Source organism: Gorilla gorilla, chromosome 14 (genome assembly GCF_029281585.2).
Source record: "Gorilla gorilla gorilla isolate KB3781 chromosome 14, NHGRI_mGorGor1-v2.1_pri, whole genome shotgun sequence".
NCBI lineage: Eukaryota > Metazoa > Chordata > Mammalia > Primates > Hominidae > Gorilla > Gorilla gorilla.
The window spans coordinates 80,244,724-80,316,812 of record NC_073238.2 but is presented as its reverse complement, the minus strand read 5'-3'; positions in this window follow the sequence as shown (position 1 = coordinate 80,316,812).

The following is a 72,089-nucleotide window of genomic DNA, read 5'->3' as shown; positions in this document are numbered from 1 at the left end:
TCTCAAATAACATTTGAAAAAATTATTTCTACCCAATATAAATTTGGTCTAATATATAAAACAACAATGGATGGAAAATAATTATAGTAACAGTTTGTGCTTAAGTAAGGTGAATTGGCCATCTCACACTTTCTTTTTTTTTTAACCAACAGATGGGAGGTCATTTGCTGGCAAGAAAGAATACAAAATCTGCAATTCCCAATTTCTACTCTCATAAGTTGACACCAATCCACCTTTGTTGAAAAAATTTCAGAACATTTTCAGTAAGTTAACCAGAGGGCCTTGATGGTTTCTTTTTAAGAACATCTCTACTCCAAGGCACACACGCATCCCACAGTCATTGACTTTATAATGGTTTTTTTTGACACCTACCGTATCTTTCACCTAGATAGTATAGATTAACATTAGATTTCAGTTGTAGAGTTTATATATAAGCATTTTAATTTTTCAAGTTTTTACCTGGTTTCTTTTAAGAGTATGTCAAATTTGATATATATACATTTTGTCCATGTTTAAAATACACTGGCAAGGCTTAGACATACGAAATTTCTTTATCACTTTACAAATTCTGTCGTGTGTTTGTTTTTCTATTTGTAGTTTATCTGGGGAGATACGGATACCATTTATGATCTTTACTTGCTCATATGAGAATTGCTGCTGTTAAAATACCCTGAAAACAGCATTTCAAATTAAGCCAAAAATGATTTGCCCCATGCTGTTGTCATCTTGTGTGAGACTTAAACAAGAAACAACTGTGAAATAAAAGCTACTAGGAATGCCCAGAAAACTGAAGTGAAACATAAAGAAACTCAACCATGACTGGATAGTACATTTTCTTTCCCCATGCTTCTATTAAATGAAAAAAAGGTGATAATATGTGAAATAAAATTCCTAAGGACCACAAAGCAGACAGATTTTAATTCTAAATATAGCAAGGATTTATAAAATGGCTCATTTCTCCAGTGTTTTGTTCATTATCTAAATGAGCAATGATGCACTAGTGGTGTATTAAATGGTGATCCATTTTATGTGATATTTAAACATTTCAAGGAACACTTTTTGAAATGTTTAATGTTTTAAAATATATTGAGTTTCAATATTAGAAGAATAGTTTCATACTTTGCTTGTTTCTATCAAAATTACTATACATGTATTGCTGGATCAAAGATGCTAATTTTTAGAACAATATTTTTCCAAATGTTTGACTACTGCAGTAGCCATTTTCTTTTCTTTTTTTTTTTCTTTTTTTCTTTTTTTCTTTTTTTTTTTTTTTTAAGAGACGGAGTCTCACTCTGTCACCCAGGCTGGAGTGGCATGATCTCAGCTCATTGCAACCTCTGCCTCATGGGTTCTAGCAAATTCTCCTGCCTCAGCCTCCTGAGTAGCTGGGACTACAGGTGCACGCTGCCACATCAGGCTAATTTTTTGTATTTTAGTAGAGACAGGATTTCTTCACGTTGCCCAGACTGGTCTCAAACTCCTGAGCTCAGACAATCCACCCGCCTCCCAAAGTGCTAGGATTACAGGTGTGAGCCACCACTCCCCACCAGGAGCTATTTTCTTGACAAGTTTTTCTCCATTTTTTAGGTTTTGCAGCTTCTGCCCTGGGATATTATTTATGTAGCACCTGATGGGGTAGAAAAACACTGAACATATTTCAAATCAACCACAATCAATTTCAAAGTATGAGTTACCTGAAGCAGTACAAAAACCATTATTTTGTGTAAAATGATTTGTTCCATTTCCAAAAATTTTATATTTAATAGACTCAAACAAAGTTTGCAATTAAAACAGTACCGTTAATGAAGGTGTCATTTGAAACACCGATTATTAGGCATTGAAAAGTGTAACAATCTCCTGTATTTACTCTCACATCTGATCACATGTGTGTGCATTTGGGGTAGTGTAATATTATTTGAAGCTGTGTTTCAACTCAGAATTCATGTAATAATAGCCATGTGGAATAAATGTAGTTCAAAGTATTTCCGTAAAAACTCAATTTACTGTTACGCTGATATTCAATAGTCACCATGCGATTTTTTTCTTGTGTAGGCCTTAGGAAATTTGACTCAAGATGCACTTGGCCTAATGGAGAATGAAATTTTGTCCTTATGAAAACTTTATTAATAAAGTAAGGAGGCACACCGAAAGACTTGCCTGAGATCTGACTGTCAGTACGTGACAAAGCCAAGATTAAAAAGTAAGTTTGTCTGGCTCCAAATGCTGTACTCTTTCTACTACCAGAGAGTATTTTTTAAAGTTGATACTATAATCTTTTACAACATGTAGCCAATTAAATATAAATCAGTAAAGCAATAAGTACAAAAATTAATATAAGGGGCATTTAGTCTATGTGAAGTAGAAGAGGAAGAAAGTTTTGGCAAAATTAACATATTTACAAACACAATATTAGTCTCTCATAATCTTTAAGTGATCTTAAAATTTCCTTCTTATTTGTGTGTGTGGTTTCATTTTTATTCCAATGCTACAACAGGTATGGATTACCAGAGCTCTTCTTCCAAAGAGTGTTTGCAAATAAACTGAAACAAATTAATGATTTTAATATGTTTACAGGCTAAAGTCTGTGTTAACCCATAGACTTTTTCCTACACAATAAAAATTTTATTGCATTTTCAAGGCTACAAGCCTTCAGAGAAGAAAAGTTTTCCATATGTAGCTTTTTACGATGATATCAGTTGATCTATATCTGATATCTATAACAAATATGCATTGTAGAAGGCAGATTCAATAAAGAAAATATTAGAACATGGGGAATAAATGGAAAACATTGATAATGAATCATGGTGCTCATTCTCACTAAGCCGGGACAAGACCTCAAAATCCTTCTCAAAAAGTGCTCCAGCCAGCCACTACCAATTGATCAGAGTTGGCATGTAAGTTGAAAACCTATTTACTATCCCTGCCCTCAATTCCATTCTCAACACTGCTGCCAGAATTGTCTTTCTGACATTTCATTCCCCTACCAAAATCCTTCAGTGACTTGACAGTGCCTTCAGGATGAAGTATAAACTCTTGAATATATCATAGAATGCCAGTGGAGTTTCTGCCTATCCCTTCTGCCTCAATGCCAAACCTACTTCCCCAAACTCACAATACAGAAACACACACACACACACACACACACACACACACACACACGCACATCCTAAAATGGACAAACACATACATGACAACACACATTTGAACTTACACTTGTAGATACAAACATAAACACACCTGTACCCAACTCAAATAATAGTAACAATAACAATAAAAAACTAGCAAAACTCTTCCATAACAGTTATATGTATTGTTTTGTTGTTTTCTTTTTCAGCCTCCCACTCCCCTTTCCACTTTTCAAATTGTGTAATTACTACTTAGGCATTCTAATATATCTCTTCCCTGACTACTCGGACTGACTTAGGTACTCAGAGTGTCCCTTTTTATTTCATTTTATTTGTTGTTAGAGACAGGGTCTTGCTTTGTCACCCAGGTTGGAGTGCAGTGGTGTGACCACAGATCACCACAGTCTTGAACTCCTGGGCTCCAGTGATTCTTCCACCTCAGCCTCCCAATTAGCTAGGAATACGGGTGCACACTACTAGCCTTGCTATTTTTTAGTATTATTATTTTTTGGTAGAGATTGAATCTTGCTATGTTGCCCAGGAAGGTCTTGAACACCTGGTGTCAAGCAATGCTCAAGCCTAGGCCTCCCAAAGCACAGGGATTACAGGAGCGAAGCACTATGTCCTGCCTTATTATTCTTTTGTGTTTAAAAATTGTTAGCACTCTATGCGCTCATATTGCCAACACTGGATTTTTAGTATTGGCTTAAGTATCTCTCTCCAGACAGACTGTATAGGCATAAAAATAAAGACAAGATAATTGATTTCTTATTTTTTGATGTTCAGGATTTGCTTACTATAAACTAGGCATTCAACAATTTATTGTTCTATTAAGTGGAACACATTTAGTTTTACTATTTTATAATTAATATACTAATATGCATTTATCACATAATATGTGCTAGTTATAGTTATATATGCCATTAAACTTTGACAATATCCTTTGAAATAGGAACAATATTCCAATTTTAGAAGATGGGAAAACTGGATGTCTTTAGTCAATTTCTCCAGAAGGAGATTCTGAGATGAGGTTTGTTGCAAAAAGATTTAGCTAGAAAGTGCCCAAAGGAGAAACAAGTAGAGAGTGGAGAAAACAGGTTGGGAAAGGTAAAGAAACCAAGAGAGGGTATAATTTCTAGCTAAGTGTGGCCTTATCCCAGAGAGAAGATGTGAAGTACAGATTATGCTTTATATTTTGTCCTGGAGAAAAATGAGCTAAACGTTCACCCTTCTGCCCCAATTACTCATTGATTAACAATACCCCAGACAGTTGTGAGTGTCCAGGCAAATCCTACTATCTACATGTGGCAAAAAAGCTTCACGCTTGCAAATAGGAATCTTTTGAATGGCATCCTTGGTGTGGCAGTTTGAAATAAATAACACAGCTGGGGATGAAATGAACAAAAACAGTGAAAAGCATCTAGATCCAAGGGAGTTTGGGAGGAATACTACCATTGTCAGGTATAGGAGGTTAAATAATTTAACATAAATTCTCCCAAGTAGGCAGTAGAGCTGGTATTGAATCCCTGGGCATCTTATTCTCAATTCTGTGCTCTTAACTACTGTACAGTGCTGTTATCCCTTTTAAAACATTAATTTAGAACTTCAGTCCGTCAGCCTGCTCTCTCTGCTCAATTGGCTAAACTCCCAGCTAAGATACATGCTTCACTCTAAAAATTGACTTTGAGGTTTGGCTCTGTGTCCCCACCCAAGTCTCATCTTGAATCGTAATCCCCACATGTCAAGGGAGGGACCTGGTGGGAAGTGATTGGATCATGGGGGCAGTGTCCTCCATGCTGTTCTTGTGACAGTGAGTCAGTTGTCATGAGGACTGATGGTTTTATAACTGGCCCTCTCTCTTTCTCTTTCTTGCCTTGTTGCTTCTCCTTCTCCTTCCACCATGATTGTAAGCTTCCTGGGGCCTCTCCAGCCATACAGAACTGTGAGTCAATTAAATCTCTTTTCTTTATAAATTACCCAGACTCAGGTATTTCTTTATAGCAGTGTGAAAATGAACTAATATAATGTCTGAATCTTGCTTTAAGGTTTATGTTTTACAAAAAAAAAAAAAGTTACATATTAGAAAGAGAAGAGTACGGGCTTTGGGATTAGATAGTTATGGGTTATAATCCTTGATCAACTTCGTATTAGTCCAGGTTCTCCAGAGAAACAGAACCAGTAGCACTTTTATATATGTAGAAAGAGAGAGATTTATTTTAACAAATTGGTTCATGAGATTATGGAGGCTGGCAAGACCAAAGTCTGTAATGCAGGTTGGGAGGCTAGAGATGCAGGAAGGAGCCACTGTTGTAGCTCAGGTTTGAAGGCCATCTGCTGGTAGAATTCCTTCTGTCTAAGGCAGGTTACTCTTTTGTTCTATTTAGGCCTTCAACTAATTGGATGAAGCCCAACCAAATTAAGGAGGACAATTTGCTTTGTTCATAATCCGCTGATTTAAATGTTAAAAACACCCTCACAGTAACATCCAGAATAATGCTTGATCAAATATCTGGGCACCATGGTCCAGTTGGGTTAGCACACAAAATTAGGCATCACACACTTTTCTAATTACCTTGAGAACCTTATTAATCTCTCAAACTGAGCTTTTTCTTCTTTATTGCTTGCTTTTTAAATCTTCTTCCTGTTTTCAATAAAAACATTAGTTTGAGCCAAGAATTACTTAAAATGGAATAAATAAAGCACATAGCAAAATAACTCTTTAAAGATAATTGGTGGTATTTGTGGAAACCAGGTCTAATAATTTTTTAGAGTTTGTTGAGTGTGGAGTTTCAAAGTTTCATAAAGCAAGTGTTAGTAGTAGCTTGTTGGAATAATTGTAAAGGAACAGAGTGTACAAGTTTCCTTTTAACGCAGACATTTATTTGCCATCTTTGGAGGATAAAAATATAAAAAGTTAAGGACCTCAAAAAATAGTATTATGAATAAAATACTTTAATTTTCAGACAAATAAGAATGTTCCTCTGCTAAAAATGACTCATTGATAAAAATCTAAGTTTCATGAATATATTAACTGTCTCAGAACCCTTAAAAAATTTTTATTGCAATTTTTTCAATGTGCCAAATTGTCTTTTGTTTGTTTGTTTTCTGGTGAAAAACTATGTTAGAAAAAAACTAAGTACCTTATATTACTCAGTACCTACTCCACCCAGAGGGGACAATACAGAAATATTTGCTAATAAGTAAATGAAAGCCAACTAATCTATATTTACATGTTTATTCATTTATAGACCCTACTGGCAATATGAAATTGCCATAATGTCAATCAGATTACTTGCAATTTGATTAAAAAAAGCATAGTAAATGACAATAAAATCTCACATAAAATTCATAACTGACTATAAAACACAGAATTTATCACTTTGGTGGCTTCATTTAGATGGAATTCATGTGGGTAAAATTCAAATATCAAGGCCATTAAAACTGAAATATAGTTATATGTTATTCCCTCCCTTTTATAAGAGCTTAGTAAAAATCATATACTTTCTATTTTTTTAGTTTGCTTTATAGAAAGTGTATATTTTTCATAGTCAGTTGTGACTACTAAAATTTGGTGTGTCTACAAATTATAACTACTACATAAATAGGGCTTATTGGGGTCTCTAATTTCATGTTCTGCTAATAAACCTGTTTGCAGCTCAAAGTTGCAAATCTCCTATGGCTTATGAATACTTGCTGATAGTCGGAATTACTGAAATTTTGAAGAAGGATGTTTTAAGTTTTCAATGCAAACTTGATTATTTTACGAATCAAGAGGGATTTCTGAGTACAGTTGTCTGCCATGACATTCTTGACCTCATAAACAGGGTTCAAGAGATAGTTCCACATTCTCAATGAGACAGCCCCCAAATCACAAACCCTAGAAGGATTAAAAAATGAAGCCCATGTTCTGGGACTAAGTCCACACCTACACAGTCTTTCCATCTTCTCATAGAAATGGGTCAAGAGGGAGCCTGCTTGCTCGTAGTAACGTGGCAACTTCTCAGGATGCTGCTGCCATCTATAAAACTTAGACATACCCAATCTCCAATATTCCATTATTAGTCATACTGTGTCCAGTCCAAATCCCCAGACTCATAGCGATCCCTAATATCTCACAAACTAATCATCAGACAGATTTCTTTTTTTTTTTTTTATTATACTTTAAGTTTTAGGGTACATGTGCACATTGTGCAGGTTAGTTACATACATCAGACAGATTTCTATGTCCCCTTTCTTTTTCTGGTTTTCTGTCTCTGTCTGAAATCAAGGTCCATCATAAAAATATTTTATGTTTCTGAAATTTTCTCTAAACATTTTTATTACCTTCTTTAGTAAAAAAATACCTGGCTCTCCCCTGAGATCTCTAGTTATTTGCCTTCAGTTTTCTGAGGAGGCACCTGTTTTCTCTACCACTGTCCACATAGGTAGTGTTGATAGCCTACTGATACCCATTCTTTGTCACTTTGAGGACACTTCCTCCTTTTATCTTAAAACCTCCAAGCTTTGACTCATGTTTATTACTGATAACTGCACAACATTCATAACTGAATGCCATGCTCAGCCCTCTGCCTACCACCTCCTTCTCATGCCCTATTGCTCACTTCTAACAACCCACGGTAGACGTTGACCCTACTGACTTGTACTGTTATTCATCCCCCTAATATAGTATCTTCCATTTCTACCCAGAATAAATGTTATGGTCAATCATTGTACTCTTGCACACATAATGTTTGTGAGGATGTAGTAAGATTGGAACCATTGTACACTATTGGCGGGAAGGTAAAATGGTGCAGCAGCTATGGAAAACAGTATGCAGGATTCTCAAAAAATTAAATATAGAACTAGCATACAATCCAGAAATCTCATTTCTGACCATATATTTAAAAAGTTGAAATCAGGATTTTAATGAAATATCTGTACCCCCATGTTAATTGCAGCAGTATCAAAGTAGCCAAGACAAAGAAATAACCTAAATGCCCTTCAACAGAGTAACAGATTTTAAAAATGTTGTATATACATGAAATGGAATATTATTTAACCTTTAAAAAGGACATCTTACAGTATTCCACAACATGGATGAACTTAGAGGACACTATGCTAAATGAAATAAGACAGTCACATAAAAACAAATCTTGCATAATTCCACTATAAGAGCTCTCTAAAATAGTCAAACTGAGAAAGAGATAATAGAAATGGTTTTTGCCAGGGCCTAGGTAAAAGGGGAAATGGGGAATTGTTCCACTGGGATAAGGTATCAGTTATGAAAGTTGAATTATGTGCACTATACTGTACACATAATTTTTATTAGAGAGTGGATCTCATGTTAAGTGTTTTTGCTATAATTTTTAAAAAATTGCTTTCCAAAGCAGATATATACCTTGACACGAATTCATACAGTTTCATTTTATGTGCAGACATTCCAATTAGAATATACTATTGGTGAATCTTTGCTAATTCTGTAATTTGCAATATATTGCTTTACTAGACATTTTGTAATATAAAATTCTGGGCATAAAATCATATTTATTTTATAAAATAAATTAAATAGTTCCTCCTTATCTGTGGCTTTGCTTTCTGTGGTTTCAGTTACCCATGGTCAAATGCAGTGCAAAAATCATTAAATGAAAAATTCCAGAACTAAACAATTTGTAAGTTTTAAATTTCATACCATTCTGAGTACCTTGATGAGATCTCATGCTGTCTTGCTAGGCCGTGTCTAGTACCTGAATTGTTCCTTATCCAGCATATCTGCGATAGGTATGCTACCTGCCCACTAGTCGCTTAGTAGCCACCTTGGTTATCAAATCATGAAACCATAGTATATAGGGAGTTCAGTACTATCCAATTTTCAGGCAGCCTCTGGGAGTCTTGGAACATATCCCCAGAGAATAAGGAGGAACTACTGTAATAGTAAAATGCTAAAAAATACTGAGCAAATTTTTATTTGTTTTATTTGTTTCTTTTCAATTTTTTTTAATCAATGAGTTATTTCAAGAAGTGTTATAGGTTAAATTGTGCCCTTCAGAAATAATATGTTGAAGTCCTAAACTCCAGTCCCTCATTTGAAGACAGGGTCTTCACAGATTTAATCAAATTAAAATGAGGTCATTATGGTGGACCCTAATCCAATTTGACTAGCTTTCTTATAAAAAGGAGAATTTTGAAACCAGTGACAGACCTTCATAGAGGAAATATGTTGTGTAGAGACACAAAGAGAAGAAAGCCATCTAAAAGTCAAGGAGAAAGTCCCAGAACAAATCCTTTCCTGACAGCTCTCAGAAGGAACCAAGTATGCCAACACTTTGCTTTCAGTCTTCAAGACTCCACCACTGTGAGAAAATACATTTCTGCTGTTTAAGCCACCTGGTTTGTGCTACTTTGTTAGGGAGACCTAGCAAACTAATACTAACAACAACATACTGTGGACAACAAGAATATGCTATGCTATGCTAGTTTAGTATGCCACCATCAAAAAGCTTGCGAATTTTTATATAAAGTGAGATATGAGGAACCAGTTTTATTTTCCTACATGTGGCTACCCAATTATCCCAGCACCATTTGTGGAATAGGGTGTCCTTTTTCCACTTTATGTTTTTGTTTGCTTTGTTGAAGATCAGTTGGCTGTAAGTATTTGGGTTTGTTTCTGGGCTCTCTATTCTGTTCCATTGGTCTACGTGCCTATTTTTATACCAGTGTCATGCTGTTTTGGTGACTATGGCCTTATAGGATATTTTGAAATCAGGTAATGTGATGCTTTCAGATTTGTTCTTTTTGCTTAGTCTTGCTTTGGCTATTAGAGCTCTTTTTTGGTTCCATATGAATTTTAGGATTGTTTTTTTCTAGTTCTGTGAAGAATGATGGTGTGTTTTCATGGGAATTGGATTGAAATTGTAGATTGCTTTTGGCAATATGGTTATTTTCAGAGTATTGATTCTACCCTCCATGAGCATGGGATGTGCTTCCATTTGTTTATGCCATCTGTAATTTCTTTCAGCAGAGTTTTGTGGTTTTCCTTGTAGAGGTCTTTCACCATCCTGGTTAGGTATATTCCTAAGTATTTAATTTAATTTTTTTTATTTTGCAGCTTTGTAAAAGGAATTGGGTTCTTTATTTGATTCTCAACTTGGTCACTGTTGGTGTATGGGAGAGCTACTGATTTATGTACATTAATTTTGTATCCTGAAGCTTTGCTGAATTCTTTTATAATTTCTAGGAGCTTTTTTGGAGGAGTATTTAGGGTTTTCTGGGTATACAATCATATCATCAGCAAACAGTGCCAGTTTGACTTCCTCTTCACTGATTTGGATGTCTTTTAGTTCTTTCTCTTGTTTGATTGCTCTGGCTAGGACTTCTAGTACAATGTTGAATAGAAGTAAAGAGTGGTCATCCTTGTCATTTTTCAGTTTCAGAGGGAATGCTTTCAACTTTTATCCACTCAGTATTATGTTGGCTGTGATTTTGTCACAGGTAGCTTTTGTTACATTCAGGTATGCCTCTTGTATACCGATTTTGCTGATAGTTTTCATCATGAAGGGATGCTGGATTTTGTCAAATGCTTTATCTGCATCTTCTGAGATAATCATGTGATTTTTGTTTTTAATTATGCTTATGTGGTGTATCACATTTATTGACTTGCATATATTAAACCACCTCTGAATCCCTGGTATGAAACCCACTTTACCATGGTGGGTTATCTTTTTATTATTTTGTTATATTCGGTTAGTTAATATTTTATTAAGAATTTTTGCATCTATGTTCACCAGGGGTATTGGTCTGTTTTCTTTTTTGGTTATGTCCTTTCCTGGTTTTAGTTCTAGGGTGATACTGACTTCATATAATTATTTAGGGAGGATTCTCTGTTTCTCTATCTTCTGGAATAGTGTTAATAGGATGGGTACCAATTCTTCTCTGAATGTTTGCTGGAATTCAGCTGTGAATCCCACTGGTCCTGGACTGTTTTTTGTTGGCAATTTTTTTATTACAATTTCCATCTCATTGCTTGTTATTGGTCTGTTCAGGGTATCTACTTCTTCCTGATTTAAGCTAAGAGGGTTATATCTTTCCAGGAATTTATCTGTCCACTCTAGGTTTTCTAGTTCATGTGCATAAAGGTGTTCATAGTGGCCTTGATTTTTTTTTAATATCTGTGATGTCTATTGTAATATCTCCCATTTTGTTTCTAATTGAGCTCTTTTGGATTGTCTCTCTTTTCTTGGTTAATCTTGCTAATGGTCTATCAATTTTATTTATCTTTTCAAAGAACCAGCTTTTTGTTTTACTTATATTTGTATGGATTTTTTTTGAAGAAACAAAATTTTCTTCTCTGCCAATTCTTGCATAAAAATTATCCCCATCTTCCTGGTTAAAGAATAGATGTATTTTGTCTTATATGAACATTTTATGATATGGTCCTTACTGAGATCCTTAATCTATTTTACATCCACATATACAAACTTTAAAAAGATCTGTTTCCAGAAGAGAAATTATTTGCCTCCTTTTGCCCTTTAAAATACTCTTTATTTTTACTGGAAATATCTAGCTGTCTTGCTTCCACTTAGTTTTCATCTACTATCAAGTTTTCTTTACAATTTACTAGTCCTATATAGACAAACAATGTAGACCCCATTTCTATTGTCATAGTGTTTATATTACCATAATTAAGTGAGACAGAATTAATAAATACACAAACAAAATCAAGCTTGTTTAACAAGCATTAGATGGAGAGATCCAACAGATAATGATATTGAGTTTGAGGAGTTACCAATAAAAGTAAGGGTAGCTACAAAATAGTGAAATTAAGCTGGTTTACTTGGTAAATAAAGTGAATAAAATGATGGACTTATTTGATTAGATATTAATTAATTCAAAGGATTATGACTTTGAGGATCCCAGAGCACATGAGCAGGAATAATAGATGATGGCTCTCCAAAAGTGGGATATTTGAAATGAAGACTTTGGAGGTGGTATCGTTAATAGTGATCATGAATTCTGTAGCTTGTCCTTTGGCATGGTAGTCAAGAGAGTGTAGGGGAAATGTTGGAACTGAAAAAAACAAACTCTTGTATGGATCCTCAACATTAATGTTGAAGACACTGAGAATGATATCATAGGTTTAGTGGAGAAGAGGACGAATAAATAAGAGATTCTCAAGTTTTCAATATAAAGATTACAATGAATCAGAAGGTATGCATATTACAGCAGTGAGGAGAGGGCATGGAAATGGAGTTTGAAAGCATGAGCTTCAAGTATCACAATTTTACAGAATCAAGATGAAGAATAACTGAAACTAAAAAGGATAACTTCTTCAATGTTGGCTGTGAGGTACATGGGATATAGGAGATTTTAAAATCTTCATCGCAAAAGTTTCAGGGGAAAACTAGGTTACAGTTAAGAAATACGGCCAATGAAAACATTTAAGGAAGTGTGGAAGACAAGAAGAATTTAATTGATAATGGATCAACAGCTCTACAAAGCACAGTCAAAGTTTTGGGGAGGACAGAGCTCACAAAAGAGAAAAAAGGTATTCAAGATTTCTGGCAGAGACAAAAATATAGAACTATGTAGGACATAATGAAACTAGTTTCAATATCCTTTTATAAAATCAAGGAAATTTAGTTCTAGAATCATATAATCAAACACATAGTATAGTGTTATAGCCACAGTTTCTCTCTTCACTATTATAAGTTGGTGGGGGGCGTTATAATGATTTGCTATCTGGTTCTTCCTAGAAGCATATTGAAAAAAATCAAACACTTTCCATTTTCTGATTCACACTACGATTTTAATTTTTCTTTTATTTATTAACATGGATCAAATTATATCTCACATATAAGAAGTCATCTTTCATAAATAAGAAGTCTTTCCTTATTTTGGTAGATCTTGCAGTCATGATGCTTCCATAGTAAATTCATGCTGAAAATGAGAATCTGAATGGCCACAATTCTTTTACTTTGTCATTGTCTCTAATCCATGTACCTTGCCATTTATTCACCATTCATCAAGACATCTTGTATTCACTTCTCTCTATGACTCACTTAAATTTTATAATCCATCATCAAAACTGTAAAATCCTTTTCAACAAACTTATTACATGGGTGCAAATGTAATTTAGTTGCGGATTTTACAACTAATTTTAATTTAAAAAAACCACAATTATCTTTGCACCAACCTAATAATTCTCTGGTATATTGAATAATTTCCTTGCCTATATAATTTCTTAGACTGCATCTTTCTTCAGCTCAAGGACATTACTTCTTGATGGTTTTTATTCAGTACTAAGATGGCATTATCTGAATCTGTAGTTATATTATTCCATTAATGTTATAACTGAGCCTGATGATTTATTGATATAGTCAAGCAGTAAAAAATGTCTATATCAATGAGAAGTGGTTTACTATAACAAGACAATGCTATAAGAACAGATTATCAGAGAAAAAAATAAAACATCAATCCCTATCTATCTATCTGTATCTTAATTTGAAAATATACCAAAAAGTAGGCAGAGACATTAACTATAAACTAGTAGAGAAATAGCAGGTGCATTGCTAATATTCCCAGTTAACACTTAGCTATAAAAACCTAAGTAGCGAGTAATTTAGCTTCATATTACTGATGGTGTGTTTTTATTGTATTCTTACCGCAATGCTAAAGAATAATTTTATTAGAACCAAAATTAACTTATGAAAAGGCGGCTGGACTCAGTGGCTCATGCCTGTAATCCAGCACTTTGGGAGGCCGAGGCAGGCGGATCACAAGGTAAGGAGTTCGAGACCGACCTGGCCAACATGGTGAAACATTGTCTCTACTAAAAATACAAAAAATTATCTCGGCCTGGTGGCAGAGGCCTGTAATCCCAGCTACTCAAGAAGCTGAAGCAGGAGAATTGCTTGAACCCAGGAGGCAGAGGTGGCAGTGAATCGAGACCGTGCCACTGCACTCCAGCTTAATTTTAACTTTTATATTAGGTTCATCAGATTTGAGATGGTATATTCTATTTTGCATTTTAGTTTGTAGCTCAGGCTACAATGACTTTAAAATATAATGGTTATCACTGATTCAATGTTTATGTTCAATTACACAATGAAATACATTGTTTCCAAAATTTTAAGACAGAAAGTGCAACTCAATCTCTCAGATGATGACAGAAATTAAGGCTAAAAGTTTGAATATGTTATTATTTTGGTCTTATAAAGAGAACACACACACACACACACACACACACACACATATATATATATAAAGGTAATTTATATTATTGTTAGAAATTTATTTATGCTTGAATCTTTTTCTTTTCTACAATCTCCTCTGGGAAAACTGAAGAACAACTTTGTTGACATGGAGCAGATTCTTAGATAGCAAGTTTGAAATTTGTTATAGCATTTACCAATATTACTATAATGTGTGTGTCATGAATAATGAATGTGGTGGCTTTCTATGTTATAGTGAAATAAATGCATTATGGTTAACAAAAACCATGGTTTCTGGGGGCTGTAAGATGCCATGTTTACAAAATTCAGAGTTCAGGTTTAGTAAGACATTATATAACCCAATGTATGCATTATATACTGTTGTGCAAAAAAGTACCCCAAAATTTGACAGCTGAAAACAAAGACCTTCTATTATCTAACAGTTTCTGTAAGTTGGGATATGAGAAAAATTTATCTGTGTGGACTTAACTAAGGGACTTTCATGTGGCTACAACCAAGATATCTCCTGGAAATACAGTCATTTCAAGGCTCATGTAGAAGGGGAACTGCTTGCAAGCACACTCAAGGCTCGTTGAGCCTCAGGTCTCAGTGGCTGTTAGCTAGAGACAACTGTTTCTTACCATGTGGTCATATTCATAGGGAACAAACAATGTCGCACCTTGTATTTCCCAGAGTCAGGTGTCAGAGAGAGAGCGAGAGAGAGAGAGAGAGAGGCATAGAGAGAGAGAGGTGAACAAAAGGGAGCTCCAAAGATGGAAAACACACATCACTTCTGCCATATCCTGCTCACTAGCAGCAAGTGAAAAAGTACAGCCCACATTCAAGAGTAGGGAATTACAACATAAGAACACAAATGCCAGGAGTCAAGGTTCACTGAAGGCCATCCTAGAGCCTGCCTATCGGGGACTTCACTTTGATTTCCAATATGTCATGTTTCTCTACTGTGCAGCATGCACTCTATCCCTTCCAAGGTGCCTCTAAATTATCATCTCATTATGGCATCTGTTCAAAGTCCATAATTTCATCATCTAAATCAGGTCCAGGTCTAAAAAAAAAACACAGATGTAGTTCCCTGAGTATAATACTGCAAGTGCAACTTCTTCAGACCTGTGAAAGTAGACAAATAATCAGCACCCCATCCCCACCCCAAGAAACACCAGCATATAATATTGGGGTAGACAAAGGATGACTAAAGCTAGGGGCAAGAATAGGGGTAGGTGAGCATGCACTATAGACACCTTTGTTCCAAAAGGGGAGAATTGAGAGAACAAAGAGAGAAAGTAGCCCACAGAAATTCTGACTTATAAATGTTGATAGTTCTTGGATTCAGTTTCAAGATCTGAAAATAATTCTCCATGGTTGTAAACTCTGCCATCTGGGCTCTTGTTTCTAGCCTCTGCATCACCTTTCCTTTTTTAATAAAAAATAGTATGCATCTGCTACTGAGTAGCTGTCTCAGCCTGCTGACTGCCAATAGAATTCCGGGGATCCAAAGATCTCTCATCATTTTGTGCTGTCTCTGATTCTCTCAATCCAAGCTGGAGATGTCTTTGTATCTCAAATCTCAAATAAAGATCTTAAACTTCTAACACATGAAAAAATGCTCACCATCACTGGCCATCAGAGATATGCAAATCAAAACCACAATGAGATACCATCTCGCACCAGTTAGAATGGCAATCATTAAAAAGTCAGGAAACAACAGGTGCTGGAGAGGATGTGGAGAAATGGGAACACTTTTACACTGTTGGTGAGACTGTAAACTAGTTCAACCATTGTGGAAGTCAGTGTGGCAATTCCTCAGGGATCTAGAACTAGAAATACCATTTGACCCAGCCATCCCATTACTGGGTATATACCCAAAGGACTATAAATCATGCTGTTATAAAGACACATGCACACATATGTTTAGTGTGGCACTATTCACAATAGCAAAGACTTGGAACCAATCCAAATGTCCAACAATGATAGACTGGATTAAGAAAATGTGGCACATATACACCATGGAATACTATGCAGCCATAAAAAATGATGAGTTCATGTCCTTTGTAGGGACATGGATGAAATTGGAAATCATCATTCTCGGTAAACTATCACAGGACAAAAAACCAAACACTGCATGTTCTCACTCATAGGTGGGAATTGAACAATGGGAACACATGGACACAGGAAGAGGAACATTACACTCTGGGGACTGTTGTGGGGTGGAGGGAGAGGGGAGGGATGGCATTAGGAGATATGCCTAATGCTAAATGACGAGTTGATGGGTGCAGCACACCAGCATGGCACATGTATACATATGTAACTAACCTGCACATTGTGCACATGTACCCTAAAACTTAAAGTATAATAATAATAAAAAATAAAAAATAAAAAAATAAAAAAATGATAAAAAGGGAAAAAAATGGAAAAAGAAGAGCAAACTAAACCTAAAGAAAGCAAATGGAAGAAAATAATAAATATTAGCATAGAAATCAATAAGGGAGACAACAGAAAACAATAGAGAAAATCAACAAATGAAAAGTTGGTTATTTAAAAAGATAAACAAAATCAGCAAATCTTTAGTTACATTGACTAAGCGAAAAAGAGAGCAGATGGAAATTACTAAAATTAGGAATGAAGTAAGAGATATTATCAATGATGTTATAAAAGTAAAAAGAATTATAAAGGAACATTCCACTGTATATCAACAAACTAGATACTGTATTAGTCTGTTTTCACATTGCTATAAAGAAATACTCAAGACTGGGTAATTTATAAAGGAAAGAATTTTAATTGACTCACAGTTCCACATGGCTGGGGAGGCCTTAGGAAAAGTACAATCATGGCAGAAGGTGAAGGGGAAGCAGGCACCTTCTTCACAAGGCAGCAGGAAAGAGAAGAAGGAAGGAGGAACTTCCAAACACTTAATAAAACCATCAGATCTCATGGAAACTCACACACTAATAATGAGAACAGCATGGGGGAAAACACTCTTATCATCCAGTCACCTTCCTCCCTGAACACGTGGGAGTTACAGGTCCCTCCCTTGACATGTTGGGATTACAATTCGGGATGATATTTGGATGGGGACACAGAATCAAACCCTATTAGATAGCCTAGATAAATTAACAAATTTTACAAGCAAATTACTCAAGCTGAGTGCTATAGACTGAATGCATGTGTCTTCCCAACATTGGTGTCAAAGCCTAAATCCCTAATGTGATGGTATTTGGAGAAGGGATCTTTGGAAGGTAACTGGGTCATAAAGGTGGAGCTTTCATGAATGGGATTAGTGTCTTTATACGAAGAGACAGGATAGAGAGAATACAGTGACAAAACAGCCTTTTGAAAATGAGGGATAGTGCCCTCACCAGGGCAGGGTGGGGAATAGCACTCTCACCTAGCTCTTCAATACCTTGGTTTTAGATGTCCCAGAAACTCCAGAACTGTGAGAAAGAGATTTCAGTTGTTTAAGATACTCAGTCTATAATATTTTGTTATAGCATTCTGAACTCACTAATACACTGACTCAAGAAGAAATGGAAAATCTGAATAGACCTGTGAAAATAAAGATATTGAAGTAGTAATTTTAAAACATCCCATGCAGAAAAGCCAGGCCTAAGGAGTTTCACTAGTGGATTCCACCAAACATTTTTAAAAGAATCATTAGCAATCCTTGGCAAACTTTTCCAAAATACAAAATAAGTAGAACTATTTCCCAATTCATTCTTTCACATGAATATTACCTTGAAAACCAAAACCAGACAATGGCAACCACCACCCCAAAAAGAAAAAGATAAAAACAAACAAATAAAAAAAACTAAACATCAATATTTCTTATGAAGCTATATAAAAATCCTCAATAAAATATTATTAAACCAAATATTAAAATGTACAAAAGAATTATACACCATAACCAAATAAGATTTCTTTCAGGAATGTAAGATTAATATCTGTCAGTAAATATAATATATTCTATCAAGTGAATATAAAGATGTTAACTGTGGGATTAAAAAGAAAGAGAAAATAAACAGCAAAACCACATGATCATCTCAACAGATGCCAAAAATATATTTGACAAGTTTGAACATCCATTCATGACGCTGAACAAACTAGAAATAGAAGGAAAATTTCTCAACCTCAGTAAAGGTTTCTATGAAAAACCAACAGCTAATTCATGATTAAAATGAAACGCTTTCATCCTAAGATCTTTCATTTTCCATTTGTCCAATTTTGGTATGTGGAAATACAACTGATTTTACTATACTTATTTTTGCCCTTCAACTTTGTTGAATTCATTAATCGTCTGCCTTTGTCCCTTCCTCCCTCCCTTCCCTCCCTCCCTCCCTCCCTTCTGCCTGCCTTCCTGTCTTACTGCCTTCCTTCTTGATTCTTTAGAATTTTCTACATACAAGGTCATGTCAACGCAAATGGAGATAATGTTAATTCTTCTTTTCCAATCTGGATCTCATGTATTTGTATTTTTTGCCTAGTTGCCCTGGTGAGAATCTCCACTACCCTGTTAAATAAAAGTAAACTTCTATTCAAAGAGGCTATCCTCATCTTTTTTGTGTTCTTAAGGTAAAGCATTCTGTCTCTCTGTTTATTTGTTTGCAATTTCTCAAATTGTTGAACATAGTTTACCATATGATGTACCAAATGAGTAAAATTGTTGCAACAATTTTACTTCTATGTATTTTCTTGTCAGCGGAGAATTTTTTGCATGCAGTATTTTGACTCCTGCTTGGCCACATAAGAATGGATTTTGGGCCTGAAATACTTCCTTACCAAGATAGATAGTCCACACAGATTGTGCTGAGTTTATCATCTTGTGTGGGAATATCTTTTCCTGTTGCAGACTCAGTGTGTACTTCTTTGTCCTGTTTATGTCCACGTGTCAATGGCCTTCAGGCACATCCCCAGATTTTCATATCTCAGACCACATGGGAGAGTGGTCTAGTTCCTTCTACTTCATCACAAAGTAGGATGTGTGTAGCTGTGCTTCCTGTGTAGGCTGAAGAGTCAGTCTACTGACCCTGGGGGCCCAACAGCCTGCAAAGAGTTGGATCTCTCTCTCTCCTCTCTTACTCTAAGCCATGTTGTCTATTATCAGTGACCGTAAATCATGTACTGGTTTCTACCCAGAGTGGCAGTTATCTGCCTTTTAACTATGGCTGCACTCATGTTATACTTTATCCTTCAGCACAGCCTGACCACTCAGTGAGCAGTAAAACAATTCCCAAGACAAAGGAAAACATGTCTCACAAAACTTGCAGGTGAGTGTTCATAGGAGCATTGCTCATAACAGCCACATAATATAAATGTATCAATTCCCCATCAAGTGATGAATGGGTAAATAATATTGTGAGTATACATCCAGTAGGATATCTTTCAACAATAAAAATAAATAAAGTATTGATACATACTACAATAGGGATGAGCACTCAATACATTATGATACATAAAAGAAGCCAGTCACAGAATATTTCATATGGTGCGATTTAATTTATATTAAATATCCAGAGTAGAAAAATCTATATAGAGAAAAAATAGATAAATAATTACCTAGAATTAGGTAGTTGGTTGGAATGGAGATTGACTGTTGGATATGGGGCTTTTATTTAGGGTCGTAAAAATGTCTCAGAAATGATTATGGTGATGGATGCACAACTCTGAGAATATAATAAAAATCATTTAATTGTTTGTTATATAAGAGTGTTGTAGATATGTAAACTATATTTTTTAAAGGTGTTATATAGGTTTATGTTTTGAAAAATAAAAAACCTACATCTGTTAATGACCACAAATATTTTAACTTCAATTTCTTTTTCTTGTTTGAAAATTAAACATTTTGAAACATTTTAAAAGTCTCAATTAATGTCAGGAAATGTATTGTGCCTGTGAGGAGAGAGAGATTATGGTAATAGCTATCCAATTTTACTAATGTAGGACAATGCCCAATGCTGGTCATGATAGTAAAACATCCAGATATTTGAAGAAAAAGGGGGTATACCTCCTTTAGCACTATATTCTTTTTCTTCCTCTTCACCTGCATTGATTTATCTCTTTTGTGCAATCTCATGTCATGAGTTTCTTTCCCAAACAATAAACACTGATTTGTGCTGAAGCTGCTCTCCTTCACTGAAAACACAATAATCATGCTATGATTTGATTTCTCCTTCATTTCTTCTAACAAGGTAAATCTAAAGAGTTCTAGATCTGGACATCAAGGTGGGAGGCCAGGTTAGAAATACTTGCTCAAGGACTCCTGGAAGAGAAGGAAGGGCTTGAACACATAAATGTCATGATATATCCCAGAGCCCTAAACCACGGAATATGAGCTGAGAGGACCAAATAGGGAATTAAAATCAATAATTCCGTCCACAAAAGTAGATTTATTTGTGAATATGTGTGCATTTAGATCGAAGACGGGAAGTAGTAGGAACATAATAATAATCACTATGCAACATCTGAGGAACTGTCAATTACGATATAATTGGAATACTAGAAAGTCAATTAAAAATTAGATCTGGTTATGTAAGTCAACATTGACCACAGTCATTTATTTGAAAATGCTTACCATGTTTTTTAATTACTGCGTACAATGTCTAGAATTGTGAATATCAACATGTATCAGATTATAAATTTTATTGGAAGAAAAAGCATAGTTTATACATTTTACCCATTTTTGTTCAGGTTGTCATGATTTTCTACCCACTATTTAAAACTTAGAGTAACACTGTTTTTAGTGTTATATTTTTAACAACGGCCAAAATCTGAGTTGAATGGCGTATTTTTCCTATTAATGTGTGCTCATCCCTCTCTTAATTCACAGTTTTCAATAAAATTTCATGCCTTTTAAAATACGCAGTTTCATTGAATTGCATTGTTTCAGATAACCTGTTATTCAAAGCACTTCCTATTAAGCATAAATCTTTGTAACCTGGGTTGGCTTTCATATGAAAGAGTTCATTCATGCTACAAGAAATGATGTAGTACCACTGCATGTGATGTATTGTGTTCGATTCCACCGGTTGCTGGAAAAGACAAAGGCACTTCTCTGAGGTGAAAGACCTTGTACAATATAGTGCTTCATCTTTAAACCCTCTATTTCTTTGAGAAAACTCAATGCCTTATTTTAATTTTATGTAATGATTATCATTTTGACTGACAGCTTAGAGAAGACCCAAGAAATATTATTAATAATAAAATGGTTTTGTCTTTATTCAGACAGCAGGCTAAATGCTTTCTTATTGTTATTATTATTATGACAAAAACATAATGCTCAAAAGAGCAGTATGAATTGATTGCTATTATAAATCTCCATTTATAAATTACTAAGTTAATTTATGTTGATAAAATTGGTTCAAAATAAAGTTAGTGACTCAGCCCTCAAAAAGACCACCAGTATGGTTAGAAATCCATATTCTTAACTATTATTCTAAACATTGCTGCTTGCAATGTTTTCTGCCTCCTTGTGTTCACCTGGTAGTTGCCACTTGTTTACTTACTGTGTTTTATTTTTAATGGCCATTTTAATTAATGTGTGTGTGTATATATATCTCTATATATATCTATGTATACATACACAAATTATATATATAATTATTTCAAATATTTGCATACACTTTTATATATTTTTCAAAATTAAGAATGCATAATTTCATTTTTGTTTCTTGTCCTTTTAAATATTTAGTCCAACCTGTCCTAGCATATATTTACCTGCAAAACATATAATGAAAACTCAAGTTCAATTACTATTACTTACTTCTTAAGTACTAAGATAGTTGTAACTTAACCGAATTTTTAAAATTCTCTACATCCAATTAATGTTTGGTAGTATTGTGTATGAGCGTGTGAGGATGTATACACACATATGGGGTGGCGGTGGTGATGAACAAAGTTACACTCTCTCCTTCTGTTATATGTTTCTGTTCTCCAGTCCCTGGTTATCGTTGTTAGAAGCACACGGAACTTGGTTCCTTCAGGGGTGATCTTTTAGGAATGATCTTGTGGAATTTGAAACCTGACTTATAAAGGAAAGGGAATATGTTGCAAAAGAAACAGACATAGGTAGAACATCACATACAGCCGACTATACACATTATTTTTCCAGAGACATAATTAGTTTGAGCAACCTCTCCATAACAGTAGTAGATAACTTCTTTTAAAAATAGGGGACACTGTTGTTCTTTAAAAAGTATAAAGCTAACTTTGCTATACCTATAATTTTTGTCTTCTTTAATTCTTGTTTGATCATGTAATATTCTTCGGAAAAAAATTATTTTTTCCTGTGAGATTCCATTTCACTTTTCAATTATGCGATAAATTTCTAACTAGGTAGTTAATGTAGTATCTGAATAGCAGTTCTGTTTCATAAATGAGCTAAATAAAACCCAAAAATCTTCCTATGTCTGCTGCATAAATTATTCATTTTGAGGACTCAAGAAAGCAGAGAAAGTTGCTGGTAAGTGTTTTGTACTAATTATCAGAAGAACGATGATTGGAGAAAGCTTTCTAAAAATGCAGGACGCCATAACCTAAATCTTTTCATGGAGATAGTCCCTGGCAAAGCAAATGAATAATAGCAACAAAAAGAATGCAGGGAACAATGGGAAAAAATGGGAAGGCTAACATATGAAATAGAACAATTGGAAAGGATGTGTGATTTTAGCATAAAGAAGGGTGAGGAATAATAACAAAGCTAGAGAAAATTGTGAGACATTTGTAATATCATGGTTAAACAAAGTTAGGAAGCATGGAAATAAGTGAGAAATGCTGAAGGGTATGAGATATATTATGGTGATAATGGAATAAAACTGAAGGATTCAAAATTCAATGTGAATATGGTTATCTGTGATATTAAAACACTAGGAAAAGACTGTATTAAACATAACACTGGTAAAAGAAGGATTATAAAAATGTAAGCAAATATTGGCCAATATACTTTAGAATAAAGAATGTGTATGATGGAGCTAATTACTTGTGAAGGTCATTTACACTATTCAACAAATGAATTCTAATTTACTCTTGAGGGTGTCTGGTAAATTTTTAGCTTCTTATAGATTGTTATCATTACATGGTCATTTTTCTAAGTGATCACACCTAAATTAAGATTGAAAAGTTTACTTTTCAAGGAATTTATGTAATTTAAAATGGATTTCTTATTAAAAAAAGAAAACATTTTTGTTGAAGCCATTCATCAGAAGTTACTTGATCAGACAAAGAAAATTGTCTTGGCCCTTCATAAAACATAAACCCAAGATTCTTTTTCCCAACCTTCCAGGATATCTCTAGCAACATGTAAAATAAATAAATAAATAAAAAATACAAGATAATCACTCTTCTTAAACCCATACTTTTCTGGGTTTGATAAGCTGTACATTTTTCTCAATATCTCCAAAATATATATCTGGAAGTAGAAGATTGGGTCCTCTTTTGAGAGATTTGAAAATTGTATAAGTATTGGGTTGATCCTACTCTGATGAAGCACTACAAAATACCTTATGGCAGCCACCGGATGTAATGGCCAAGTTAGCAGAGAAAAACAAAAAACAAAACAAACAAACAAACAAAAAACAGGGAGTCTTCCTTTTTGAATCTTCACTGAAACCTCAGTTGTTTAATAGTGGCGCATATTTGCTTTATCAGAAAATCATCTCACTCATAAATATGCCATGGGAAAGGGCATACACAAAATACTATTATGCTATTTTTGAGTAACTTGTTTAGAATGACTTCATTTTCTGTATAATCACTAACACAGTTAATGTAGTACTGTGTGAAACCAATCTGTGCTACATAAAAATGTAAAGTGGTTTGGCGAAATTCCATGACACTCACTAGCTATGAGGCAACCATCTGATGGATCTCTATTGTGCTTCTATCTATATTTGAATTACCATTAAAGAAGAGAGAAGGCACAATTCAAAATTCACCTAGGGAATATATGTATATACACATATGTATAAAATTCACCTACATATTATATATATAGGTGAATTTTGAATTCATATATATATGGGTCTCAATTTTGAATATATATATAGGTTTTATGTAAATATGAAACCTTTTATGAAAAAGGTTTATCATTTACAATGCTATAAAGTATAATGCTTGTCAGTCATATTATTATTTACTTTCATTCCTCTACTTCCCACATACATCAAAACTCCTTGCCTTTCATATCTCACTTCAAAACCCATCTCATGTCTTATTTCTACTTAATTTTAAAAAATGGCAGAAGAAGACGGTAGAAGATTAAATTTTAAGGAGTAAATGTTTATTCTTTGAAATAACATTTGCACTTGTGAAGATCATTTATGATTTTGGTTTACTAGTGTATTATTGGAAAGGAAGGCAATTTAGGACCAAATCAACTAGCTCAAAAGATTGTTTTTGCATATGCTTGGTCAAGTTTGATAAAAAACGGAGAACTCAGCCCTCATGACTCTAGACAGTAAACATTTATTGAAGTTAGACTATAAAACCTTTTCAAAGATCATATACATTAAATACTCCATAGGACATTGTATCTACAGTCATTATTATCATGATTTCAGAATTAAAAATCAAATCTATTTGTGCTGTACTACCCCAAATATTTCTTGAGACTATCTGCTAAAAACAGTACCGTTTGGTTCCTGCTGCTTAATACATTGATTCCTATAAAATGTACTTTAATGTTAAATGGAAACTTTTGAAATTACCTCAGTGGAGAAGAGATCTATAACTATACTTGAGTATCAATACCTTATGGATATCAGTCTCTTGTTAAAATCCTCTGATTCTCCTTTACAGATGTTATTATGACTTCTGCATATACAACTCTCTGGCAATGAACTTATGTTACAGAGGAAAAGATTCCCAGGTTGAAAGTTAGCATTTGTAGCTTCACTGGAACATTTTTTTTTCTTTTCTTTTCTTTACTTAGCAAGCCATCTGTGTACTCTCATAATTATACCAGTAGCAGTGACATCTTTTAAATTTTGATTACTCATGGTTTTGCAATATGCTTAAAATGAAAGTGAAGAATATAAAGTGAAACTAGATAGAAAACATAGAGAATAAAAACAACTAGTTGAAGCATAAACCTAAAATTTAGACATGAAATAGCAACAGTGACTAAAAGTAAATGAAGGTTGTCATTGGAGAAGTTTGACAACTAACTTAAATTATGCAATCATAAATGATTTTATACAAATCTGGAGTCATCCTTATTCTCAAGGTGCCATTGAAGCTCTTTAATAAGAATCTGAGATGTGCACGAGATGACAGTTTGTAACAAATGTTACTGAAATAGTACACATTAAACACTCTCTCTGTTATCCTCACTGTCCTAATATAAAGATATCCAATCTCTATGTTAGATTGGGAACATATCCGGGTTAAGGTGAAGCTCATAGGAGATTAACTGGTTCTGGAAACTCACCCAGTATTCAGCTTTGTGGTCTACAAATGTATAAGCGTAGCGCATATACTTGGAGTATGCGTGTTTCCATCGTGATTACTTGGCTTGTAGAGTAAGAATTCGTATTGTAGGAAGGCAACATGAAAGTTTATGATACTTCTCTCATCCTGGTCAAGATAGTAAACAAAGGTAATGTCTCAGGATACATGGCAGTGATGATTGGCTCCTTATATATCCATCAGAGGCAGGATTCATGATACCCGTTAGAACTCCATTTAATCCCTGTCTGTTGTCCCCAAAACCCAAGATGGATACTAGAAGATGATATAAGACTTCTGAAAAAATGAACAAATAGTAGTCCTAATTGCAGCTGTAATAACACATTTGCTAGAACAGAAGAACATGGACTCAAACATATGTAACAGGTCATTTATCAAACAAATGTGTTCTATAATATTTCACCAGGAACAAAGACCAGAAGCAATCTACATTAACAAAAGACAGTATACATTATAGTCCTGACTCAGGTTTATGTTAACTGCCCTATGCTCTGCAAAATATGGTTCAAAAGGATTTGAATGTCTGGAGAGTCTTACGACACCATGTTAATTGGCCAAAAGTGAAAAGCTCATTGGAAGGCTTTTCAAAAATCATATGTTCTGGAGTATAAAAAATAAAAAAGATTCAGAGCACTGGCAATATAGTGAAACCTCATCTCTACACAATAAATTAAAAATTAGCTTGATGTGGTGGGACATTCCTGTAGTCCCAGCTAGCCAGGAGGTTGAGGAAGGTGGATTGTTTGAGCTCAGGTGTTCAGGGGTGCAATGAGCTATGATCGTATCACTTCATTCAAGCCTTGGCAACAGTGAAACCCCGTCTCTCCAACCCCTGTCTCCAAAAATAAGAGAGATTCAGAAAGAGTCAAGATTTTGCCATATTAGTGAAATGTTACAGATCAGGCTAGTAGTTTAGGCCATGGCACACATTCACTTGAAGCAAAGAACCAACCAAATGCTGATGAGGGTGCAGAAGAACCAGGAATATCATACACTGCAGTGGGGTATGCAAATAGGTACAACCACTCTCAAAAATGCCTTATGTTTCTTGTGAAGATAAATCCTTTTACTTTATGACTCAGCAATCCCATTTATGGCTTTTTTATTTTTTTTTTTGAGGTGGAGTTTCACTTTTGTTGCCCAGGCTGGAGTACAATGGCACGATCTCGGCTCACCGCAACTTCCGCCTCCCAGGTTCAAGCAATTCTCCTGACTCAGCCTCCCGAGTAGCTGGGATTACAGGCACGCACCACCACTCCCGGCTAACTTTTGTATTTTCAGTAGAGACAGGGTTTCTCCATGTTGAGGCTGGTCTCAAACTCCTGACCTCAGGTGATCTGCTGGCCTTGGGCTCCCAAAGTGCTGGGATTACAGGCGTGAGCCACCGCGCCCTCCCCATTTATGAGTATTTAATGTAGAAAAATGAAAATTTATATTCACACAAATACCTGTATACAAATGTTTAGAACAACTGTATTCAAAACTGTAAAATATGCACTGTGAATTGCCCAAATGTTTTTCAATTGATGAAGAATAATCTACCTTTGATATAGCCATGCAATGGAACTTTTCTTGGCAATAAAATGAATTAAACTATTGATGCACTGGACTACTCGGATGAATATAAAAGACATTATCCTGAGTAAAAGAAGCCAGTTGCAAAAGGTTACATACTGTATGATTCTTTTATATGTCATTATCAATTTTAAAAAACCCGTAGTGATGGAGAACAGATAAGTGGTTGCTAAAGATTATGAATCAGGGAAAGAGATGAGAAATAGCATGAAGAAATTTGGGGTGGGTGATGGAATTTTTCTGTATCCTGATTTCAGTATTTCTTACACAAATGTTAAAATTCACAGAAATATATGCCAAAAATTCAAAATGATCATTTAAATTTTGTCTTAATAAAAAATAACAGATTATTATACTTGACCCTAAGTATTTACAGCAGCACCTGAAAGTTCTCTTTGACTTCTGGAGACAGCACATTTCACAGAACATAATAAAACTGTTCTGATCTAGTTATAAATACAAAGTGACAAGCAAACTTGCTAACTTCCAGTTTTACCTATTACAGCAAGGGGCACTGTGCCAAGTCCATGTTGTGATATAAGCAACCATTCTACTTGGGCTATATACTCTGGCACACTCCAAAGGGTAAGATACCTTCCTGTACATATAAGGTAAGATACCTCATAGTATTATAGCAAACCTCAATAGAAAAAAATAAAAATGACATCTTTTCCTCTGGGTAGATACCCAGTGGTGGGATTGCTGGATCAAATGGTGGTTCTACTTTTAGTTCTTTAAGGAATCGCCACACTGTTTTCCATAGTGGTTGCACTAGTTTACATTCCCACCAGCAGTGTAGAAGTGTTCCCTGATAACCACATCCACGCCAACATCTACTGTTTTTTGATTTTTTGATTATGGCCAGTCTTGCAGAAGTAAGATGATATCACATTGTGGTTTTGATTTGCATTTCCCTGATCGTTAGTTATGTTGGTCAATAATATTGTAAAGTCTTTACAAGACTTTACAATAAAAGTATAGGTACAAAAATACTCATGAACAAAATGCTCTTACGATTAGAGTTAGCTGCTCTCTTGTCAGTCTTCAACTTTTTTCTTTTGGGTGTAATGCATATTTGGATATCCCAATTTACATTATGTGCCTCAGATGCCATTCTCATTCTGTAGGAAAACAAGTACCTGTTTTTCCATACATTCCATGGTAAATGTACAGAAATAACCCAGAATGAGTTTGCAGTACAGAAAGTTCTGCAGTTTGGGATATGAAGTATAATATCAGTTGTCTGGCATGTACCAATTTGATTTTCATAGTATTTTTTTTCTTTCTTGTGAAATCCTGTCTCTACATAATATTATAAATTATTGTCCTTCATTTAAATTATGGAATGCATGGAGTCTCTAAGATTAGTGTCTCCTTTTTAACATCTGTCTATTCATATCCTTGTGGGCATGCCTTATTCAAACCTCTTCCTTCTAAATTGCATGCTAATGTAAACGATATCAATCACTCTCTATTGTTCTCTTGGTGACCCCACTTACATTTGGAGGTCCTATGTGTCCAACCACACTTTAATTATCAATTTATTTGCTACTGGTATGTCTCACAAGGCCTGTTTCTTCTGTGTTTTGTGAAAGGATTGACTGACAGCAAGATCAATGGCACATGGTAAATCAATTCTGTACTCTTTGTAAAATGTCCTTACTTAAGATTGAAACATTTCTTTAGTGACTCTCACAAATAGAAAATCTTGTTAGAAAGAAATCACTTTAACCTTTCTATTAGTTTTGGTTTTTGAAATTCATGAATAAAATTGCAATGATGTGGAATCTCCTCTGCTCTGTCCCAGTCTCTTAGTATCTGCTCCCTGCCCTATCATGAAAAGAGACCTATATTTTTCTCTTTCAATAAAATAGAAAATATATAATTACAGTTATTAGCCTGACATTTCTTTTAATTCCATTTCAAATTAAAATTATGGACTTTGTTAATAATTTAAGAGAAAATGAAGCTTTAGGAGAAAATGAAATAAATGTTTTGTACATAAACTCATTTTATACAGACAAACTTCTAAAAGGATGTTTTAAAAAATTATTTAGCTGGGCCAGGCGCAGTGGTTCACCCCTGTAATCCCAGCACTTTGGGTGGCTGAGGCAGGCTGATAGTTTGAGCCATGGAGTTCGAGACCAGACAGAGCAACACGGTGAAACCCTGTCTCTAAAAAAAAAAAAAAAAAAAAAAAAAAACTTTAGTCGGCCACAGTGGTGTGTGACTGCAGCCCCAGCTACTTGGGGAGCTGAGGTAGGAGGACCACTTGATACAGGGCTATCGAGGCTGCAGTGGGATGAGATCATGTCACTCCACTCCAGCCTGAGAGACAGAGCAAAACCCTGTCTCAAAAAAATAAAAAGAATTATTTAACTAATTAATGTTTAGATTAAAATCTGACTTAATAAAAAGAAATGAAGAACTTCTCAATAGCCTCAAAAACTTTAAGTTTAAAAAATTCTTTCTGGCCACATTATGAGATCATATTTTTAGTCACTTAGCTATTCATATTCAGCACTTAGGCAAAAAGAGAATAAAAGACATTTTTTTTCTCATAAAGACATCATTATTCCAATTTTGAGGGAAATAGACATGTGACGTGTACTTTAAATCTTGCCAATAAACAAAACAGATGTTTATCTCCAGTGCATAGAATGAACATGACGATTTGATTAGTCATAACTTGTGTTTCGATTATCGTCTCTTCACCGTGTTAAAGAGGGCAGAACTTCTGCCCTAGACTTAGGGGAGGCAGTGAAGGACGTTATGGCCATGCAGGGCCACATGGGAGTTGCAGCCTGCAACAGAGTGGACTGCCAGGAACTTTATAGTAACAAGAAGTTAGATGTTTCCCTGTCCCCTCAAAATATGATTGACTTTTTGGAATAATTCAGCAGGCTGGCAGAGAGCTGAGGCCCACTTTTTCTTTTATATATATATATATTTATATATATATATATATATTATACTTTAAGTTCTAGGGTACATGTGCACAACCTGCAGGTTTGTTACATATGTATACACATGCCATGTTGGTGTGCTGCACACATTAACTCGTAATTTACATTATTTATATCTCCTAATGCCATCCCTCCCCCCTCCTCCCACCCCACAACAGGCCCCCGTGTGTGATGTTCCCCTTCCTGTGACCAGGTGTTCTCATTGTTCAGTTCCTACCTATGAGAATTTCATATCCAGCCAAACTAAGCTTCGTAAGTGATGGAGAAATAAAATCCTTTACAGACAAGCAAATGCTGAGAGATTTTGTCACCACCACATCTGCCCTACAAGAGCTCCTGAAGGAAGCACTAAACATGGAAAGGAAAAACCGGTACCAGCCACTGCAAAAACATGCCAAATTGTAAAGACCATCAATGCTAGGAAGAAACTGCATCAACTAACGAGCAAAATAACCAGCTAACATCATAATGACAGGATCAAATTCACACATAACAATATTAACCTTAAATGTAAATGGGCTAAATGCTCCAATTAAAAGACACAGACTGGCAAATTGGATAAAGAGTCAAGACCCATCAGTGTGCTATATTCAGGAGGCCCACTTTTTCACAGTGAACAGGCACTCTGCTTGGTCCTCATAAAAAGGAGGGTTGTTTGGCTCGGGTTCTTCATCCACAAGACTGCATGGGAGAGGTGAGCTTGCACCTAGGCCACCTCTCAAGGTTTCAGATGTCATAGTGGAAGATAACATTGAATCTTTCTGGCGTTATAACAGAACTTGTAATAGAGATACTTAGAGAGATAGAAGAAACATTGATTTTTTAAAAATAATTATGTATTTAAAAAATAAATTACAGGAATTGTCTTATTAACTGAATATTTAGGAAATAGTGAGATTACACTTCTTGCCATCTAGTTTTTTAAACCTTGGATATTTGTTAGAATATTTTTGTGTATCTTAGATTTTATAACATATACTTTCTGGTTATTTGTCCATAATTTGGTTTAGCCTCAGTTGTATATATAAATAAATTTAAAGATGGCTACTCCTTCTTTTACCAGTGCTGGCACACTATGCAACTCTTCATTTAGATTAATATTTTCTTTTCCAGATGGTGTCATCTAGTTAAGTTGTTTTGCTTTGTTTTCTTCCAGTAGTATTTGTAAATGCTGTAATTCCTCAACTCTTGCCTGATTCACTTTGTATTAGTTTGGCTTCACGTTTTAAGTTGTAAATTTTCCTAAATGTGTAACATTAATTCTTCTTAACTCTCTTCTCTTTATATATTGTGTCATTAAGGCCATTTTTTGCTTTTATTTTTCTTAGTGGCAGATATCCTCAGTTCTTTCCCCTTACTCTAGTCCAAAGACGCTCACCTCTAGGCCTGCAACACAGCTTTCACTCCCGGTTCTTCCTGATTTTCCTTTCTTATTTCCTTTTCATCTTAAAATACCATTTCCAAACTCACATGTATTTTTCTTAAATTTTGATTTGCCTACTTTTATTCATCTACTTCATTGTCTTTCAAACTTTTCTCATTTTTACCTATCTAAGAAGCCTTAACATATTTTTTTCTAATTTCCTCCAATATGGAAATTTAATACTATACATATACTGTGTTTTAATTACAAGAAGAATATTTTTTTCTATCCCAAGAACTAATTTTTGCCCACTTGGGTATAGTATTGTCACATTAAAAAAGAATTATCTACTCTGTTATAGTGTGACAAATCTAATATTTTCCTGAGCAAAGAAGAATGAAAGTCAATTCAAGTAACACAATTTTTTAAAAGAATTACACATTATAATGTGTTTGTATTAAGCCTTAAAAATCTGTATTCTTTCTACTCCCAGAATTATTTTTTAAAAACTATTATTTAGGGATATACACAAATTACACAATACATTTAAAAAGGGAATGTGGAAAAGAAACACACAACTCAGAGAAAGATTGTGGAAGGGGGAGGAATATGTGATATTTGGGGCCAAGTGGACAGTTTCATAACTATTGGTAATGCTCTATTTCGTAATCTGGTAGATGGTTACATGATGTTTATTTTGTTAATAATCTGTATGCCATCTAGTCTGCTATATTGTCAGAAAATGAAATTTCATTCACTCTGTAACTAACTTTCATCTGGCTTCTACCTCCTTCATTCTCCTGAGTTTGCTTAATTCCAAACTTGTTATTCAGCACCACAAACACTTTGCTAAATTCCTAACACTTGGCTGAAGTATTAAGAGACTTACATACTGGTAAATATTTGCTGCTATGAGCTGTTGTGTTCCTACTCACTGTGTGGGCTGTCCAAGTCCTTTTTTCAACATATCAGACCTCCTCCAAATCTAGCACTTATGGGGATAATCCTTGGCATAGCAGGGGGCCTCCAAGACCCTGCCTTGGGAATAACACAGTATCTATTTTGATTGATATGTGATATTGCTAATCTGTTGTTAAGTATGCTAAATATTTCTTTGGCTTGTGTTCATGTCATCAGTTTTATCCATGATGCTAAATTTTATGGGAAGTTGTATTTCCCTATCGAATCTGTTCTTTTAATAGTATTTGTTGAAAGTGGCTAGCCACCCCTCTGTCTTGAAGCTGTTTGCTTTCTAAGCTTCCATTACACCACGCTCTTCTGTATTTTTTCATAAGGCCTTTCAGGAACTTCTTTTTCTTGATCTCCTATTACTTAGTTTCCTCATGACATACAATGATATTATTAACTATTTATCTACCATTCATAATATAAAAATGACTACATTTCATTTTATTCATTCATTCACTCACTCATACAGTATTCATGAAATCATGTTTATTAATCTGCACTGGGTGCTGGACTAAACAAAACTGTCACTGCCTTTTTGGATCACAGACTGTAATGAGGGAGAAAGACAAATAACAATCTAATACAGATAAAAGTTGTGAAGGCTGCTGTAAAAGAAAAGATCTGGATGTTGGGAAAGACTAGTGGGAGAGGATAATTTTAGACAGCATAGTCAATGAAGAACTCCATTTAGAAATTATTATATAATGCATTCTTTCACTCAATTTATTTACTCCTGCATATATATGTCCTGACACTTATTGTCATGAGGTAACAAATGCATTCAGGTGATCTATTAAGTTTTATATATATATATATATATATATATATATATATATATATATATATGTATATCCTTTTAAAAATGTTTACCTTTGTTTGTTTCTTCCTGCTTGTCTCCCACCTTGGTTTAACTTTGGCCGCTATCATGTAGCAACTGTTCACTTTTTTGTGTGTGTTTTTACAGTATCTATCTATCTATCTATCTATCTATCTATCTATCCATCTATGTATCTATCTATCTATCTATCTATCTATCTATCTATCTATCTATCTATCTATCTATCTATCTATATCAATCATATATATGTGTGTCTATCTCTCTAGCGCATTTAAAAATGATTGTATGACTTCTATGTATCTGAACATTGTTAAAAATTATTGCGGACAAATCACTCTAGCTAAAATCACATAATTCTAACCCATTCATTTTAAAAAATATGTAATATTCCATGAGACGAAAAAATATCAATCATTTCCCTCTTGATGGGCATTTGTTTCCTTTCCAGTTTTTGTGAATAGCAAAAAACTTGGCAAACATATTTACAATAAATTATATGCATTTTCAGTTTTATTTATTTTATGAGATCTATTTAGAAAGATTTTTGATGGATCAATGTGTATATGTCTTTGTGGCTTGGATATTGCCAGTGTTCTTTACAAAATGACTGGAACATGACATATGTATCAAACAGTAGGAGAAACTTCTCTGAATGTCCACATTGAAAGTCTTCTCTGGCCTTTTCTAACCTATTTTATCCCAAGGCAATAAATGTGGCTATTACAAGCTTACTAAAGCAAAGTTTTTACAGTAATGGAATATGAAAATTCTTTGTTTTGTGTCTATGACATGTGTCTACTACATAAATCATATAACATATTTTCTCTGTAGATTGATTAGTAATTTCTTTAACTCATAGTTTTTGATGTGATAAGAATTTAAATTTGTATGATGACTATATATAAAACAGGCCATACTGATGTTGATGAACAACTTATATTATTTCAAACTTCCACCAAGGAATAAGAAGAAATGATAGAGAAAATAAGATAGAAAAATTAAATGGTTTTCCACAATTGTCTTCATTTTTGTATTCCTAGGTACTCCAAATCAGAACAAAAATATTTCATAAAATAACAAAACTTATTTTCCAAACTTTTGGTGGTTAAGAGAAAAGGTCAGCTTCTTTTGTAATTGTAGATTCAATAGTAGCTGAAATTAAGGAAAATGCTTTTTTATAACCTAGACATATGGCATAGATTAGAAAATGGATAGAAATGGGTTCTGATTGGCTGGCTAATATTCTAATGAGATAGATTAATCAATGTAAACCACATAGCTCAGTTGAAATTGCCTTTCTAAATTGCCAATTTCATTTTCTTCCAGCAGAGAAAATGCCAATCTTTTCCTATGTAGTAAAATCTTCTTGTTATAACAAGTAAGCAACTCCAGAGTTACTGTTATTGTGGAACATCTGGTAACTACAAGATGTGGCTCCTCAGAGATAACCATATCGCTGGAAAATAAGAATGTCCTCAGCTGAGTCATATTTCATGTTTTGTTATACTCTAGAGTATGGTCGCCTCATAATACAGTAATCACTTTCCTTCAGCACCATAAATGAAACCACAGATGCTACAGTTTGCTATAATTGGAGCAGCTTACCACAAATAAATAATAAAAATAAAAAATATATGCATAAACTATATGCCTGTTATAGAGGTTGAACTGAAAATATTACAAAGTGATTACCCAAATCAATGAGACAACATACTTCAAATAATAGGAAGATAACCAGCTAGATTCATCTCCTGACCTCATTATTTTTATAAACTGTATAATTTACTTCAAACTTTATCCCAACAATGAAATTTCAAAAGATCTGGAAATGTAGCTTTAACATAGTTATCTGCTTTTACATAGTTATCAACCAACTGATTTATAACTTCACATCACAACACTCTAATGTCTGACCATGTTTCTGGTTTTATAAGTGTTAAATTTGTTACTTCTGTTCATTGTCTTCTATTTCTACAATCATTTCTTTTCCATATTTGATATATTTCTAAAATTTAATTAAATTTTATTTTGTTGATATCAACATTAAAACAGATAAATGCAATTAATTCTGTAATTTGTTTAGAATATTTTTCTACAGCTTAAAATAAATATTTTTGTGCATTCTATGGCTTATAAACCCTCGTTGGTTTTTTTTAGGCACATAAGGACATTGAAAGTAAGAGATCAAGCAGTTTAGATATCATGCATCAATGTTGAATTAATTTGCTGTGTTCTTCAGTAAAATTGTGTGTATGAATATTGAGTATAGACAATATCTGATTTGCTTTAACTCTAGAATCTTTTAAATTAATAACTTGCGAAAACTAAAAAATCAAATAACACATGAAAACCTTTAAAAAATATTTAGGTAGTAATGTTCTATTTCTCACTGCAATCACCTTAACTTTACCCTTGGCTAGAATACATGAATAGCTTAAATGCCCTTCACTGAAGAAAGACCGGAGAGAGACTTAAGTAGCAATAACATAGCAATAGAAATGTTTGTCTCTGAATTTCCATTACTGTCAGAATCTTTTTAAAAATTTCAGTGATCGGTCATCAAAATATGAACAAGTGTCAGTATGTCATATGTGTAATTGGTAATGATTTGGCACCAGTACTTAATTAGCAATATGTTCCTTTTGCAGCGGTACTTCTAAGCTGTATGTTGTGCTAATGTATTTGACTTGTTTTTCCTTTTTTTCTTTGTTTAAAGGAGAATTATTCTGAGAGCTCAAGTCTTATAAAGTTGTAAGCCTCATCTTGAATGAGTTCCCAAGGACCTAAAAATGATCAGAACCACTGTGAACATGACATAGTTCATAGAGCTTTTCCTCTGATCTCTACTGATTGGTAACCTTGGCAGCATGACTGTATGTTTATACAAAATTATAGTTGAGAAATAAATTTGAATAGCTTTAAATTTTGGAAAAGCACCATGCATTAATGATTTTATACTTTCCACAAGTCTAACTATTAGGCACAGTTCCCAGATGTAGCACAATTCGCTTTTTTCTAATTTATTCTCTACTGAAAGTTTTCTATACTCCAACAGACAAATGACCAATTGCCCTTTGGATGTATTCCCAGCTGCATTTTTGTCTTAATATCTGTCTCTGTGGTAGATAGCAACTAGAATTTACATTTGATTTATTTTTCTGCATTTTGACTGTGCAGTAGCTGAATCACACTGAGTAAGTAACCTTCAAAATATTTTGGATAGAAAGATGATTTAATCTTTGATTTTCTATACTTAAATCTGGAACAAATTAATGTACTTACTCATTTTGGTTTCTAATAATTTTGCCTTATTTTTTTCATTTTTAGAATTATGTGTAATTTTATTAAGTCCAAATTAAATAAAGTATTTGAGGATCTGCAAAATCCAACATACACTCTAATTCAGTTCCAACTAAAATAGTGTTATTTTTATGCATGAAAAGGAACAGTGTGTTCATCTTAGTTACTTATCTATTAAGATTTGGTCTGTGTCATTAAGACTTCTTCAAAGCAAGGGTTGTAATTATTTCAACTGATGAAGCAGATGCCGCATTAAAAGAATGTGAAATTTGTGTCATTATTTTATTGACTCAGAGTTTATGAAGATTCAGCGAGTTATTGCACTGCTCACAAATGTCTTCTTCCTGCAGTTATGATACAATAAATTAGCAAGGCCAGGACAAAGTAGAGCAAGTCATGATCATTTTAAATTAAAACATCCTAAATATTCTGCACTTAAAAATTCCAACTACAATCCAGTAGAATGATTTTGAGTCCAAAAGGTGACATCAGATTGTGCTGAGAATGAGGATTATGTATCGCCTGGTCTCTAGGGCCTCATCTGCCTTTTCTACCAGCTGATTAGTATAGACAGGTATTCAAGGAGGCAGAAAATGTAAAGTGAGCTTTATTTAAGTTTTAATGAAATCATTTGCTCTTCCTAGCAGTTTTCTATCATATTAGCAATGTTTCTTCATAATGCATGAATATTAAATTTGTCTAATACAGAACAAAATTGTCTTATTAAGAGCTCACATGTTATAATAGTGGGAAAGAGAACTAATGCAATACAGCACTAATTCAATTTGATGAAAGTTACTGATACAGAAAAGCAGCTTATTTTCCTAAGAGTATGTCAAAAATGTTTATCATGCCTCACTTCAAAGAAATGCTCCTTTAAAAGCAGAAATGTTCTTTCTAGTTAATTGTATCACAAACTGAAAACTTAGAGATAAGAGAGAGAGACTAGCAGGTCTATCCTTAGCCCTAATTGAGAGGGTAGATGTTTAATGATCTGAAGAGTATGTAAAAATGAGACATCTAAAGAATAAAGAGTCATGAAAAATGTTCAGTGGAGGGTTAACAGTGAGAATGGGAAATATTTGGAAATAGAAAATGTGCTACCTCAAATAATAGAAGAAATTAAATGTAAGAATTCCAAAGACAAATTGGTTTCATAATTACACTAGAAGTTGGTTGTGAAAGTAGAGGTCATGGAAATATACACATTCCTGTTGCTGCAGGATGCAAACTGGCCCCCACATTTTTCTTTTCCTATTTCTGTGATTACTTGGGTGGTGTCTCCATGAAGGATTCCATACGTGCCCTTTGTTGCTGACCTTTTATTTTATCTTAAACTGCAAAGTGATTCCAGCTAAATGAAAAGGTCTTATTCATGTGCTCACCCAAACTAAATGTCGTTTCTCATTCAAAGTTCGGCTGAGTATTTTATCCCTTTGCTAAAATCAGAATAGCTGTTCTAGTTTATACACAAGAATGGAGACTCTGAGTATTGACAAAGAGTCCAGTGGATTCTCTATGTGTTAAAAGTTGATATGACTTGATAACAAAATATTAGCTGTAACTCCACCAAAAGTAACATGTTTCAGAATTAAAGCATACCAAAAATATATAGGATAATTATGTAAGCTAAAATTCACCTCTCTCAACTAATACACTTCCAGATGTATGAAATATTTATTCAATTTTTTACTATACATTTAAAACATTCACCACACCCCAGTTTCTAACTTTGTATCATATTTCAACTTCCTTTCATTCTTGTACTCATACCTAAAGGCCCACTTTAAATATTAAATTGTTAACATATCATTTTGAAGCTCCAAGATCAAATTGTGTTCTCTATTTATAAATAACTTCATTAAGATACATGTCACTTCATGTTAAAGTTGTTTGTTTATGAGTATCTCTCTTTCATTAGATCATGGTTCTGTTTAGTTAACATATATTATTCACCATCTCTAATCAAAAGTATCTAGCAACATATCTGACATACAGTAAATGCTCATTAACTGCCTTAATGCTATTTTAATTGTCATTCAAGTTCTCATTCAAGCTGTTTTACCAGAAAACTGTCATTTTTAACATATTCTTCACTATTTTAAATATAAATACGTTATGCTCTAATAAAGTAGATTATTTTTCTTTTTAAATATCTTTCTCTTTACTTTTTTGCTGCTTCTGCTTATTTTATGTAATCCCCTTTTAACAATTCATAATTGCTTTCTACAATGCTTGGCTCAAAAGTAAATGGACCTAAAACTGCTATTCCTATTTAATTTTACATCTTTATGAATCTTGCAAAAGACTTAGTAAAGTGACTTGCACATGAAATTACTAGTAAACACCTGCTTATTGAATAAAGGATTGGTCCATAATTGCTTATGGAGATTAGCATGTAATAAGCAATTTAAAGCAAAAAGCATGCAATAACAGCTGACATTTCAATTGTGTAGATTAATACCTATGTAAAGAAGAATTCATTATTTAATCATTCTGGACCCAATGCAAATTTGAGTATATGTTAAACCCAGATAAAGAAAATCAACTTTTGGGTAATATTGACTATTTTCTGACCTCAAAAATAGTCTTATGATTCACTACTGGTCATATGAATCTTATTGTTTTATTGTTTAAGTTTCCTGCACCCTTCCTAATGATAAAATAATACTTTATTAAGATAAATAAATGAAAATTTCACAGGGAAAACATTATTCCTTAAACAACGTGATGGGAAAACATTGTCAAATACTTCATTTAGTTAAAATAATGAGTTAGGAAAGTGGATTTATTAGCAGTTTTCTATTTTAAATAAGAAAGATGACTCTCATTCATACTTACTAGGAATTATCCCTTGAATTATATTCTTCTTTCCTAATTTGAGGATCTTTTTCTTTCAGATTTTTTTTATTATACTTTAAGTTCTAGGTTATATGTGCAAAATGTGCAGGTTTGTTACATAGTATACATGTGTCATATTGGTGTGCTGCACCCATTAGCTTGTCATTTACATTAGATATTCATCCTAATGCTATCCCTCCCCCTTCCACCCACCACATGACAGGGCCCAGTGTGTGATGTTCCCCACCCTGTGTCCAAGCATTCTCATTGTTCAATTCCCACCTATGAGTGAGAACATGCGGTGTTTGGTATACTGCCCTTGCAAAAGTATGCTCAGAATGATGGTTTCCAGCTTTATCCATGTCCCTACAAAGGACATGAACTCATCCTTTTTCATGGCTGCATAGTATTCCATGGTGTATATATGCCACATTTTCTTAATCCAGTCTATCACTGATGGACATTTGCATTGGTTTCAAGTCTTTGCTGCTGTGAATAGTGCTGCAATAAACATACGTGTGCATGTGTCTTTATAGTTGCATGATTTATAATCCTTTGTGTATATACCCAGTAATGGGATCACTGGGTCAAATGGTATTTCTAGTTCTAGATCCTTGAGGAATCGCCACAGTGTCTTCCACAATGGTTGAGCTAGTTTACAGTCCCACCAACAGTGTAAAAGTGTTCCTATTTCTCCACATCCTCTCCAGCACCTGTTGTTTCCTGACTTTTTAAGGATCACCATCCTAACTGGCGTGAGATGGTATCTCATTGTGGTTTTGATTTGTATTTCTCTGATGACGAGTGATGATGAGCATTTTTTCATGTGTCTGTTGGCTGCATAAATGTCTTCTTTTGAAAAGTGTCTGTTTATATCCTTCACCCACTTTTTCATGGGGTTGTTTGATTTTTTCTTGTAAATTTGTTTAAGTTCTTCGTAGATTCTGGATATTAGCCCTTTGTGAGATGGGTAGATTGCAAAAATTTTCTCCCATTCTGTAGGTTGCCTGTTCACTCTGATGGTAGTTTCTTTTGCTATGCAGAAGCTCTTTAGTTTAATTAGATCCCATTTGTCTATTTTGGCTTTTGTTGCCATTGCTTTTGGTGTTTTAGTCATGAAGTCCTTGCCCATGCCTATGTCCTGAACGGTATTGCGTAGGTTTTCTTCTAGGGTTTTTATGGTTTTAGTTCTAGCATTTAAGTTTTTAATCCATCCTGAATTCATTTTTGTATAAGGTGTAAGGAAGGGATCCAGTTTCAGCTTTCTACATATGGCTAGCAGTGTTCCAGTCATCATTTATTAAATAGGAAATCCTTTCCACATTTCTTGCTTTTGTCAGGTTTGTCAAAGATCAGGGGGTTGTAGACATGTGGTATTATTTGTGAGGGCTCTGTTCTGTTCCATTGGTCTATATCTCTGTTTTGGTACCAGTACCATGCTGTTTTGGTTACTGTAGCCTTGTAGTATAGTTTGAAGTCAGGTAGCATAACGACTCCAGCTTTGTTCTTTTTCCTTAGGCTTGTCTTGTTAATGCGGGCTCTTTTTTGGTTCCATATGAACTTTAAAGTATTTTTTTTTTCCAATTCTGTGAAGAAAGTCATTGGTAGCTTGATGGGGATGGCATGAAATCTATAAATTACCTTGGGCAGTGTGGCCATTTTCACAGTATTGATTCTTCCTATGCATGAGCCTGGAATGTGCTTCCATTTGTTTGTGTCTTCTTTATTTCATTGAGCAGTGGTTTGTAGTTCTCCTTGAAGAGGTACTTCACATCCCCTGTAAGCTGGATTCCTAGGTATTTTATTCTCTTTGTAGCAATTGTGAAAGGGAGTTCACTCATGATTTGGCTCTCTGTTTTTCTGTTATTGGTGTATAGGAATGCTTGTGATTTTTCACATTGATTTTGTATCCTGAGACTTTGCTGAAATTGCTTATCAGCTTAAGGAGATTTCGAGCTGAGATGATGAGATTTTCTCAATATACAATCATGTCATCTGCAAAGAGGGATAATTTGACTTCCTGTTTTCCTAACTGAATACCCTTTATTTCTTTCTCCTGCCTGATTGCCCTGGCCAGAACTTCCAACACTATGTTGAATAAGAGTGGTGAGAGAGGGAATCCCTGTCTTGTGCCAGTTTTCAAAGGGAATGCTTCCAGTTTTTTGCCATTCCGTATGATATTGGCTGTGGGTTTGTCATAAATAGCTCTTATTATTTTGAGATACGTCCAATCAATACCTGGTTTATTGAGAATTTTTACCATGAAGGACTGTTGAATTTTGTCAAAGGGCTTTTCTGCATCTATTAAGATAATCGTGTGGTTTTTGTCTTTGGTTCTGTTTATGTGATGGATTATATTACTGATTTAAGTATGCTGAACCAGCCTTGCATCCCTGGGACGAAGCCAACTTGATCATGGTGGATAAGCTTTTTGATGTGCTGCTGGAATTGGTTTGCCAGTATTTTATTGAGGAGTTTCGCATCATTGTTCATCAGGGATATTAGTCTAAAATTCTCTTTTTTTGTTGTGTCTCTGCCAGGCTTTGGTATCAGGATGATGCTGGCCTCATAAAATCAGTTAGGGAGGATTCCCTCTTTTTCTATTGATTGGCATAGTTTCCGAAGGAATGGTACCAGCTCCTCTTTGTACCTCTGGTAGAATTCGGCTATGAATCCGTCTGGTCCTGGACTTTTTTTGGTTGGTAGACTATTAATTATTGCCTCAATTTCAGAGACTGTTATTGGTCTATTCAGGGATTCAACTTCTTCCTGGTTTAGTCTTGGGAGGGTGTATGTGAATTTGTCCATTTTTTCTAGATTTTCTAGTTTACTCGCATAGAGGTGTTTATAGTATTCTCTGATGGTAGTTTGTATTTCTGTGGGATCGGTGGTGACATTCCCCTTATCGTTTTTTAATGCTTCTATTTGATTCTTCTCTCTTCTCTTCTTTATTAGTCTTGCTAGCGGTCTCTCTATTTTGATTATCTTTTCAAAAAACCAGCTCCTGGATTCTTTGATTTTTTCGAAGGGTTATGTCTCTATCTCCTTCAGTTCTGCTCTGATCTTAATTATTTCTTGCCTTCTGCTGGTTTTTGAATTTGTTTGCTCTTGCTTCTCTAGTTCTTTTAATTGTGATGTTAGAGTGTCGATTTTAGATCTTTCCTGCTTTCTCTTGTGGGCATTTAGTGCTATAAATTTCCCTCTACATATTCTTTTAAATGTGTCCCAGAGATAATGTTATGTTGTGTCTTTGTTCTCATTGGTTTCAAAGAACATCTTTATTTCTGCCTTTATTTCGTTATTTACCCAGTAGTCATTCTAGAGCAGGTTGTTCAGTTTCCATGTAGTTGTGCAGTTTTGAGTGAGTTTCTTAATCCTGAGTTCTAGTTTGATTGCACTGTGGTCTGAGAAACAGTTTGTTGTGATTCCTTTCCTTTTACATTTTACATTTTCTGAGGAGTGCTTTACTTCCAACTATATGGTCAATTTTGGAATAAGTGTGATGCGGTGCTGAGAAGAATGTATATTCTGCTGACTTGGGGTGGCGAGTTCTGTAGATGTCTATTAGGTCTGCTTGGTGCAAAGCTGAGTTCAAGTCCTGGATATCCTTGTTAACTTTCTGTCTCGTTGACCTGTCTAATGTTGACAATGGGGTGTTAAAATCTCCCATTATTATTTTGTGGGAGTTTAAGTCTCTTTTTAGGTCTCCAAGGACTTGCTCTATGAATCTGGGTGCTCCTGTATTGGGTGCATATATATTTAGGATAGTTAGCTCTTCTTGTTGAATTTATCCCTTTACTATTATGTAATGGCCTTCTTTGTCTCTTTTGATCTTTGTTGGTTTAAAGTCTGTTTTATAACAGACTAGGATTACAACCCCTGCTTATTTTTGTTTTCCATTTGCTTGGTACATAATCCTCCATCCCTTTATTTTTAGCCTATGTGTGTCTCTGCACATGGGATGGGTTTCCTGAATATAGCACACTGATGGGTCTTGACTCTTTATCCAATTTGCCAGTCTGTGCCTTTCCACTGGGGCATTTAGCCCATTTACACTTAAGGTTAATATTGTTATGTGTGAATTTGATCCTGTCATTATGATGTTAGCTGGTTATTTTGGTCGTTAGTTGATGCAGTTTTTTCCTAGCATCGATGATCTTTACAATTTGGCATGTTTTTGCAGTGGCTGGTACCGGTTGTTCCTGTCCATGTTTAGTGCTTCCTTCAGGAGCTCTTGTAGGGCAGATGTGGTGGTGACAAAATCTCAGCATTTTCTTGTCTGTAAGGGATTTTATTTCTCCTTCACTTATGAAGCTTAGTTTGGCTGTATATGAAATTCTGAGTTGAAAATTCTTCCCTTTAAGAATGTTGAATATTGGCCCCCACTCTCTTCTGGCATGTAGGGTTTCTCCCAAGAGATCCACTGTTAGTCTAATGGGCTTCCCTTTGTGGGTAACTTGACCTTTCTCTCTGGCTGCCCTTAACATTTTTTCCTTCATTTCAACCTTGGTGAATCTGAAGATTATGTGTCTTGGGGTTGTTCTCAAGGAGTATCTTTGTGGTGTTCTCTGTATTTCCTGAATTTGAATGTTGGCCTGCCTTCCACAGCTGGGGAAGTTCTCCTGGATAATATCCTGAAGAGTGTTTTCTAACTTGGTTCCATTCTCCCTGTCACTTTGAGGTACACCAATCAAACATAGATTTGGTCTTTTCACATAGTCCCATATTTCTTGGAGGCCTTGTTCATTTCTTTTTATTCTTTTTTCTCTAAACTTCTCACTTCATTTCATTCATTTCATCTTCAATCACTGATACCCTTTCTTCCACTTGATCGAATCGGCTACTGAAGCTTGTGCATGTGTCACGTAGTTCTAGTGCCATGGTTTTCAGTTCCATCAGGTCATTTAAGGTCTTCTCTATGCTGTTTGTTCTAGTTAGCCATTCATCTAATCTTTTTCCAAGGTTTTTAGCTTCCTTGCGATGGGTTCGAACATCCTTCTTTAGCTCAGAGATGGTTGTTATTACCAACCTTCTGAAGCTGGCTGCTGTGAACTCGTCAAAGTCCTTCTCAGTCCAGCTTTGTTCCATTGCTGGCAAGGAGCTGCAATCCTTTGGAAGAGAAGAGGCACTCTGGTTTTTGGAATTTTCAGCTTTTCTGCTCTGACTTCTCGCCATCTTTGTGGTTTTATCTACTTTTGGTCTTTGATGTTGGTGACCTACAGATAGGGTTTTGGTGTGGATGTCGTTTTTGTTTATGTTGATGCTATTCCTTTCTGTTTGTTACTTTTCCTTCTAACAGTCAGGAACCTCAGCTGCAGGTCTTTTGGAGTTTGCTGGAGGTCCACTGCAGACCTGTTTGCCTGGGTATCACCAGTGGAGGCTGCAGAACAGCAAATATTGCAGAACAGCAAATATTGCTGCCTGATCCTTCCTCTAGAAGCTTCATCTCAGAAGGGCACCTGGCTGCGTAAGGCATCAGCTGGCCCCTACTGGAGGTGTCTCCCAGTTAGGCTACTCGGGGTCAGGGACCCACTTGAGGAGGCAGCCTGTCCATTCTCAGAGCTCAAACTCCACGCTGGGAGAACCACTGCTCTCTTCAGAGCTGTCAGATAGGGACGTTTAAGTCTGCAGAAGTTTCTGCTTTCTGCTGCCTTCTGTTCAGCTATGCCCTGCTCCCAGAGGTGGAGTCTACAGAGGCAGGCAGGCCCCATTGAGCTGCAGTGGGCTCCACCCATTTCGAGCTTCCTGGCAGCTTTATTTACCTAGTCAAGCCTCAGCAATGGTAGACGCCCCTCCCCCAGCCTTGGTGCAGCCTCGCAGTTCGACCTTGGACTGCTGTGCTAGAAGTGAGCAAGGATTCGTGGGACTGGGACCCCCCAAGCCAAGTGCAGATATAATCTCCTGGTTTGCCATTTGTTAAGACGATTGGAAAAGCACAGTATTAAGGCGGGATTGTTTCAATTTTCCAGGTACCCTCTGTATGGCTTCCCTTGGCTAGGAAAGGGAAATCCCCCGACCACTTAAGCTTCCTGGGTGAGGCGATGCCCCGCCCTGCTTCAGCTTGCCCTCCGTGGGCTGCACCCACTGTACAACAAGTCTCAGTGAGATGAACCAGGTACCTCAGTTGTAAATGCAGAAATCACCCCTCTTCTGTGTCGATCACGCTGGGAGCTGTAGAACGGAGCTGTTCCTATGTGGCCATCTTGGAATGATACCTCTAATTTGAGCACCTTTATCCATGTATTCGAAGACAAACAGCTTCCAATATTGAGAGTCTTTAAGTCTTGATGTACCAAAGAATAATTGGTTTTACCCAGATGATTTTTTTTAATTAAACATTCTGATTTTTACTGTGACATGTGAAAATGAAGGGAGAAAAACTATCATTTGGTCTCTCATTGCTTTACCAACTCAAGAGCTTCCTATTATATTAAGTAATGCTCACCCTGGTCTCCATTTTCCCTAGTATGGCTAAAAGAGGAATTTTTAAAAATTGTGTTAAGGTTAAAGTGGTTTTCATTTAAAAATTCTAAGTTGACTCCTCTTTGGAAGATCTAGATTTCCTCTTTTTTATTTAAATTCTTTTTTTTTTTTTTTTGCTGTTGTTAAACAGAACTGTAGGTCTTTCAAAGATGAATAGATTGTTATGTAGACAATAAGATAATTATAAAATTATCTAATGAGCTAGATGGGTAGTATTCAAGAAAGGCCATGACTGCAACTGTGGTTCAGAATTTCAGGAAGTTGTTGCTGCTACTGTCAGAAGAAAAAAATCACACTGAAAGTTGAATAGAACTGGACGATTTTTCGAGACTATTATTCAAGACTTTGCACATAAGGGAGAGGCATTGAACTCAACTTCCCTGAAACAAAAGGCAGGTGGATAGTTAAATGCTGGGATTAGCTCATGGCAAAGTACTGTAGGACATTTAAGTTGGTCAATGTGATTAGGCCATCTGTGTTCGCTAATTGTTCCTCTTCAAAGTTAGGTTTCTACCCTCCCACAGAGACTGAGAGACAGGGCACTATCTGTCTTGATGATTATATTTCAAAGGGATGGCTCCCAGGTCCTTGAGAAAGACATTCCTGGATTGTAGAAAATTTACATTTCAAAGAGTCAGAGAAAGAATCTTCAATTACACATTTTCTGAGATAAGTGCTCTAAGAAAAGTGAGGTTAGAAGCCTAGAATCAGTAAGAAATCTATCTAAGTAGAGGAGGAATCTTAAAGTCGGCTTGGTCCTTGCCCAGGTTAGCAAGCTTCAGGAAACTATTGCTTATCTGATAGTCAAAGTTGAACTGCGATATTGAAGTAGATAATTCACTGGGAAATGGCTGGAGAAGCTGCAAAAGATGTTCTTTGAGGAAGCCAAAGAGACCCCTCACCATTGCACAAAAGAGTAACTTTCCCTGTAAGTACCCTTAGCTGTATCTCATAGGTTTTTGATTTATAGTATCCTCATTATTGTTAAGTCCCAAACATTTTCCCATTACATTATGAGTTTTTCTTTGTGGCATTACTTATTTTCAAACAAATAATTTTCTAGTTAACATTCTGCAATTAATTTTTAGCAAACTTTTATTCCTGTCATAAATAAGTTCTTTTTTTGTGTAAATACTTTGACATTTGTTTGGTCAAAATTTATGTTCAAATACTTGGTAAATTTTGGTAAATTCCTTATGCATACATGAAAACAGTGTTTATTCTGCTATTTTGGGAGTACAGTGTTCTGCACATAAACATTTTAAACAAATGTTATTCCTTTATTCCTATTATGCAAATTATCTTTACTCTCACTGAAATTTTGTGTCCTTTTTCTATCAGTTACTGGGAGAGAGTTATGTTAATATCTTTTATTCCGATTATAGATGTTTGTATTTTTTTCCAGCAATTCTATCAAGATATAGAATATATCCTGTATATTGTGGGGGCCAAGGCTGTTGACTCCTTAAAGGTTCAATGAAAAATCACTGACATTAGGCAGATTGATTAATAGAAGAAAAACCATGTAAATTTATTTAACATGTATACACGAAGCTTTCAGAATGATGATCCAACTCCTCAGTAAAGTACAGAAGCTTATATACCATCTTGAGATTACAGAAATAATGCAGGCTCAGAGCATAGCCAAAACCGTGTTATGTTGATAAATCAGGTTCTAGTGGCAAGACAGGTTAAGAGAGGGAGAAGAGAAGAGGCTTGATTAGCAAAGGGGTGGTGTTATGTAGATGAAGCCTCATAGACAGCAACTCTCAGAGAGAATAGATGGTAAATGTTTCGTTTCGGACTTTTAAAGATGTCATACTCCAGTAAAGTTTTCTAGATCCTGGAAAGGCCTAGATAGGGAATTCCTGGCTACATTAATGGAGATTCTCTACAGATGAATCTGGCCCTGTGTTAGCCATTTTAAAATAATGTCGAAGAAATATATTTTGGGGTAAAATATTTTATTTATTTCAATATGTTTTGAAATTATGTTATACAATCTAAATTATTATTTTAGTAGGATATTTTATTATATTATTTTTCTAAAAATATTTTATAACTAGAAGTCTATTTCATTTTAGTTTAATATAGTACCATCTTTTATTAAAAAAAAAAAACACATAGACAAACTGAATTAAACAGAGTTTAACTGGGCAAAGAACAACTCATGAATTGGGTGGCCGTAGAGCCAGAGTGTAACTGAAAAGCAGGTTAGTCGCTTGCCACATGTAGAGTCCCATTAAAAACAGTGGAGACTGGTACAAGAAAAGTGAATTTATTTCCGAAGCTAGCTTGAAGAAGGGGCACAGAAGGTCTTGCTTTAAATGTGCTGCTTCCCCTTTGGAGAAAAAGCAGGCACTTTATAATGTAGGGGAAGAAATGAGCAAGGGCAGGGATCCTCTGCTAGCCCCTGCTTTATCTACTGGACATGAGAGTTGAGTTGGTGTCTTCCTGGGCAGAAGTAAGTTGTAAAAGTGGACTGGTGAGCATGCTTTCAGTAGGTCCTCCTGGGGTAGCCCCCTGGAGGTGGGGGTTCCCTGGGGACATTCTTTGATCTGCAAATCACTGTTAACTCTGAGGAAGAGATCCCTCTGGAAACACACAGAGGAACTTGCCCTATAGGGAATGTCTGGTGAGGGGGAAGTGAGAGGTTATGTTGCATTTCAAAAAGGACAAAGTGGAAATTAGGGAGAAAAGAGAAAGGAGAAAAGAAGAGAAGAAGAAGAAAAACAACAACAACAAAAAAATTATCTCTTAGAAAAATGGATGAACTCAGTTACAAGGGTAGGTTCAGAAAAACTCCAGCACAGCCCCATGGTAGAAGATTTATAGACAGAAAAAGGAAAGTGACACACAGAAAGTAGAATTGAGGTACAGAAACAGCTAGATGGCTTACCACTTGGTATTTGCCTTATTTGAACGTGGTTTAAATAGTTGGTCACCTTTGATTGGTCAAAACTTGGTGATCCACATAAGAGTAGGTTACCTCCTGTTTACACACTCAGGTTTCAGCTTACTTTGTACCAAGAAACCTTTAGGCTCAGCTTAAAATATGTAAGGAGGTAACTTTAGGCTACATTTAACCCACCAGTCCTTTTTTGGTTAGAATTTGGTTTAGAATGGTGCAATTGCTTTGAATTCAAACTGTTTACACTTAGGCTTCATTTGTGCCTTTTATAAATAGTTGAATTTTTAAGGTAGTTCATTAAATTTGTTCTCTACTGAAGCATTTAGTACATCCAATTAATTATAATTATTAATACGTTATTTTGTTTCGTTGGCATCTTATTTTATATACCTGTCTTCTTGTTTTATATATATTTTTCTTTCTTACACTCATTTTGAAAAATTATACATTTAATTATTCAATTATTCCTACTACTCTTTTGAGTTACATTCTCTAAGACAATTTCTTTAGTAAATAGCTAAATAATTACAGCAAGTATGTTGATCTAATTAGAGTACAATATAAATGATTATCCTCTTTATGAACAATATAAAACAATATCTGAATTTATGAGTTTTCTAACATATTCTCTTATTGTATGTTTTCATGTTAGGTTGTTTAATTTTAAGATCCTCAGTAAGTGATTATTAGCAATTTATATAGGCAATGTTCATTTAGTTTTACCTATAAATTTAGCACTCTTTTTGTTCTTTTTCTCCAGTGTACTTTATATCTTATTTTTCTGAAACCATTTTCCTCTACATGAAGCTGTTTTTAGATCTTCTCTTTGTCTCTTCCATGCTATATCTTCTTCATGTTTGTGGTTCTTAAAGTGTCATCTCCAGACCAGCAGTATAAGCACTACCTTGTTAGAGATGCAGTAATTATTTTTAGTGTGATTTATATTCCTTTTCTATTTTTCTTTCTGGAACTGGTTCAGCTTCATGAATCCGTGGTTTCATTTTTTTCATGAATTTTCCTGATATTATGTCTTCAATTTTTTTTGTTCCCTCTTCTCTTTCTCTCTCTCCTTCCCTTCTGGAACTCTAGATAAAATTTATGTTATATCTTCTCCCTCCATACTCTATGTATCTTAATCAATTATTCATATTTTCTTCTCTTATTTTTCTCTCTGGTTTCATTCTATGTAATTTCTTCTGTGTAATTTTCCTCCAATTATGTTTTCAGTATGTTTGCCAGATGTTGTATTTATATAGATCAATTAGGTCAATTTGTAGACTCTTCATATCAAATAATATATTTTTCGTTTATTATTGCATGTTTCTCCAGTTTTTTTTCAAATTATGCTTGTCATTATTTGCAGTTTTTGCTTCCCGGTGAATATTGTCAAGCATGTTTATTTTTAAAAAACTTCATATTTTATTTATTTGTAATCTGTGTCTGCTAATTTCATCACTTAAAATACATTTAAATCTATTTTCTTTGTTTATTGTTTATCTTGGTTCTAGATCATAGTACCTTATTTCCATGTATATGGAAATATACATATGGAAATATATAGATGCATTCTTTTCATGCACCGCTAATTTTTCTGGGAATTTTATTCATTAAAATCTTTACTACGTAAAAGTATTTCCTGAGAAAAGATTGTTTTTATTTCTTCTAATTTATTTTGGTGAGATACTATGCTGGGATTATGTTAAGCTGAATTTCTACCAGAGATACCAAGCCACCAAAAAGTATAAAATCAGATTGTATAGTTAAGCAAATTTCGCTATACGTTCAGTGCTAAATTATATATATTTATATATATAAATATACACATATATATATAAGTTTTCTCATAGCCTGCAGATGATCACTGTTCTCATTGTACCCTTGTACTGATGTCTTTACAGGAGAGAATATCTTATTAGCTTTCCCATTTTCAGTGAGCTCTCAAATTTATATTTTTACCCCATGCTCAATGAGGTCTCAAGTCTAGAGTTCATTGAGTTCAGCAAATATTCTCAGTGTGCAAGTTGTATGTCATTTTCCTCTTACATATGCAAATTTAAACCTTTGCTTAAACCTGTCTTCATCATTCTTAACTTTCTTTCAAGATCATTGATGATTCTAATTTTATAAAATCTATTGTAAGTAGTATTCACTTTTTAAAAAACAGAATCAATCCTAGTTATTGATGCACTATCTTATTGGAAACAATATATTCTTTTCAAAATATAGATAACTAAATGTTGGCCATTAAATACATTAGAAAAATAGATGTTAAAATATTTATCTTTCCTTCTTGATAATTTTGAGTGTTTCACCCTATATATTATTTTATTTTTATATATTTTTATGTCTGCTATATATTAGCTTCTAATTGGGGATACAGTGATGGACAAACACTCATCACATGTAAATACTAGGAAAATTCACAAATAAAACAAGTACGGAAAATTCACAAATAAATCAGCCTTATGACTGCTTCAATTACATGTAAAGTGCTATACATGGTTATGGAACGGGAAACAAATCTACTGAAGGCTATGGAAGAACAATTTACACAAATGTGAGAAATAGTATGGTTCTTGCTTGAAGCTGAAAAATTAGTATGTCTCAATACTAAAATAAGTGTATCTCAAGCCTAAAGAGAGGGTATAATTCAAATTAAGAAAAAAATATATAGACAATGGCTCTACACATTGTGTAGAGCATATTTACCAAATGCAAAGAAAAGAGTAGTTTTAAATTCACTCCTGGACTATTTTAAAGATAATAACATATACATATTATTTAATAGTAAATGGTTTATTAATGTCACAATTACCAAAGCTATTCTGTACTTTTGATTTGCCGATAAATGTATGTCACATGATTTACAGGCTGTGATTTGGCAAATAATGGGGTACTTCCCAATAATTTGAGAGTGATGGAAATAAGATTAGCTTTGCAAGAACTAATCAAATTAAGATGGACGAGTAAACTTTTATTTCTGTATCAAAGATAGGAACATTGGCCACAACAAACTGAAGCTTCAGTGGATACACAGGTGATATTCTACTTTTTCATGTAATATAAATTTGCTCAAAATATGAATCTAAAAATGTTTAATAGACTGATTGTAAGGAGTCTCTTATTCCAGAAAAACTGGAAAATAAATTAGAAACTTATAATTAAGTTTCTTAAACATAATTAGTTTTTACCCAAAGTGATCATGTCTCAAAAAAATTAAAATTATAACAGCTGCTGTCAAATCACATGCTCTGATTCAAGGACTATAACCTTTTCATTTACTGAAAAAAAGTCATGTATCCCTCTACTTCATGTACCTTTCTTCATGTCAACTTCCCAAAGGCTGCAGACACATTTTGAGAAGCTTGCTCTTTAGCTTCTTCTTGCTTCTCTTAGATTCACTTCACTGCTTTCAGATATGAAGCATAAATGTTGTGACTACAACCAGAACATAGGCTGTCCATAGTTGGAGTAAAATATGTAGCCTGTATTATAAAGATGCTGGAAAGTAGGAAAAGGGCAGCAATAGGATGAGACATCTCAAAAAATTACTTTGAAATCTGACAAAGTTATTTTACTCCTCACATCTTCATAATCTCCCACTATAATCTATTAAAGGTTTTATGTAAAACATTTTCATTTCCTTTTATAATCTAGCTCATTTCATAACTTGTTTTATAATGTTTTCGAAAATTATATTAGATCGAATGCTTAATTATAGAATAAGATACGCAATTTTTTAAAAAGCAAATAGAACTATCATAGATAGAAAGTAAAAATTCCATTCAAGTCTAAGAGGCTCTTATCAGAGAAAAACAATTTGATTTATATTTGCACATATTTACTATTTTCTATCAAGATTCTATTTTTAACATGATGATGATTATTATTTTATAGAAACCATTTCTAATGTTTTTAAACTGATTTGTTTTTTGCCTTTCCATTAACAACGGATATGGACTTTGTTTAGTATTGATATCTATGTATTATTATTTCACCATTGGTAGAATATATATTAGACTATATTATGGGCCACAAAACAAGTCTCAACAAATTTTTAAAAATCAAACTCATATCAAATATCTTCTCAGATCATAGCAGAATAAAACTAGAAATCAATACCAAGAAGAAATTTGGAAACTATACAAACACATGGAAACTGACCAAAAAGTTCCTGAACTGGGTCAATGAAGCAATTAAAAAGAGAATTTAAAAATGTTTTGAAACAAATAGAGACACAACATACTGAAACCTGTGGGATACAGCAAAAGCAGTGCTAAGAGGGAATTTTATGGCATTAAATGCCTACATAAAAAAATATAAAGATCACACATTAACAACCTAACATAGCATCTCAAGGAAATAGATGAACAGAAATTCAACATTTTCACTCCTAGCCACAGATACACAGAGAATTTAAGTGACCTATTGCCTCATTTTTTTCGTAAACCACTATTTATTACTCACTCCTTCCTGTTTTACTTGATAATAGTATGTTAAGCTTTTCTGTGGCTATATCCTCCTCAAATTAATTTACATTATAGTTTTCCCTAGTTTTCTCATCAATTCAAGTCTACCACTTTTTCTACAGGCAAGTATAGAAAATGCAAGAAAACTATATTTTCTTTATAGAAAAGTATAGCAAATATAATAAATTTCTTAGAGATGTATTAAACAATATTCTGAGATAAAAATATGATGAAGCAATATAAGGTTTTATTTTTGAAAAATCAGTATGAACTGGCAAAGATTTTGTGTTTGGAGAAACTTAGTCAGGCTTCTGAAACTTCTTCAAGAACCATGTGAATACTTCCATGTATAATCCAGTCTTAGCAAATAACCCAGTTAAGTCACTATGGCAAGCACTCCCAGCCTCATTTCCTGATCAGTGTCAATATCTGATCAAGTTCCTCATCCTACGCCATCCTCCAGGCCTCCGCTGTCTGATCACCCTGGCCTGTCTTCAGTAAGAATCTGGTTAGTTCAGAGTAACTAGAATTCCCTCGACCCTAATGTTTCCTCTTTGGAAATCCACTGATTACCCTGGTCCTTGTCTATAGATTACCACTAGCTCTTGTTGTATTCAAGTAGAGCCCAAACTCTGCTCCACTGTAAAAATTACCATTGCCTTGGTCCCTATATCTAACACAATGGTACTGAATGAAGTATTTCTTAAAGTGGCTTAACAAGTGTCGCCAAGTAACTTTTTTCTTTAAAAGAATATATGACTACTAGATAGACAGATTAATAGATAGATAGATATCCAAAATAATGAATGACCCCAAACCAGCAGCATTTTTGACACCTATTAGAGAATAGCTATTTCCACGTCTTAGAGGAAGAAAAAAATCCAGATGTGTTTAGAAATGCTGAATGCTTTTGATGTTGTAAGAGTTTGTTTGAAGAGGCAAGGTGAAAAATTAAAAGTTAAATCACTATCACAACCATCACTACTACAAAAGAAAATATACAGTGTAAAAAGGCTATGTGTTTTAAAAAAGTTACAGCTGGATGAATTTATTTCAAATGATATAAGAATTCTCGGAGTGATGATATTTGCATGGCTATTTTGTTTCTTATGTAAGTAATATGTATGTTTTATACATCTGGGGCAACAGACATAAATAAAGAGCATGCCAAATCATCGAGGACGAAAGGATTTAGACAAAGAGGGAAATCACTGTCAAATAATCAGAAAAGAACAGCTTACTACTTACACAATCCAAAATACCTTTAAATACAAACCATGTGTGAAGCCACTAAATATATGAAAACATATTCCTAACAATATTATAAAACAGTCAATGAATCAGTGATAAGATGATGGGTGATGTAATGTTGGATAAGCAATTTTTAAAGCTGTTATCATTTTAGCTGTAGCTAAAATTTTGAAAAATAAAGAAATAAACATAGAAAATAACAACCTGATGCCAAGTGAAAAATATACAATTATAACAAAACTTTAAACTGCCATCATGGAGATTACAGTCATAGAGTATCAAACATCTGGACTAGTTATTAAACCATAATTTGTTGAGGTACGGAAATCATAACCCTGAGCCACTGTGAGGTTGAGCTTCCTTTCTATATTCATTAATTAAACACAGAGTTTAGTCCAAATAAGTCACACATTCTGTTTCTTTTCAGCTTATTGAGTTGAATACACACCTCATTTATATACTTCAAGTTTTATATATGAAAATATATGAATATTATCAATAACAAAATTGTAAAATGCTAGTAAACTTTATTAGTAAATCTTTGGATTTATCTCCCAAGAAAGAAAAGTTAATGGTAGTGAAAGGTGAAATAAGTAAATATGTTCAAATATAAAATTTATTTTATGACAAGTTTATTTATAATTTAATTTCTTCTTTGATGTAGTATGTTTGATGTCTTTTTTTATATTTTTAAAATCTAATATTTTATATATTTTTAATTTTCATATTTTCCCTTGTAATCTTTCTCTGGAAATGGAAGAGAATAATCTTGTTAATTTGTGCTGTTTTATTAATTACTTTTTATGGTCCTTTATTTCAGTTTATACTTGCCATTTTAATTTTTTTGGAATATTGAATTTTTTTATTGTTGTTTCCTGGAATATTCTCCTTCCAAAATGTATTATTCACCTGGTTTTTGTTTATTTTCTGCTTATTAATCAAAATATTTTTATTTAAATCTCCATTTGAATAAGGGAAGTTTCTCCCCAAAATGATATAGGTAGTCCTTCTTGAGTCTCCTATAAATTTATTTGAACATTTTAACTATAACTTTAGGTTTTTACTGGAGGGCTAAATACTAAAGATTTGTAAGTAAAGTTTAACCTTTCAGAATTGTTCTTGCCCTATGGCCACATCTATTTTTATGAGTTAGATTTTTCCCTCTTGTCTTTCTCTCAAAATTATCTACAGAAAGTTAAGCAAGCATGGGTTTGTTTTTGGTGAAATAAGTAGCCCTCAAAGGGGAGTTTCCTAATTTATCCATAGACTCTTCCATCCGACTACGGATGTTACTCTTTTAGTCTCCTTCACTCTCTTTAACTGTTTCTCTTATTGGGGCCCAGCTCATAGATGTTAAAAAACAGCAACTACAACAACTGGAGAAATGCTGTTTAAGGGAGATTCTGGTCAAAAAATATAATATGCTTTTAATATTTAATTGCATGAATATATGGGTTTTACATGTCATCTAGTAGTTCAGGATTCAAAAAGTAAAAACACAAGGCCATGTTTCTCTACATATGTATTTGATTCTTTTTTTTTAGCCTTACTATACCAATTATTTTGATCTTCTTTTGATTCTCCAGGCTGTGAGTTCATTCTCACCAATGAAAATTGTAATGATACTTTTATCCCTATTTAAATATTACAGTACAGAGAGCATTTATAGAACAGAAGGCAATGATAAGAAAGTGGTATACTTGGTAATTGTGGTTTATTTTAATTCACCAATAAAAGATTGACTGCATGTTGTAAACGTTGTCTGAGGTGTTGAAGACTTTTTATGTATAATTTTTTATCATCAGGTTACGCATATCAGTATGTTGGTTTTCTTTCATCTACATTATTACTCCTTGGTTTATTTAACCTCTTAGAGACTGGATGTTTCCGGATAGACTATTTAAACTGATATTTTGGCCCACAAATCTGATAATCCCACTTTGAATCACAGCAATGAGCATGAGGGGCATTCACCTGCCATATGCATTTTCTAGATTGTGTCACTAACTTTCCCCAGGGTCTAAGATTGCTCCACCTTAATGTTACCTTCTCCTAGTTCCATAACTCCCTGCTGCATTCCATGACTGTGCAGCTACTATCACATGCATAACACTGATACTGCTATAGATTAGTAAGAGAAGGCATTTATTTAGTTTTACTCAAGAATTTTAAAATTAATTCCATCATTCCCAAGGAGAAACTAACACCTTGTCACCTTCCAAATACTCTTTTTCCTTTCATATTTTCCTCTCACTTGTTCTTCTTCTTTCAGTTTCTTAGGTTGTCCTCCCTTAAAGTTTTTTTTTTTTTTCTGGTAACCTTTTTCATAATCTCCTTATCTTTATATCAAATGTGGTCAATAAAGAAAGAGGGGCTTTTGCAATGTTCTCAGTATGATTAAAACTTCCAGTTTCCGGAAGATTTTATTCTAATGTTTAGTTTTCCCTAACTTAATTATTGTATTTGTCTGAGAAAACATTATGTCAAAGACTATGATCATAGCAATACAAAGTTATTATTATTAAAAATGTCTCAATATAAATTATAAGATGAATTACGTATATGTAAATGCGTGCATATATGAATGTACACTCACACACATGTGAAATATTAATTCAAGCAGCAGAATTTAGAATTTGAGAGCAAATCAATAGCCATTATTTTCAATGTTATTTTCAGCAGGAAAATCATATAAGATAGAGCAAAATAAGTAACTACTAGGTTAACTGGAAATTTTAATCTATATTCACCAGATACGAAAGTGATTATTTGCATTTTTTGCTATTTCTATATTGTATGAATATATATTGTAATTTCAACTAATAAAACCCATATGAATATTTTATAATTTAAAAACTTGTATCAAGTTTACATCTTTTATTCTCAATTTAATTTAAACTTTTATTCTCAATTTTTCCTGAAAAGTATTCTAATCAAAGATATAAAAAGTTTAGTGATGGCCGGGCGCGGTGGCTCACGCCTGTAATCCCAGCACTTTGGGAGACTGAGGAGGGTGGATCAAGAGGTCAGGAGATCGAGAACATCCTGGCTAATACGGTGAAACCCTGTCTCTACTAAAAATACAAAACATTAGCCAGGCGTGGTGGCGGGCACCTGTAGTCCCGGCTGCTCGGGAGGGTGAGGCAGGAGAATGGCGTGAACCCGGGAGGCGGAGTTTGCAGTGAGCAAAGGTCGCGCCACTGCACTCCAGCCTGGGCAACAGAGCGAGACTCTGTCTCAAAAAAAAAAAAAAAAAAAAAAAAGTTTAGCAATAACCACTGAATTCTACTGACCATAAAAAAATGCTGAAATTTCATTAGTTTCAAATACTCCTTCATATTTGGTTATGTTTTGTGAATTATGTATTATGAATAAATACTACAAAAGAATTTCTGAATAGTTGGGTTATTTCTCTTTTTACATTTTTCATATATGTATATTGTCACACTAATTTTCTTTAGAACACATCCTAGACAATGTGCTGACATAAAACTTTCTGATTAATTAAAATTTGTAGAATTGACTGTCCCTTTCCCACATAAAAATCCGTCTGTTCCATTCTACTAAGCCAATGCTTACGTTTAGATGATGAATTTTCAGTGGAGTTCAAGCCTGTTAACTTTAACAGGGGCTTATTGGAACAGTCATAGTGAATGATGTAAGAATTGTGCCACCGAGACTCTATTATAAGGTAGAATACTGCTCAATTTTGATGGTTACAGTGCAGCTGGGATTTTTTTTTCATCTTTCATATCTAGTTCTCTGTCTCAGGCTGGTATTTTCATCTAGGCACAGAGATAAATTCAGTTATCTTTAACACTTGTGAATTTAATCCATATTTCTATTTTATTTCATTCTTTCTTACTCCTAAAATATCACATGAAAGCTGACTAATGTTTTCTTACTCTAACGTTTCTAGCAACTCTATTACCATGTAATTTATTTTTTTCACACACTAGTAGGACAATTTCAAATGTGACTGTAAGTATCTATTGACATTTTCATTGCAACACTAAGTAGTACCAAGGTAAAAAGTCTCTCAGACTATCCTTTCAATGACTCTTGTTTGTTATTGTTATATTTAAATCAGTAAGATGCTGAATCTCTCATTTTAATACTATTTCTACAATTCAGTGTAAAACTGGACATACCCATAAGAGCAGATTAGAAATCATTGGCTTCATAAAGATGTATTTCTATCTATAATACATTGAAAATAATATTTTAAGAATAAAATATCATTATGAAATAGAATGCTGGGTAAAATAAAAATAAATGATTATTTGTATCATCTTTATGTATTTATTAATAAATCGAATTTATGTGGCCATTGAAGTCACAGAAGTGAATGAAACCTCAAAAGGAGATGATAGAGCAGAATTTAGAGGAACTGTGACATTCAAAACTTAATTTACAAAGTAATTATTGACAAATAGCATGCAAATAAGTGGCAATATAGTAATCAAGAATATTTGAACACTGGATATGTATTCAAGGATTACTATTAATAACTTTTATGTTTTATAATATGATCATGGTCATGTTAAAAATTAGTCCTTTCAAGAATACTTAAAAATGTAAATTGTGTAGAAAGAATATGACATTTTGGATTTTCTTTAAAATAATCTAAGTCTTAGGATTGAGTAAGATTGTAAATTACACAAGACTGATACTATGTTGATCATAGTTTAAAGTAATGATGGTTAAATAAAAGTTTATTATACTAATCTAGGTTTTTCTTTTCTTTTTTTTAGAGACAGGTCTTGCTTTGTCACCCAGGCTGGAGTCCAGTGGTACAATCATGGCTCACTGCAGCCTCAAACTCCTGACCTCAAGCAATCCTCCCACCTAAGTCACCTGAGTACCTAGGACTACAGGTGTGAGCCACCACACCTGGGTAATTTTTTGTATTTTTAAAAATAGAAACAGAGTCTCACTATATTACCCAGGATGGTCTCAAACTTATCGGCTTAAAAGATCTTCCTAACTCAACCTCCCAAAGTGCTGGAATTACAGGCACAAGCCATTGTGCTCGGCTTAGACTTTTCATTTTAAATATACCTAGTATAAAATTTTCTAATATATAAATGTTGGCATACCTACTGGGTTTGCTCATGGAATATAGATATATCATGAACTTTGGAATCAAAAAGAAAAAGATTTATGGCTGGGCTTCTCTACTTACCAGCTGTTAACCAGTTGTGTGATAATAGGGACATTACTGAACATCTCTGAATTTTATATTTCTCATATGTAAAATAGGAATAATAATTGTATATTGTATATAAATATTACTTACTAAATATATAGTACTTACTAACTATATAGTACTTACTAAAGAAGGCAATGCTCTAAGTATTCTGAATATGTTAACTCACTTAATCCTTAAAAATCAAACATAGGAGGTAGGTAATATTGTTATGCCCTTTTTATAGATGAGGAAACTGAGGCAGAGAGTGATTATACAGCTCTTAAATTACAAAGTCTAGATTCAATTAGAGCAGTCTGGCTCTAACTATGCATTGAATCACCATGTCACTTAGCCCCTCATTATCTAACAAATACAGTTGTTCTATAAGTTTATATATCTATTTTACATGAAAGTACACATTATATAGCAAGTTCTCACTAACAATGAGCTGTTGTCTCCCTTGTTATATCCCTCGGTACTTTCAACAACTGAAACACGTGTGGAAAATGAGAAAAAATAATTCTGATGTGGTTTGAATTTTGTTACAAGTTTTAATATCTGGAAAACTATTTTTTCTCTTAGCATAGACTGACATTATTTAGAAGTTGCGTATTCTTGACTCTTCTGTGAAATGATATATTTCCAGGCTTTTAAAGTCTTTATTGCTTTCTGGAAAGAACCAAGTGTAAATTATGATTTTTTTTCGTTTTTTAGTTTGCCAAATCATAAGTTTGCTATTGATGAAAGGACATATTTTTGCCATCTTTTTTGGGGTTTTGAGAATTGTTCCTTTTGTGTTAATTTATTAATCTCTCCATTTAAATTATAATTGCCAGGCATTGCAATTGATGATGAAGATAGTAACAGTGAACAATATAGCATGAATCTTGACTTTGATGGAGTTTAGATTCTTTTGATAACCCAATAGTAATAAATAATCTATTTTTTTCAAAAAGATATATGAAATTTAGAGCAGTAGAAATATATAGTACTATATAACATAGACAATACTTCTAAAATAGCTTTAGCAGGAATAATGTAATATTCATGGAAAAACTGATATTGAAACTAAACCCTGAAAAACATTTCCTTATTCTGGAACCAAGAAAAATGTATACATAAAGATTCAGAAGTAACAACTTGTGTTGATATCCTTGAATAATATTATGAGCACAGGTAAGGGTTTAAAAATGTGTTAAGATTCAGGTTAAAGGCAGAATTAAGAGATGTGACTGGATACACAAGCAGGGGCCATTGAATGAAGAGATATTTAATCTCTGCTAAATATTTTTTACTTTGTTATAAAGAAAATGAATAACAGATAAAGAATTGTAAGCAGGTGATCATATTCACACCTTAGAAAATTAGTCTGTCTTCAGTGAGAGAAGTGATTGGAAAAAATCAAGACCACTGTTGGACATGCCACTTAGATTATTATAATTATCCTGGTGGACATTATGGCGGCTTGTCTCAGAGAAGCATTATTATTTTTTTAGAGAAGTTAAAAAATAATAATAATTGAGATATATTTAGGAGTCAGAATCTAAAGGTTAATTATTGAATGCAGAGTGAACGTCAAGAAAAATGAAACTCAAAATGACAATTAGGTTTCCAACTTGGACATCTAGTTGCTGGTAGTAATACTTTTTATTAAGTCAGGAAAGACAGAGAAAGAAAACGTTTGAGAACAATGATTATAAATCTAGGTTGGAATATTTCAAATTTTTCATTGTTGAATTTTAATCAAAATATCTATTCATACTTCAATATATTGTAATGAATTAAAATGGGAACTACTGATGGTGGATGATGTTGATTTTGGAGTCATTAAGAGTCAACTAGTAATTAAAACTATGGGAGCAAATAAAATCATGTAGGAATGTTAGGCAGAGTGAGAAATGTAATATGAGTCATACTGAAGGAAGGAAGAGGATTCTCAAAATACCTGAGAAGATGTGCCAGAGAATTAGGTGGAAAACTGTCTGTGTCTCACACTCTGAAGTCAAAAAAAGATACCGGGTCAAAAAATAAATAGTCATGTAAAATTTTGTCCAGAAGTTAAATAAGATTTTTCATGAATGCCTCAGTGGAATTTTATGGATTAAAAATGAGATTAAGAAGCTGATATATAAATAGAAGCCAAAGGAGAGAGATAAATAATATAGAAAATTGTTTAAAGAAATGTTGTTCAGGTAGAGTGTTTATATATCCATTTTTATCTGAGATATTTCTAGGTTGCACCTGTTGCCTGGATTAATTTTTAATAAATGTTATTTTTTACTTTCAAAATTGTTACAGTGAAGTTCCAGTTCCAGATAAGATGGACTTATTACACAGTACACTGCCTCTAACTAAGTGCAACTATAAAACCTGAACAGAATAAATAGAATGGCTATTTGAAGCCTCTTAAAAGTAAAAAAAAAAAAAAGTGATGACAAATTATAGAAAAAATGACCATCATTCAAAGTAACAATGAAAAATTGTTGAGTTTATCATTTCTCCCCCTCTAGCAATCCCCGAGCTGAATTGATTGGATCTATAAAATTCAAAAGTGAGATTATCATAAACAGAAATGGCCCCAGGAGAAGCCCAATGGTTCTGCTTTAAGAAGGGACAAAGAGGTCACAGACAGGGTATAGAAATCAGCCATATTTTTCTTTATTTAAACAAAAAGCTCCCATTTCATTAACCTCAGCTCCCAAGCAATCATGTGGTCTGCAGGGCCCTAAAAACTCTTAGGAAGGGAAATCTCTTCCTACATTCAAAGAAGATGTGATCCCAGAAGGATGAAGCATACACCTATTGCTTTTTTCCCTGTATCTCTTTCTTCCCGTGGCTCTCCCATGACATGGGCACTGTTGAGAAGAAGAGACAAAGGAGCAGCATAATTAAGAGCTCTGCCTTCTAGTAGGAAACCAGACAAACAGATCTCCTGAAACAGGAATGTACAAAGAAAAATGCAAGACAGGATCTCAGAAAAAGTACTCTGTAAATTTGTAGATGGTAAAGTTTCATATGTAAGAAGCTATGGTAAAAAGTCTAGAGTAGCACAATCTCTCTAACCAGAGAAAGTTCTTTAAATATAGCATTATTTTCTTTTATTTTTGCAAAATTAAATCTACCACATAGGTCAGAAAACCTCAGTTTCACCAGTAATGTGAAGTTAACTAAATATCTTATTTCATGAATTTCAGTATCAATAATTTTGCATTCTTCAAAGCAGATTAAAATAATAAATATTTAAAATATTTAACTTAATTTAATTTAAATATTGTTTTGAGAAAGGTCTTTACTTTTATTGACCCTAAGTTCAGCACTTTGCAACATACAATGTTAAAGATAAGTATAATGACAGAAATTTTAAAAAATCTGCCAGTAATAAACCAAGGTTAATTCTCACAATGATGATATGATGTAGATTATTATATGAGAACATTGAGATACTGACAGTTTGTTTACTTCCCCAAAGCTTATGCCACATGGGTATTGTATCCCTGTCAACAAGAAAATATGGGTTAAATTTATATTCAAGGTGTCATCCAGTGTAAAAATATAAGGTAAAGCTAACATACAACAGATTTAATTCAAGGGTTTTACTTTCCCCCAAATTTAAACATTCTGTGTTATTAAGAAGACGTGATTCTTTATGTATTAGCATAGAGAAAAGTAGAATGAGCCCACTAGTGATACAACAGCAAATCTGTTACCTCCATGGATTCCATATCCATGAATTCAACCAACTGCAGTTGCAAGATATTTTTTTTTAATTGTGTTTGACTGAACATGTACAGGTTTTTTTTCTTCTAGTCATTATTCCCTAAACAATACAGCATAATACTACTTAAATCACATTTACATTGTGTTATGCAGTATAACTAGTCTAGAAATGATTTAAAGTTTATAGGACGATATACATAGGTTATAGGCAAATACTATACCATTTTATATTAAGAACTTCAGAATATGCAGATTTTGTTACCCCTGGGGGAGATGGTGGAATCAAACCTCCATGGTTACTGAGGAAGAACTGTATATATATATTTTTTTTGAGACAGAGTTTCACTCTTATGGCCCAGGCTGGAGTGCAGTGGCATGATCTTGGCTCACTACAACCTTCACCTCCCGGGTTCAAGCGATTCTCCTGCCTCAGCCTCCCGAGTAGCTGGGATTACAGGCACCCGCCACCAAGCCTGGCTAATTTTTTGTAGAGACGGAGTTTCGCCATGTTGGGTACGCTGGTCTCGAACTCCTGACCTCAGGTGATCTGCCCTCCTCGGCCTCCCAAAGTGCTGGGATTACAGGCATGAGCCACCGTGCCTGGCCAACAACTGTATTCTTAGTTAGCATGGATTTTGAGCAGACAAGGACAATCTTAATTCTCAGGCTGCTGATCTTGAACTACAAGTTGGCTAACATTGTAGACTAAGCTAAGGCTGACTGAGACAACTTTAAATACTAGTTGGCAGCTGTAATTGTTACCTTTAGCCTTGAAAACAGCTGAATTTTCTAGAATACTAGGACGAGTATTAAGGAACACTAGGAAAACTCTTCTTGAAAACGTATATTTTGAGCCTGGGTAGGTATCATTAATTGCTCAAATTTTATTTTGTTTGGGCCAAGGTAGGAACTAACAGGATTCTCAGGCTGAACAGCTCCATTCTATCTGCTTAAGTTGGCTATATTGCTTAGTAGCATATGCAGAATAAGGGAAGTCATTTTAATCCTAAACAAACTCGTATTTTGACTATCGTGATAATGCTTTAATGAACAAAGGCATGCAGATATCCCTTTGATATACTAATTTTAATTCATTTGGATATATTTCCAGAAATAAGATGCTAGATCATTTTGAGGTTCTATTTTTAGTTTTTTGAGGAACCACCATACTGGTTTCCATAATGGCTGTATTAATTTAGATTTCTACCAACAATTTACAAGGGTTTCTTTTTTTGCCGCATCATTGTCAACACTTTTTATCTTTTTTATTTTTGATAAAAGCCATTCTAACAGATTTGAGGTGACTATTTGTCAATTTAAAATAATGTTAATTTGAAAAGAAAGTTAAAAAATAACCAAATTCATAGCTAGAGAGGAGCATAAACCACTAGAGGAAAAAATAAACAGGTATATTCACATGGAAGTGCAGATGCTATGACATTATCTGAAGTCCACAGTTTAGAATCAGGATTGCAAAAACATGGACAGAAAGGAGGGAATAAAAATTAAGATTTGAATACATTGGATGTAAATTAAAAACCATTCAAATGTATTGGCTAAGATTATCACTAGTACTCACTTCTAATACTTGTGAAAAAGTAGCAATATTTTTAATGTCCGTCTCTGAAGGAAGAAAGGCAGTACAGAAAAATAAACACCTAACCCCGTAATCAGAAATGTACAATGTCAAAATTATTTATTTGCTTAGATATTTCTCCATGTAACTTTGAATTCACACTGGCATATACTGACTTGATTCTTGAAGTCCACTCTTTTCTTTCAGATCTTGAGTCTGTTATGATCATTGGGTTAATACTAGGTTGGAATACTGGGTTTATGTTTTTTGGACAGAGAGGAAACTTCTGCTTCGAACAACTGCATGGGGGTTTGAAACTGACTTGTTTTTCATACTTGGCAGTGGCAGTGCCATAGCTTGAAAAGTCAAGTGTATTCTATTAACTCTTTGAGCTTTTTCAAACATGAGGCTTATCAGACACTTTAAACTCAGTCAACTTCTGAGATTCTGGGGGAACTATATCAATTCTTAAAGAAGTAGCTTGATGCTATCCCTCACCCTTTCCCCCTCCCCCACCCCACAACAGGCCGCAATGTGTGATATTCCCCACCCTGTGTCCAAGTGTTCTTATTGTTCAATTCCCACCTATGAGTGAGAACACGTGGTGTTTGGTTTTCTGTCCTTGTGATAGTTTGCTCAGAATGATGGTTTCCAGCTTCATCCGTATCCCCACAAAGGACATGAACTCATCCTTTTTCATGGCTGTATAGTATTCCATGCTGTATATGTGCCACGTTTTCTTAATCCAGTCTATCATTGGTGGACATTTGGGTTGGTTCCAAGTCTTTGCTCTTGTGAATAGTGCCACAATAAACACGTGTGCATGTGTCTTTATAGCAGCATGATTTATAATCCTTTGGGTATATACCCAGTAATGGGATCACTAGGTCAAATGGTATTTCTAGTTCTAGATCCTTGAGGTATCGCCACAGTGTCTTCCACAATGGTTGAACTAGTTTACAGTCCCAACAACAGTGTAAAAGTGTTCCTATTTCTCCACATCCTCTCCAGCACCTGTTGTTTCCTGACTTTTTAAGGATCACCATCCTAACCGGCATGAGATGGTATCTCATTGTGGTTTTGATTTGTATTTCTCTGATGACGAGTGATGATGAGCATTTTTTCATATGTCTGTTGGCTGCATAAATGTCTTCTTTTGAAAAGTGTCTATTCATATCCTTTTCCCACTTGTTGATGGGGTTGTTTGATTTTTTCTTGTAAATTTGTTTAAGTTCTTTGTAGATTCTGGATATTAGCCCTTTGTGAGATGGGTAGATTGCAAAAATTTTTTCCCATTCTGTAGGTTGCCTGTTCACTCTTATGGTAGTTTCTTTTGCTGTGCAGAAGCTCTTTAGTTTAATTAGATCCCATTTGTCTATTTTGGCTTTTGTTGCCATTGCCTTTGGTGTTTTAGACATGAAGTCCTTGCCCATGCCTATGTCCTGAATGGTATTGCCTAGGTTTTCCTCTAAGGTTTTTATGGTTTTAGGTCTGACATTTTAGTCTTTAATCCATCTTGAATTCATTTTTGTGTAAGGTGTAAGGAAGGGATCCAGTTTCAGCTTTCTACATATGGCTAGCTAGTTTTCCCAGCACCATTTATTAAATAGGGAATCTTTTCCCCATTTCTTTATGAGACATACCTAATGTAAATGACGAGTTAATGGGTGCAGCACACCAATATAGCACATGTATACATATGTAATAAACCTGCACGTTGTGCACATGTACCCTAGAACTTAAAATATAATAAATAAATAAATAAATAAATAAATAAATAAATAAATAAAGTAGCCTGAGAAGCAGCTTCTGAAGTAACCTGTTTTGTGATTGCCAACAAGAGGTTCTCAGAATAAGAGTGAGCAGAGTATGACATTCTAATAGATTCCAATTTGTTTGACATTTTAACTCAAATAAGATTCAATATTAATTTTGAATTTTAATTTATTCATATTTTGTTATTATTATATTTTCATCTGCAAAATAATTGAATATTTAGACTCCTCCTTCCCAGGAATTTGATTAGAAGTCTTATATTAAAACGTGACAATAACCTATGGATGACATTTTATTATTGGAATAACTTAACATTGCTTTTGATGTTTTGCAAATCCTTTGATTAAATACATTGGACAATGTGGTTTGACAAAATTTGGATGAAAGATAAAAAGAGCCATAGTTTTGACTTTGTATATATAATTACATTGGAGAAAATTGTGAGTTAATACGTTATTCTGCCCTAATTTAAGAGACATTTGCACTGGCCATAGGTAGTTTTCGGGGAAAATATTAAGGACTAGTGGAAGAGATTGAGAGAATCCTCTTGTAAACACATGTAAAGGATGATCTAATTGATTGCTGTTCTCCTGTGAAGAAATCAACCACATTGCTAGCTGACAACCAATTCCTCTTTGATTAAATAATCTCAAAAGTTATAATATAATTAATATATAATATGTGATATGAAGAACATTTAGGTAGTACAGTGAGAATATTCAACAAGGAGAGTTAATTATACAAGCATATCAAGGAACACTCCCTTGAAAAACAGGCTTGGCTGAAATCTTTAAATTAAGTGGAAAATAAAAAGTGTGTAAGTATCTTAAAAGAATATCTGGAAACATATGATGAGAGGAGTGAATGTGTCATCCTGGGAATCTAAAGGAAAGCCAATATACCTTAAATACAGAGGGCAATTGGAGGAATGATGTGTGAAATAAGGCAGGATCTAGAACTACAGGGCTTCACAGACCATTAGAAATTTTGATCCTATTTTAGAAAAAACATGAACTGTGGCAGCCTTCAATAATTGCCTAGTAATTATCCATTCTCATCTTGTGTCTTAATGAAACAGATTGAAGATTTCACCCAATGTTGCTTGTAATATTATGTGTTGACACAGTATGACTGAGTGTTGGTCAATGGAGGTAAGAAAAAGTATTGGTGCAAAATTCAGAATATCTGTTTAAAAGGAGCTGACTCAGCTCTGAAGAGCACACTTTCTTCTACCAGCTGCCTGGAATATAGATGTAATTGCTAATGGTATAGCAGCGGTTTTGTATTATTAAATGGTTTTAGAGAAGGCAGTCAGTACTGAAGATGGTAGAGTTGAAATTAAGAACTCGGTTTCTCGATGACACCATGAAGTTACCAAATCAGGCCTATATTCTTACCTCAAAACTTACTTTATGAGAAAAAAACTAATATTGCATTTCATTTTAGACATGACAATTCTTATTTCTGTGGCTATTTGGCCAAACCTAATTTTTATTGCTATATAAACCAATTAAAGTAAAATGGGGAAAGTGGGAGCACCGAGATGAAAAAAAAATGCAGTTTGCAAATATCACTCTGATCTATAGAAAAATACTAGAATGGAGTAAGAATAGATTTAGGAAAACTGGTTAATATTGCTCTTACAATTGGTTAGGTGAGAAATTAGGGTTACTTAGGCTATGAAGATAGAAGTGGAGGGAGAGAACCGGATGTATTAAAGAGTTGATGAGAAATTTGACGTGAACATCCTTCTGACTATAAGCCAGTTCTTTATGAGCTAATTTCAACACCCAAACTCATATTAATTTCCATGAAGAAGTGAATCATTTTCAGATAATTCCCATGTTACAAATCTTATAAAAGTTATATAATGTGCATTTCAATGTCATTTTATACTTGGAGTTGCAAAGTATTTTTATGGTCAAATCATAAAATAAGAGCTAGCTGCATTATTCTAGTGGCATATAGTGAAATAATAAGTATACTTTGGTATCCATTAGTAAAAGATTTATTCTTCTCAGGATCTTTGATGGGCATATTTAAAAAGCAAATAATGTCTCATACATTTTCAAATATACTAAGGATAAAATTTAATAGATAGAATCAACCAAACACATCACATATTTGGAGATAATATATTTCAGCTTTTATATTCTATCTCCTGTCTTACTATCTTTTTTGCTAATGTACATTATTCACAGAGATGCAAAAATAAGTGCTACTTAAAGAAAATGGAAAATGAATTTTAAAGTTGTAACTACAAAAGCCTTGTCAATGAACTAAAAATTGCATTTAGGTGCTTTCACCTTTCCCAACCAAAAAAAGGTGAAAAACATTTCCAACAATATATTTATTATCAATACAAAGTATTTCTAAATCTCATATTTAAAAGATGGACTAGGCAAAGATGTATGAAAATTAATTTGTTTTCCAGTGGTTTTGATGGCTTTCCATGAGTATTAGTGGGATTGAGAAACACAGGATATTTCTCCATGGATCTGCTGTCTTTGGATAAGGATATTCCTGAAACAGTGAGTGGGCTAAGCTACAGAGAAGGCTGATATGATCAAGAGATTATTAAATTCTAAAATAAAATAATTTAATTAAATATTTAAATTTTAATTAATAACTAAAGTAAATAATTTAATTAAATTCTAAAATAAGGTAATCAATTGAAATTAAACCAAAATAATATAGTTGAATTCTAAAATAAGCAATTTAAGATACATGTTAGATTCATTTTAAATGTTTTAAAAAACTCTGAATGAAAACTTTTTAAGAAATGTTTAAAATATTATGAAATATTACTATAAAACATAATAAATAGTATAATAGAAAATATAAATATTTAACGTGTCATTGAAAAATATAAGAAGACAAAAATAGCATATTTATTTTATGTTGTATTCCTATGGGAAATTGGCAATTTAAAAATACAAAATTTTTGGACTATAACACATTTACAGAGGTTGTAGCAAGTAAAGCAAACATTGCTTATAAGAGGACAATAGAAGTACTAACACTGACTCGGTCTCTGAAAATGCACAGATTTATACTCTGACTCTACTTAGAAAATTATGGAAAAGCATGAATACACACCTACACATTCCATTAGCATTTAGAAGAAGTGTATCATTACATGCCACATGACCTCTGTAAAATTATACTTTTTAGATATTCAGAGAGAAAAGAGCAAATTATATTTTAGAATTATGGTGGAAATAATTTTGACATTACAGACCCCACTGGTACTGGGAATCTCAAAAGTGTCTAGACTGTACTTTGAGAACTGCTCTTGTAGAGACTGATATGGTTTGGCTGTGTCCCCACTCAAATCTCATCTTGAATTGTAACTCCCATAATTCCCACGTGTCTTGGGAGGAACCTGGTGGGAGGTGATTGAATTATGGGGCACGTCTTTCCTGGGCTGTTCTCGTGATAGTGAATGAGCCTCATGAGATCTGATGGTTTTAAAAATGGGAGTTTTTGTGCACAAGCTCTCTTTTACCTGCTGCCCTGTGAGATGTACCTTTCACCTTCTGCTATGATGGTGAGGTCTCACCAGACATATGGAACTGTAAGTCCAATAAACCTCTTTCTTTTGTAAATTGTGCAGTCTCAGGTATGTCTTTATCACAGTGTGAGAACAGACTAATACAGTAAATTGGTACCAGTAGAGTGGGGCATTGCTGAAAAGATACCTAAAAATGTGGAAGCAAGTTTGGAGCTAGGTAACAGGCAGAGGCTGGAAAAGTTTGGAGGTCTCAGGAGACAGGAAAATATGGGAAAGTTTGGAACTTCCTGGAGACTTGTTGAATGCCTTTGCCCAAAATGCTGATAGTGATATAGACAATAAAGTCCAGGTTGAGGTGGTCTCAGAGAGAGATGAGGAACTTGTTGGGAACTGGAGCAAAGGTGACTCTTGTTGTTTTAGCAAAGAGACTCATGGCATTTTGCCCTGCCCTAGAGATTTGTGAAACATTGAACTTGCGAGAGATGATTTAGGGTATCTGGCAGAAGAAAATCCTAAGCAACAAAGCAATCAATAGGTGACTTGGATGTTGTTAAAGGCAGTTTTATATGGGAAGCAGAGCATAAAAGTTTGGAAAATTTGCAGCCTGATAATGCGATAGAAAAGAAAATCCTATTTTTGATGGAGAAATTCAAGCCTGCTGCAGAAATTTGCATAAGAAATGAGGAGTTGAATGTTACTCACCAAGACAATGGGGAAACTGTCTCCAGGGCATGTTAGAGGTCTTCATGGCAACCCCTCCCATCACAGGCACAGAGGTTTAGGAGGAAAAAATGATTTTGTGGGCTGGGCCCAGGGTTCCTCTGCTGTGTGCAGTCTAGGTATTTGGTACCCTGCATCCCAGCCACTTCAGTCATGACTAAAACGGGCCAAGGTACAGCTCAGGCTCTTGCTTCAGAGGGTGCACGCCTCAAGCCTTGGCAGCTTCCACATAGTTTTGAGCCTGCAGGTGCACAGAATCAATAACTGAGGTTTGGGAACCTCTGCCTATATTTCAGAAGATGTGTGGAAATGCCTGGATGCCCAGGCAGAAGTTTGCTGCAGGAGTGGGGCACTCATGGAGAACCTCTGCTAGGACAATGTGGAAGAGAAATGTGGGGTCAGAGCCCCACACAGAGTCCCTACTGCAGCACCACCTAGTGAAACTGTGAGAAGAGGGTCACTGTCCTCCAGACCCTGGAATGGTAGCTCCACTGACAGCTTGGACTTTGCACCTGGAATAGCTGCAAACACTCAACACCACACTGTTAAAGCAGTTGGGAGAGAGGCTGTAACCTGCAAAGCCACAGGGGCAGAACTGCCCAAGGCCATGGGAACCCACCTCTTGCATCAGTGTGACCTGGATGTGAGATGTGGAGTCAAAGAAGATCATTTTGGAACTTTTAAGATTTGACTGCCTCACTGGATTTTGGACTTGCATGGGGCCTGTAGCCCCTTTATTTTGGCCAATATCTCCCATTTGGAATGGCTGCATTTACCCAATGTCTCGTACCCCCATTGTATCTAGGAAGTAACTAACTTTCTTTTGATGTTACAGGCTCATAGGCA